Source organism: Enhydra lutris, unplaced genomic scaffold (genome assembly GCF_002288905.1).
Source record: "Enhydra lutris kenyoni isolate GAN:26980312 unplaced genomic scaffold, ASM228890v2 scaffoldscaffold9, whole genome shotgun sequence".
NCBI classification, from domain to species: Eukaryota; Metazoa; Chordata; class Mammalia; order Carnivora; family Mustelidae; genus Enhydra; species Enhydra lutris.
This window is the reverse complement of record NW_019154093.1, coordinates 55,390,414-55,451,361: the sequence shown is the minus strand read 5'-3', so window position 1 is coordinate 55,451,361 and position 60,948 is coordinate 55,390,414. Positions and strand designations below refer to the sequence as shown.

At 38.9% G+C, this 60,948-nt stretch overlaps 1 long non-coding RNA gene and 1 pseudogene across 2 annotated transcripts; one reads left to right on the top strand and one right to left on the bottom strand.

Moving 5' to 3' along the window:
* Positions 1-11,144: 11,144 nt before the first annotated feature.
* On the bottom strand, positions 11,145-11,420 carry LOC111142914 (annotated as a pseudogene).
* Positions 11,421-22,107: 10,687 nt separating this feature from the next.
* Positions 22,108-31,661, top strand: LOC111143059. Of its 2 annotated transcripts, none has more exons than XR_002640303.1 (6): positions 22,108-22,233; positions 24,986-25,187; positions 26,328-26,412; positions 26,771-26,959; positions 27,919-28,098; positions 30,532-31,661. It is a non-coding gene; the product is annotated as an uncharacterized LOC111143059 (long non-coding RNA). The 2 variants fall into 2 exon arrangements; XR_002640302.1 differs by having other exon boundaries at positions 22,135-22,233; positions 30,464-31,661.
* The last annotated feature ends 29,287 nt before the right edge of the window (positions 31,662-60,948 follow it).

The window sequence follows — 60,948 nt, the reverse complement described above, 5'->3', positions numbered from 1 at the left end:
GAGAGCGAGAGAGAGAGCACCAGAGGGGGAGAGGGGCAGATACAGACTTGCTTGTTGAGCAGGGAACCTGACATTCGGCTTGATCCCAGGACCCCTGGGATCACGACTGAGCCAAAGGCAGCCCCTTAATCAACTGAGCCACCCAGGTGCCCCCAGTGGCTATGTGTTTGATAAAGTGAAGAGACTACCTTGAGGCAAAAGAATCACTTTGTTTGTAAATAAAGACAGCTTTGCTTCTTTCTTAAAATTTTGCGCCATTTTCCCCCTTGCCTTATTGCACTGACAAGGACTTCTAATATTACCTGAGAATCTCTAGTGTAAGGTTTAATCAAAGTGGTGAGAGAAAAATCATTTTTTTCTCCTGATAGAAGATGGAAAATATTCAATAGTTCACTGTGGTGTAGAATATTTATTTTAGGTTTTCACTGATAACATTTATCCAATTTAGAAAGTGCTCTTTTCCCATTTTGCCTACAGATTTTCATTCTTCCTCAGTTAAGATTACGTGCCGACTTTGTCAAATATTTTTTCTGCATCCATTTTCTTCTTTATTCTCTTAATTTTGTGAATTGCATTTGTTGATTTTTGGATGAAAAATCAATCTTGTTTTCTTGGGAAAACTCTACTTGGTCATGATAAAATACATTTAATTTATCTTGCTGTTTTCAATTTGCAAATGTTTTGTTAAGGATTTTTGTAGTAAAAGTTCTTCAGAGGATTGTTGTCTCATTTTATTTTCTTGTAATGTTCTTATCATAGTTAGGGGTCAGTTTTATGCTGGCCCCAAAAATGACCTGGGAAATTCTTGTAACATTTTTTGAAAAATGTAGTATATGATTGGTTTTATTTTTCTTTCAAAATTTGATAATATTCGCCAATAAATCTATCTGCTCATTAAGCTGTTTTCCTGAGAAGGTTTTTAATTCTGAAATTAATTTTAGTTTGTATACAGTTATTCAAATGTTCTCTTTTTGAATCACTTTTGTTAGGCTGGAATTTTCAAGGAATCTATTTCATCCAGGTGGTCAACTGTATTGGCATAAAGATGTTTATGAAATTTCTCCATTAGGTTCACAATTGTGCAGGGTATCTCACAATATGTTCAGTTTCATTCTTTACACATGATTTATGCTTTCTTCACTTTTTCTTGACTATGCTAAGTTTTGTTTTATAATTTTCTTTCTTCTACAAACATTGCATTTAATTTCCTCTTTCTTATTTCTTAGGACATCAGTTGGATCTGTGATTTTAATTTTTTTGTATGTTATGAAGTTTTAAAGTTCCAAATTTCTCTATAATCATTGCTTAAATCACATTCCTCAAATATTGATATGCTTTATTTTTAAAATACTTTCTAGTTTACCCTTGTGATTTACTTTTACCTCTAGAGTTATATAGGTGTGCTTGCTTAGTTTCCAAATATTTTGCATTTTATGGACTTTTGAAATTAATTTTTAATCTAATTTTTTTATGTCAGGGAATATATTCTGTATGATTTTAATCCTTTTAAGTTATTGAGAGTTGTTTTATGTTCCAAAATATGATTTTTCATAATAAAAATGCATGTCTGTTCTTCAGTTTGACCAGTGCAATTCTAACCAAGGTCATTAAACAGATAAAAGCTAATATATTTAGAGGAAATATCACAATGCCTATTTCTTGCTTGCTTGATATTCAGAAGGTATGAAGTGGTTTGCTGTGGGAGTGGGTTTAAGAGGGTAAGTATTACTCCATAGCTTCCTGTCTAAGACATTCTAATTCAGGCTTTTAAAGCAACAGAATGACTGGGGGCAGCTGGGTGGCTCAGTCGGTTAAGTGTCTGCCTTCAGCTCAGGTCGTGGTCCCAGGGTCCTGGGCTTGAGCTCCGTTTTGGGCTCTTTGCTCAGCAGGGAGTCTGCTTCTCCTTCTGTCTGCAGCTCCCTGGCTTATGCTCATGCACCTTTCTCTCTCTCTCCCTCTGATGAAATGAAATGAAATGAAATGAAATGAGGAACAGAATGATTGCTATGTTCTTCTTTCCCAAATAAGGGTCAAAGCATGCCAAGATAAAATATTTTTGTATCATTTATGATTTTGCTGAATACCTCCAAAAGATATGGTATACTTTCCCACAAGTATACTGCTTCTCCTTGAATTTATTTCTCTTGTTTTGTGAGGACTGGGCAGGGGAGAAGGGAAACATTCCAAGTTTCTTTTACTTTCTATCTGTTGGGTCTCTAAGCACTCCCTAGAAAGGAAGGAAGAACTGAAGAACAGACATGGATTTCATGACAATAAGTCATATTTTGGAACAGAAACAGGCCCTGAGGAAAGAGTTGCATGGCAACTCCTGAAAAACTTCATCTAGCTACATCTGTTAGGTGACTGCTTTTTAGTGGATGCTTGGTGGCAGTCCTCTGATGATACTGTTGTGGTTTCTGGAAAATGATAGTGGAGGAGAAGAGAGGGTAGTAGTCCCAGTTGTGCCTGTGCAGGGAGATGGCTGGTGAGAAAAGCTGGGTGTTCCTTTAGCTGAGAATGGCAAACATTTATCTCACCTTTGTTTCCAGCCGTGGGCTTATGAAGCCACTTCCTGTGAGACAGGAAAAGATCTTTCTCTGTTCTTGATACTACTACACTATTTTTTTTAAGATTTTATTTATTTATCTGACACAGAGAAAGAGACCAAAGCAGGAGGAGCAGCAGAGGGAGAGGAAGAAGCAGGCTCTCAGCAGAGCAAGGAGCCCCATGCAGGGCTCTAACCCAGGACCCTGGGATCCTGACCTGAGCTGAAGGAAGACACTTAACTGACTAAGCCACCCAGGTGCCCCTACACTAAACTATTTTTTAAATGGTTGAATTCAACTTCTGGAATGGCATTGAATTTCCAGCAAAACAATCATGTTTAAAATTGTTTAAAAAGCAACCATTTAAAGCCTCTGGAAGCTGCCCTAGGGACATAGAGCAAATAAATAATTATTTTAAAAATTTTATTAAATTTTGGAAAGAACAATGAGAGTCCATGGCACTCAAGCCATTACCCACACCATCCCCCGCCAACCGCTCCCAGCTCAACAGGAAACAGAACGTCCGTTTTGGGTAGGTGTGGCCAAGAAAACAAGAATCTCCCTACCCTCAGCTTCCAGTCAAGGGACAACATATCACATGGAGAGGGGTAGACCACCACCATTCTTCATCACCCCCAGTTCTGAGTGGCAGAGGTTAATTTCCTAATGAGTGCAGCTAAGAAGTGAGGGGCTTCTTCCCTCTACCCATTCCTCACTGATTGGGTAGAAGAGCTATGGCTGGTGCAGCAGGTGGAGAATACTGGAATCCTGATCACAATTTCATGGCTCACTCATGGGGCAGAGGTTCCACTTCAGGAGAACAAGGAGAGAAAACAAGAGGCTACTGGCCTTGCCCAGCACCCTGCTTTAAAGCAGAGGTGTCACTCAGAGGGAAGTGGGCCACTGTCTCCCACTTCTACCCTCCCTGGACCACAGCTCAGAGATTTTGTGTGGAGGGAGGGGAGGGTCCATAATATAAAAGACTCTGGGGTATCCTTCCAAGATAGCATAGAGAGTGTGAAGAAACTGTTCCCTCTTGGATTGCTCTAGAACAAAAGTAAAATTCCATTCTGATATCAAAACGCAGTTTTCACACCACTGTGAGCACCTTTTAGAGAGAATGAACGAACAACAGGAAGCAGGTTTTCTTTGTGACTGCACCGTAGTGATTAGGGAATTCCAGTAAAGGTCATAGGAATGTGTTTGCTTCATTTAGTTAGTACTTTGGTGTGATCTACAGAAGCACTTCTGAGAATAATGTCTTCCTTGATCAGAGTCAGGTGAAGGCTGATGGATTTCAGAAACTGTTGGAGTTAATATACACAGGAACTTTAAATCTTGACAGGACAATCATTTTTTTTTTTAAGATTTTATTTATTTATTTGTCAGAGAGAGAGAGAGGGAAAGAGAGCAAGCACAGGCAGACAGAATGGCAGGCAGAGGCAGAGGGAGAAGCAGGCTCCCTGCTGAGCAAGGAGCCCAATGTGGGACTCGATCCCAGGACGCTGGGATCATGACCTGAGCCTAAGGCAGCTGCTTAACCAACTGAGCCACCCAGGCATCCCATTGACAGAACAATCTTGAATTGATTTGAACACACTGAAGTGCATCTTACTTGGAGCTTTCATGCAAAGAACCGATATGAAAAAGAGCCAGATTTTTGCTCAATCTTTTTTGGTACATATCTCTCTGGGAAACTAGTTGAGCCTAGCCACAAATGTGAGAAGGCTTACATCAAAAGGAGAAAGTCTGTACAACTTAGTGATTAAGTTTGGTGGAAAAAAATAAAATAAAAATAAAAAATTAAGTCGCAGGGGGAGACTCTGAAACTCTCTCCAGAGGAACTGACTTTGTTTAGAACCAATTTTAGCAGAGTCGAAGCCTAAGAACACTGTCAAAACCAATGGCAATTTGGGTAGTAATCAATTAAGAAATTATATACTCCTCTTAAATAAAAGCAACATAGGCCAGTTAATTCATCAGAGAGAACCAGAAAAAACAGAGTTAAGAGCCTTTCTGCATTCAGAACCTCAAAAACTGGCCTCAAAAATGAAACTTCCCTGAGTTTGATTGGATTGGACTGGAGCAATTATTTCCCAAGGCACTGTCAAAAACCATAGAGCAATCAGCTGGAAACTAGTGGAACTTTGCCAGCTGGTTGTGATACCAGTAATGGAAGATAAAGAGATTAGGGAAGGAGATAAAGAAAAGCCTGATAAAATCTCTGCCATCCCAGGGTGACTGTGTGCATGCCCAAGGATGGGCTGTCCGAGGACTGATACCAGAACCTTCACAGTGAGGGGGAAAGAAACTTCACTAAAATAGTCCAGCCAAATTATTAAAAAAATAAATTATTAAAACATGTTTTATTTCCTCCCATCATGTATTCTACCTTAGGAAATGCTCTATGTTCATTTGAAGAGAATATGCATTTTGCCATTGTTGGGTGAAATCTTTCATAAGTATCAATCAGGACAGGTTAGTCAATAAAGTTCTTCAGGTCTTCTATATGCTGATTTTCCATCTGCTTCTCCTAGCAGTTATTGAGATAAAGGTATGGAAATTTCCATCTATAATTATCAATTTGTCTATTTCTCCTGGAAGTTCTGTCAGATTTTGCTTCCTCCATCTTGAAGCTCTGTTTTTGATACATAAACATTTATGATTTTGATGTCCTCCTGATGAACAGACAGCTTCTCATGGTGAAAGGACCTTCTCTTTCTTCATGGTATTAATTGCTGTGAAATCTACTTTGTCTCATATTTATTTGGCCTCTCTGGCCTTTTCCTTGGTGTTCCAGGTTTTATCATCTGCTTCATTTCCTTTGTGGCAGTGTTGATGTCCTTAGTTTCTTTCAGCTTCCATAAGGGAGACAGCAGGGTAGGAAGAGAGTCAGGGAGTGAGGCTGAGAGAGGCAGCTGAGAGCTTGCTCTTGAACTCACTGCCCTGCAGTGATGAGAATGAGAAATGCTCATTCATAAGCCTTCTGCTACATGCAACTTACCCATAAGCCTAAAGTTCTCCATCTCTAATTCAAAATAGCACTGGAAGAATGGAGAGATAAGGAAGAAGGTGGCCTGATAGTCTAGCCAGGAGGGGCCAGTTACTGGTTTCAGTTCTGCAGGAGTTCAGCTTCTCCACTTGAACTAGAGGGTGCTGGGAGGTGACAGCCTCCCATCGTATCACATAACCCTGGGCAGCAGCAAGTGGGATGGAATGAACACTGCATGGAGAGATAGGTCTTCTTCTGGTCCTTTCAAAAGGTGCAAGGAGACAGTTTTCATCCATGACCTCAAGTCATCTCTCTATAATGTATATTATGATAGACCACTGGTTCTCAACCTAGCTGTAGAGGAAGTACCAATAATTTTCTCTCCTGCCCTCATCTGATTTAATTAATCTAAAGAGTGCCCAAGTGGCAGTATTTTCTAAACAACCCACACCCCTGCCAGGTGACCATAATGTTTAGCCGGTTATAGGAAACACTAGGCAAAACCAGAATGGCTGTCTCCCAATGAAAAAGCCTGTATCTCAGTGCACTTAAAATATACTGATATCTAACTACATCCCTTGGACACATATGCTAGAATGGTGATGTGTGAGGTAAGTTTAAACTCACAGTTCTCAAGCAAAATCTTTTAAAGTGCTTCCATGCCCATATTCAAACAGATTTTCAAAAAGGGAGGCTCATTTCTCTGATGGCCTCTCAGATCAAGTACCATCCTCCCTTCAATAGATGGCTGTTTCTGGACATACAGAATAAAAATAGTCTTCATCTAGGAGTTTACAGAAAATTATCATCAGAAAATATTGTTTTTTTTAAATTTATATTTCCATTGTTTATACTTCTTAAAAAAATTTTATACTTTTTTTACTAAGTTCAATTAGCCAACATATAGTCCACCATTCATTTTTGATGTAGTGTTCAGTGATTTGTTAGTTGCGTATAGCTCCCAGTGCTCATCAGATCACATCCCCTCCTTATTGCCCATTATCCAGTTTCCCCCATTTCCCCACCCCCTCCCTACTTCAGCCTCAAATTGTTTCCCAGAGTCTAGAATCTCTCATGGTTTGTCTCCCTCTCTGATTTCTTCCCATTCAGTTTTCCCTCTCTTCCTCTATGGTCCTCTGCACTATCCCTTATATTCTACATATTAGTGAAACTGGTATGGTAATTGTTTTTTCTCTGATTGACTTATTTCACTTAGCTTAATACCGTCCAGTTCCATCCATGTTGATGCAAATAGTAGGTATTCATCCTTTCTGATGGCCAAGTAATATTCCATGCCAGAAGATATAAACCACATCTTCTTTATCCATTCATCTGTTGAAGGATATCTCAGCTTCTTCCATGGTTTGGCTATTGTGAACATTGCTGCTATGAACTTTGGGGTGCATGTGCCCCTTCTTTTCACTACATGTATATCTTTGGGGTAAATATCCAGTAGTGCAATTGCTGGGTCATAGGGTAGCTCTATTTTTAATGTCTTAAGGAACCTCCATACTGTTTTCCAGAGTGGCTGTATCAGCTTGCATTCCTACCAACAATTCCTTTCTCCACGTCCTTTCCAACATTTGTTGTGTCCTGTCTTGTTAATTTTGGCCATTCTAACTGGTGTAAGATGGTATCTCATTGTGGTTTTGAATTGCACTTCCCTGATAACAAGTGATGTGGAGCATTTTTTCATGTGTTTGTTGGCCATTTGTATGTCTTCTTATGTCTTCTTTGAAGAAGTGTCTGTTCATGTCTTCTGCCCATTTCTCAACTGGATTATTTGTTTTTTTGGGTGTTGAGTTTGAGAAGTTCTTTTTAGATCTTGGGTATCAGCCCTTTATCTGCTATGTCATTCTATAGATTACCTTTTAGTTTTGTTGATTGTTTCCTTCGCTGTGCAGAAGCTTTTTATCCTGATGAAGTCCAAATAGTTCATTTTTGCTTTTGCTTCTTTTGTCTTTAGAGACATGTCTTGAAAGAAGTTGCTGTGACCAAGAAGAGGTTACTGCCTATGTATGGTGTAAGCAAATGGTCCAGTTTCATTCTTCTGCATGTAAATCTCCAGTTTTCCCAGCAACATTTATTGAAGAAACTGTTTTTTCCATTGGCTATTCTTTCTTACTTTGTCAAAGATTAGTTGACCGTAGAGTTGAGGGTCCATTTCTGGGCTCTCTCTTCTGTTTCATTGATCTATGTGTCTGCTTTTGTGCCAGTACAATACTGTCTTGATGATTACAGCTTTGTAACAGAGCTTGAAGTCAGGCATTGCAATGCCCCCAGCTTGGTTTTCTTTTTCAACATGATTCAGGGTTTTTCTGGTTCCATACAAATTTTAGGATTGTTTGTTCCAGCTCTGTGAAAAACATCAATGGTATTTTGGCAGGGATTGCACTGAATGTGTAGATTGCTCTGGGAAACACAGACATTTTAACAATGTTTATTCTTCCAAACCAGGAGCATGGAATGCTTTTCCATCTCTTTGTGTCTTCCTCCATTCTTTCATAAGTGTTCTGTAGTTTCCAGAGTACAGATCCTTTACCTCTTTGGTTAGGTGATTTCTAGGCATCTTGGGAGTTTTGGTGCAATCGTAACTGGGAGGGATTCCCTAATTTCTCTTTCTTCAGACACATTGTTAATGTATACAAATGCAACTGATTTCTGTGCATTGATTTGGCATCCTTCCACATTGCTGAATCACTGTGTGAGTTCTAGCAATTTTGGGATGGAGTCTTTTGGGTTTTCTTTTCTTTCTTTTTAATTATTTATTTATTTGACAGAGAGAAAGAGAGAGAAAGAATAAGCAGGGGGACCAGCAGAGGGAGAGAGAGAAGTGAGCCCACTATTAAGCAAGGATCCTGCTGTGGGGCTGGATCCTAGGACCCCAGGATCATGACCTGAGCCAAAGGCAGATGCTTAACTGACAGAGCCGACCCAGGCACCCCACTGGATTTTCCACATAAAGTATCATACCATCTGCAAAGAGAGAAAGTTTGACTTCTTTGTCAATTTGAATGCCTTTTATTTCCTTTTGTTGTCTGATTGCTGAGGCCAGGACTTCTAGTACTTATGCTGAACAACAGTGGTGAAAGTGGGCATCCCTGTCATGTTCCTGACCTTAAGGGGAAAGTTCTCAATTTTCCCCCACTGAGAATGATATTTGCTGTGGGCTTTTCATAGATAGCTTTTATGACATTGAGGCATGTTCCCTCTATCCCTCTACTCTGAAGAGTTTCAATCAAGAAAGGGTGTTGTATTTTGTCAAATGCTTTTTCTGCATCTATTGAAAGAATCATATGATTCTTGTCTTTTATTAACTGCTCTATTACATTGATTGATTTGCTAATGTTGAACCACCCTTGCATTCCAGGAATAAATGCCACCTGGGCATGGTGAATAATCCTTTTAATATACTGTTGGATCCTATTGTCTAGTATCTTGGTGAGTATTTTTGTGTCCACCTTCATCAGGGATATTGGTCTGTAATTCTTTTTGATGGGGTCTTTGTTTGGTTTTGGGATCAAGGTAATGCTGGCCTCACTGAAGGAGTTTGGAAGTTTTCCTTCCATTTCTATTTTTTGAAACCGCTTCAGTAGAATAGGTATTATTTCTTCTTTAAATGTTTGGTAGAATTCTTCTGGGAAGCCATCTGGCCCTGGACTCTAGTTTTTTGGGAGGTTTTGATTTCCACTTCAATTTCCTTGCTGGTTGTTTGTTCAGATGTTCTACCTCTTCTTGTTTCAATCTTGGAACTTTTTAAGTTTCCAGGAATACATCCATTTCTTCTAGATTGCCTAATTTGCTGGCATATAGTTGTTCATAATATGTTCTAACAATTACCTGTATTTCCTTGGTATTGGTTTTGATCTCTCCCCTTTCATTCATGATTTTATTAATTTACATCCTTTCTCTTTTCTTTTTGATAAGTCTTGCAAGAGATTTGTTGATCTTATTAATCCTTTCAAAGAATCAGCTTCAAGTTTCCTTGATCTATTCTACTGTTCTTCTGGTTTCTATTTTATTGATTTCTGCTCTAATCTTTATTATTTCTCTTGTCCTGCTTGGCTTAGGCTTTATTTGCTGTTCTTTCTCCTGTTCCTTTAGGTGTAAGATCAGCTTTTGTATTGGGGATTTTTCCAATTTTTTGAGATTAGCTTAGACTGCTATGTACTTCCTCTTAGGACTGACTTTGCAGTATTCATAAGTTTTGAATTGACATGTTTTCATTTTCATTAGTTTGCAAGAATTGTTTAAGTTCTTCTTTAGTTTCCTAGTTCACCCATTCATTGTTTAGCAGGATATTCTTTAATCTCCAAGTGTTTGAGTTCCTTCTATATTTCCTCTTATTGTGGTCTGAAAATATCAGGGAATGTTCTCAATCTTTTGGTATTAGTTGAGACCTAATTTGTGACCCCGTATGTGATCTATTCTGGAGAAAGTTTCATTGGCATTCAAGTAAAATGAGTATTCTGTTGTTTTAGGATGGAATGTTCCATATATATCTATGAAATCCATCTGGTCTAGTGTGTCATTCAAAGTTTTTGTTTCTTTGTTAATCTTTTGCTTAGATAATCTGTCTACTGTTGTGAATGGGGGTGTTGGAAGTCCCCTACTATTAATGTATTATTATCAATGGCTTCTTTACTTTGGATATTAATTGGTTTATGTAATTGGCTCCTCCCACATTGGGGGCATAGATATTTACAATTGTTAGATCTTCTTGGTAAGAAGTGGATAGACCCACTGAGTATTATACAGTGTCCCTCTACATTTTTTACCACAGTCTTTGGTTTAAAAATCTAATTTGTCTGATATGAGGATTGCTACCCCAGCTTTCTTTTGAGGTCCACTAGCATGAACAATGGTTCTCTATCCCTTCAACTTCAATCTGGAAACATCTTTCAGTTCAAAATGAGTCTCCTGTAGACTCTATTATTTATACTTAATGAGCCTTGAGGGAATCCTCCATAGGTCTCTATGTAGAAATGAATTGAATCCTTACATAATTGACTTCTATCAGTTAAAAATAACACCTCAGTCAAAACTGAGTTTTGATCATGGTCATTTTTCCTATAGAAACATCCAACTCACCAGTGGTACTTACATGTATAAATTCTGGGCCGTAAGAGTCTAGGTTGTTTTTTAATATTTTTTAAAAAGATTTTAAAAAATCTTTTTTAAGAGCACAAGCAGAGGGAGTGGCAGAGGGAGAGGGAGAAGCAGGTTCCCCACTGAGCAGGGTACCTGACATAATCTGGGTTGGTCTTTAACAATCACCTCAGGTGACTCTCTTGTACATAAAATTTTGAAAACTACTTCTGAAGAGGCTTGAACTTCCCTACTTTTTTTTATGGGAAGTTAAATGTCCCATGGTCCATTCAGAACTTTGACACCATAGGTTTTTAATTTCAAAAATGGCCAATGCCTAATGTTGGTTCCAAGAGCTTCCCTGGATGACTTCCCACATGCCACATCAACTCCAATGTACATGGCAGAAGCCAAAGTCCACGCTTTTGGAAAAAAAAAAAAAACCAATAATAATAAATAAGCCCTGTTGCTCTTTAAGGAAAGAAGAAGGAGCTGAGGCTGCTGGGGCCTTTCCCACATCAGCCTGTGTTCCATGAAGCAACTTCCCAGCAGCAGCATGGCGTAGCTCTAGGTGAGGGTCTCATCTTTGTCACCGGCGCTTCAATGTACTCTATTCTCCATTCCAGGGCTGTCAATTTCTCATTCAGTGTTGCAAGTCTTGAACGACAAGATATATCGAATGAGCTGAGAAAGTCTGTGATTTTCTTGATGCTGCTGGTGATGACCTCAATGTATTCTTGGTTCACCCAGTCCTAGTGAATCTTCTGCTGCACCAGATCCTCTTGACCCGCCATGGCTGCCGCCTGAAGATGAACCTCATATTTTACTTTTATGTAACATTATTTTCCAAAGCCTGGAGAATATAACATAGAGAAATTGAATATAACAGTGTTTTCAACATATCATTGTTCTACTCTAACAAAAAATTTGTGTCCTATGTGTTTTTGTAATTTAAAGTTTAAAGAATGCATTTAAATACATTACCTAAGAGACCAATTTGTTCATTGTGATTACCATAGTTTATTCTTCATCTAATGTTACAGATAAACTTGGCTGGCCCCTCATAGTTGGCTGAGCATATGAGAGAAGGGTCCTGTGCCTCTTGGAAAAAGGAGTATAAAGTAAATTTTGTCATATTTGCACCTATTACTCAAGTTGAGCTCTTACCTGTGGAAAAGAGCCCCAGGCAGAAAATTAGAATATGCAAGAATGTGAAAACATCAAAGGCTACATGTTTTAAATAACATCCCTTTGGTATATGCTGCTGTGTTAGAAGATTCTAATAGAGCCAAAATTAAATGAGGCTTCCAGGGTATTAAGTACAAATTCTTTTTTTAAAAAGATTTTATTTATTTATTTTAGAGAGAGAGCATGTAAACGGAGAGGGGCAGGTGAGAGAAAGAGAACTTCAAGCAGACTGTGCTGAGCACAGAGCCCTACATTGGGCTCTATCCCATGATCCTGAGATTATGACCTGAGCTGAAATCAAGAGTTGAATGCTTAACCAACCGAGCCATTCTGGTGCCTTTCAAGTAGAAATTCTAATCAATCATATCTAATGTAAGCAGAAAATGGGTTGCTTTACCAAGGTCATTGCCAGTTAGCAGGAATCTTAAAACCATCAAGGGCTGACATAGACACATGCTGGTCTAAAGTTGGTAGATAAGCACAGACATAGGAATGCTGCAGTTATTTCCAAGTGAGGAGAATCTGCCTGAATCAGCACACAGCATAGGGAGAATTCTCTTATTTTCCTACCTGGAAGTGTTTCTATCAGATTTCTATATCAGTTTAGAAGTTCCCATTTTTTCTTTTAACATATGGGTGAAAATTAATGTCATTCAGACCATGAGCTCTCTCCCAGCAGAATAATTGTGGCTAGAGAACCTCACAGAAATTGTCCTCTAACCTTACATAACACCCAAGTATTACATTCATATTGGGTAAATATCAGGAAGGTTGTGGTATCCTTCCTGTTTTCTAGACTAAATCAAGCATCCTCTTGCAAGTATCCTCTTGTGATCTAATGAGAGAAAGTACTTTTAAAAGAAAAATACAATTTTATAAATTGTTGATATAAAATCTTATTCATGAAAGGATGAGGTTGTTTAACAGTTCAACTTTTACTAGCCAATCTCCTTACTTTTAAATCCAAGTTAACAGACTTACATCTAACAATAGCTAGAATTCTAAGTATGCCTCTGGGGTCCACATTTGGAAATAAAGCAACAGAATACACTCGAAAATAGAATCAAATGCATATGGGAATGCAGTCTACGTTAACCTCCTTCATTATGGTTAGTCAATGTTAAACACTATTTAGACTCCTATCACCAAGCAAAATTTAATCTGTTTCTGAATTTCATATAAAATAACTTCATGTACTCTTTTCTGAATAACTTCTTTACTTAACAATCCATTTGTGACAGTTATTCTTTTTTATTTTTATTTATTTATTTTTTTGAGGAGAGAGAGCATGAGCAAGACAGAGGGGCAGAGGGAAAGAGAGAATCTTAAGCAGGCCCCACACCCAGAGTGGAGTCTGACTCAGGGCTCCATCTCACAGCCCTAAAATCATGACCAGAGCCAAAATCAAGGGTCAGATGCTTAACCGACAGAGCCACCCAGGTGACCCTGTGACCAGTAATTCTTTCCTGGCCAGCAGGAGTTTATTTTTTCATTGCACTACAAAATGTTTCTCAGCCTTGGTACTCTTGATTTGGGGCTGGATTATTGTGGGAGCTGCACTTGATTATAAGAAGTTTAGCAACAACCCTGTCCTCTAATCCCCTGAGGCCAGTAGTACCTGTTCTACTAACCAATCCAGCTTTGACAATCAAATATGGCTCCATTAGCTTCTTGGCCTTTTGGCTAAGATCAAGTGCAAACATGGCTCCAGACATTTTGAAAAATCACCGCTGGTGCAAAATCACCACAGTTGGGTACTACTGAACTGGAATAAATAAAACTATCTCCATTTAATCACATTCTACTCTCATAATAGGTATTCCAGGGTCTAAGCAGCCATAAGGGCTGGGTGAAAGCATGGAAGGAGGGGCCACTTGACAAAAGAAAGAGGTCTTCTTTGCTTCAAAATGTGTTTAAATTAACTCTCTAGGGAGAAGACAACAGTAACAAGAGCCAACTTACCAACTCATAACATAAGTCTTCCCAGTCTCTGTTTTTTTGTTGATTTATCAATGGGTAAGAATTTTTACCAAATTTTATCAATTTTTTAAACATTTTGATGTGAAACATTTTAATATTTATATATTTTAATATTTAATAACCTTCAAATTTAATATTTAATAACCTTACCCATTAATTTATCAATGGGTAAGAATTTTTACCAAATTTTATCAATTTTTTAAACATTTTGATGTGAAGCATTTTAGTATTTAAATATTTTAATATTTAATAACCTTAAAATATTGTCAAATGTCAAAGGTTCTTGTAATCCTTTTCATTTTCTTACTCAGGATAATATTAAGTAATTGAACTCAGAATGAAATCCAAAACTTTCATTTCACTGGAAATATATACCAAATCTAAGTAAAGCCTCTAAACTTACCACTTCTGGTATAAGGTATTTATCTCATAAAGATAAGATTAATTAATCTTTGGATTAATGACCTATCCATTGTAAAGAAAACATGATAAGATGATGATGATGGCAATGTAAAGGATGAAAAGAAGGTCAACACTAGATAGGTTAGTAACACAAGCTCACATTCATCAAGTCATTTATGAGCATTATGGGATGGATTTCCCATAGCTTGTTTCATGAGATCAAAAAACCAAGATGCTAGGAATCAAACTCAAACATAGTCCTTACTAACATCAAAGCAGACACTTCTAAACATGATTACATCTAATCATTCAATAAATACATATTAACTGCTACACAGTGTGGAAAGGATCAAGGATTTTAGCTTAGCAAAACAACATAGGTCCCTATGCTCATGGAGTTTTTTATTTAGAAATAAAACATTAACCAAACTGTTATACCAACAAATGAGACTTCGAACATCTGACAAGCATTGTAAAAAAGTAGTACAGGGTACAAAGAGTAAATGTAGAAGGAGCCCCAATTTAGATTAATCAGTTCAGCGATCCTTCCCTGAGGAAGTAAAAGTATGATGAATTTGTAAGAGCACAACTAGGAAATATGTGAGAGAAGTGAGTTTCAGGCAGAGGACTGTGCCTATTTGCTTACTGGGGAAAAGAGACTGTATTTACCTGAATGACAATCCACGTGGCGAAGGAGAGATAGCAAGCATGACTTTAGAGAACAGCAGGCAGGAGCTAGATTGTGTAGGATCTTACAAGCCTTGTATGGAAACTGAACTTTCTCCTAACTGCAAATAGAAGCTTTTAAGATTTTGTGCAGAAAAGTGACATGACTTAATTGGTAGTTTTTCAAAAATCATGGAATCTTGCATCGAAAACTAGTGATATGCTGGACGGTGATTAACATAATAATAAAAAAATCCACTGTGATGACTGAATGGAGAATGAATTGGATGAGGCGCAATGATGATTCCCGGCACATCAGAGCCCTGACAATAGATCAGCTCACAGCTTCCTAAAATGACCAGGTAGTGTGTACAAAGATTTAAAACCCCAAGGGCTACCCATATTCTTGCTGCTGACAAACAATACACTTTTTCCTTCCCAACTGCACATACTTCCAGTCATTATTGTTTCTTGGATATTTTTTTTAAATTTGTAATTATACAGTTCAGTAGTGTTAACTATATACACGTTATTATGTTACAGATCTCCAGAACTTTTTATTCTGAAATACTGAAACTATACCCATTAAAAAACTTAACATTTTCCCCTCCTTTTTCCTCCCAAATACAAACATTTGAAATTTTATTTTTGTTAGCTTGGTACTTTTTTATTTAAGAGAACTTTGTTCTATACCTTTCCCGTCTCTTCCCCCAAAACAAGCTAAACTTTTCCCACCCTCTCTTTTCTCATCCACATACTTCTACTACATATGCCTGTATTCAGACCTAGACATAGCATGCTTATTTGTCTCTGTTTCAGTGAGAACAACATAAAATCCCCAAGGGGTTAGACAGAAAGCTGACACAATGGAAGGCATCTGCTTGTTGCTATTACTGGGAGCTGCACCCAAACTCTGCCCCTGTTATCAACCTCTGCTCCACAGACTTTCCTGTCTGTTACAATCCCTTCTATCTTTGAACCAGATAGTCACATGTTTTAAAATAAACTCACATAAAGATTTCAAGCCAGAATAACAATCTCTGAGGTCATTCAATTCACGTGAAACAAACAGTGCTTCCTGGAATTTTAATTCAGATCGTAACTGAAAACAATGAAGACCTACTTTCATAACAGGCTCAATTTCAGGAAATTGGTTGCTTTTTCATCAGGGAAAAATACACACATGATTTTTAAATCTCTTGTATAGAATCTTACAGGCCTTGTATGGAGACTGAATTTTCTTCTAACTGCAATCAGAAGCTTTTAAGATCTTGTAGAGAAAAGTGACATGACTTAATTGGTCTTAGCAGACTGCATCAGGGTGTTCAAGGACAACTAAGCCACTGTCCCTAAGGGGACACCCGTCACCTCTGTCTCGAGAGAAGGTGCAGAGACACCTCCTTCCACTGCATCCTCCACCCCCATGTTTCATGAACTAGAAAAACGTGATGGCATGTGTAGCTACTACTTGTTTCAAAGTGTCATCAAAGCTCCAGAGCCCTCATTTCAGCTCCATGCCTCTGTCCACCTGTGGAACATTGTGCCCCAGGGTTTCCTAAGGGTGTTGGTGCCCCATTTATAAAACTCATAGTTTATATATGGTCTCCTCCTCTCTCACAGCAGAGTAACTACTGGGATAACATGATTATTGTCTAAAACAAAGGTTATTTTTCTAACAGGTTATTATTCTTGACATAGAAGAAAATGCATATGTTTATAAAAATACGTTGAAGTGCTTCCTGGAACAAAGGAGGAAACTACCAGGTTGCAAGTCTCAGCAGAAAGCTAAATAATGAAAAGGGACTGCTAACTTGCCTTACTAGACCATTTTATTTTCTCCTAAATCAGATCCTGGACAGAGAAAAGAAAACAGAAAAGGTAGAGGAGAGAGAGAGGACCCACAGGGTCAAAAGTGTTTGGGCTTCTGAGGACTGGAAGACTTGTCATTCTCCCCAAAACTGATAAGTAAAGACGGTTGCGAAAATATCCCTGAATTAGGGGAGCTTGCAGGGGGACTCAGGAACAGGAGAATACCGAGATCAACCCCACCCAAGATTTCTTGATGGAGTCAAGAAACCAGAGAGCAATCCGAAGACTGGCAGATCAGACTCTACAACACAGTACAGAGAAGAAGCTGAGTCTGAAAGGTTAAGAAGGCCAGGAAGACAGAGGGAGGCTCCCTTTAGGAGGGAGGGAGCTGTGTGTAATGAGAGGGCAGAGAAATGAGCCCTTGCACCTGGGAAATTACAAGGGGAAGACTAATCCCCATAATGTATTGCTTTAAAAACTAGAGGGGCTAAATTCCGTGAGTTTGTAAAACCAGTGGGCCTGGAGCCTGGAGTTTTAAAAGTCAGCTAACTCAGCTCGGAAGGAGTCTGGAGGGGGAACTAATAACCAGGTTGCTGCGGCCCTAAAAGAAACAGTGGCCTGTGCAGGGAAGCAACCTAAGATCAGCAATTTACACAACCCTACCGCAAAGGGGAAACAGATCTGTTCTAATTTTAGAACGTGTTGGGGGACTTCTCAGAAAATGAGGGAGCCCGCAGATGCCATTTTCCTCCCCTGTCTTCCAGCTTAAACACAGCCATTTGCCAGAGGCAGGGCTGCATCAACACCTTGAGCCTCCACCCAGCGCTCAGGGCAAATTCTGTTAAAGCGGCATCCCTGCCCAGCTGCTGCATGCTCAGCTGCCCCCACCTACAGTGCCCAACCATGTACTCCATCCACTGTTGCAGACTATGTCCAAACTTGTACAGCTGCCACACCACCCCCAGCTGGGGGGTGGGCAGCCATGGTTGTGTGCTGCACCCAACCTCCTCCTGGGACCCTGGCAGGCAGTCCCCAGCCAAGGCAGTGCTTCTGGGAATCCAGCACTGGACTAGACACCCAATGCAAATTTTGCTAACACCATTGCCCCAAAATATATAAAGAACTTATAAAACTCAACATCCAAAAAAAAAATAAATAAAACTAATCCAATTTAAAAAGACGTGAACAGAACATTTCTCCAAAGAAGACATTCTGATGGACAACAGACACATGAAAAAATGTTCATCATCACTGACCATCAGGAAAATAAAAATCAAAACTACAATGAGAGGGGAGCCTGGGTGGCTCAGTTGGTTAAGCCTCCAACTCTTGATTTTGGCTTAGGTCATGATCTTGGAGTCTTGGGATGGAGCCCCCACTAGTCTCTGCACTCGCAGGGGAGTCTGCTTGAGGACTCTCTTGCTCCCTCTCCCTCTGCCCCTCCCCCTGCTCGTGCTCTCTCTCTCAAATAAATAAATAAATAAATAAAACTCTGGAAAGAGCCAAGATGCCCTTCAACAGACGAATGGATAAAAAAGATATGGTCCATATATACAATGGAATATTATACCTCCATCAGAAAGGATGAATACCCAACTTTTGTATCAACATGGACAGGTCTGGAGGAGATTATACTGAGTGAAATACGTCAAGCAGAGAGAGTCAATTATCATATGGTTTCACTTACTTGTGGAGCATAAGGAATAACAAAGAGGACATTGGGAGATGGAGAGGAGAAATGAGTTGGGAAAAATTGGAGGGGGTGGCACGAAGCATGAGAGACTGTGGACTCGGAGAAACAAACTGAGGGTTTTGGAGGGCAGGGAGGTGGGGGGTTGGGTGAGCCTGGTGGTGGGTATTAAGGAGGGCACGTACTGAATGGAGCACTGGGTGTGGTGCATAAACAATGAATCTTGGAACACTGAAAAAATTTAAAAAAATAAATAAATCTTTGTAAAAAATACTACAATGAGATATTAGAATGGCTAAAATTAAAAACACACAAGAAACAACAGTTGCTGGCCAGAATATGGAGAAAAAGGAACCCTCTGGTTGATGGGAATGCAAATTGGTGTAGTCACTCAGGAAAACAGTATGAAGATTCCTCAAAAAATTAAAAATAGAACTACCTTATGATCCAGCTACTGATATTTACCCCCCAAAATACAAAACCACTAATCCAAAGGGATACATGCACTCCTATGCTTATTGCAGCATTATTTACAATAGCCAACATATAGAAGGAGCCCAAGTTTCCACTGATTGATGAATGGATAAAAAAGATGTGGTATACATATACACAATGGAATATTATTCAGCTATCAAAAAGAATGAAACCTTGCTATTTGCAATGATGTGGATGGAACTAGAGAATATTATGCTAAGCGAAATAAGTCAGTCAGGGAAAGACAAATATCATATGATTTTGCTCATATGTGGAATTTAGGAAACAAAACAAATAATCAAAGGGAAAAAAGGGAGAGACAAACCAAGAAACAGACTTTTGACTAGAGAGAACAAACTGATGGTTACTAGAAGGGAAGGCAGGTGGGAGGCTGGGTTAAGTAAGTGAGAGGAATTAAGGAGTGTACTTATCATGATGAGCACTGGTGATGTACAGAAGTGTTGAATCACTATAGTGTATACCTGAGACGAATATAACACTGTATGTTAACTAGGTAGAATTAAGACAAAATCATAAAAAAATGATATCCCCTACCCCTATGCAGTAAAGCCCATTACACTTATACCTGCTTCTGGGATAGTCTTGCATTTGGGAGAGGGAATTATAAGAGAAGCTATATCCAGCTCTTTCTCTGATGTGTTACACTCCAAAGGTAAAAGATCACCTCCACAATAACTGCAAAAATTATGCCATAAGGAAACAAAGTGATTGAGCATGGTCTCAGATAGCCCTGGAAAACCACTCAAATATTACAAGTATTACATTAATGCAGTGAGAATCAGTCCCTGATCTTCTTCCCTTTTGGGAGGGCATGCACCTTGAGATATGTTTGAGTGATAAATGAGATTCTGGCATAATAGGTGTCCTTACTAGAGTATAAGTCCATCACAACCTAGTTTGTGAAGGAGAGCTCTGAAAGTGTGGTCTCAGGAAGGGGAAGGGAGGTCCTTTCATAATCTCGGACAGATTCATGTTTGTTATTTTGTCTCGTGTGTCAAAAGAGTGTCTTGCACACAAGTTCCTTGCATAAGATTGAAACTGAGATATTCCCTGGATGATGAGCTAGAGATAATTATGCTACCAAACCTAGAAAACAGTCCCAGAAAAAAAACAAAGAATTCTAAACTGCCTAAAGTGTTTCAGTTGTGAAATACAAATATTATATCTACTCTAAGTAGCTATTCAAGAATACAAGACACACACAGTGACACAAAGATCAAATAGAAACACAAACAATTGAAAACATGCATAATATTTTTAAAAGGCAATGTTTTTTGTTACAAAAAATAACAAAAGTGACTATCCCAAAAGCTAAAAACATAAGAAAAGACACCTCATTTCATGAGTTATTAAAACCACAATGCAAACCACTACTACTCATCTACCAGATGAAGCAGAGGCAGACCTTACTGAGGTCTCATGAGCTTGAACAGCACCTGGAATGCTCTACAGTGTTGGTGCAAACATAAATTCGTACAACTATGAGACTGTTGGACACTGTCAAATCTGTGAGCAGAACATATGCCTTCAACAATCCACTCATAGGTATAGACACAAGGAGACTGTGCAGATATGTGATCTAGAAGATGCATGCAAGAATGTTTATAGCAGCCCTTTTCATAACAGCCTGTTATGAGAATACTGAGAAACTGTTAAATAGTCTGTCAATAAATGATTGGATAAACAAGTTCTAGAATATCCTTACTATTGACTACTATACATCATAGAACATAAACAATCTATAGCTGTACACAGTATGTGTATAAATAATATGGATAATAAATCCAAATAAATAAATATGGATAAATCTCACGTGCATAGTATTGAGTACAAGACATCAGATATTACAGAATACACACTTTAGGGATCCAGCTATATCAAGGGCCAAAGCAGGACAGTGGTTACCTTGATGTGGCCAGGGGAGACATGGTGGTGACAAAGGGAGCATGAGGAAGGAGAGGTATCTTGCAATCCTAACAGTCTTAGCAGAGCTATTATTGTCTCAGGACAAGGTCAAAGCTTATGCATCAGAAGGTTACTCGCTATTTGCAAAAACTACTTTGGGGTTGTTGTTGAGACTGAGCTCCTGACTTCAATATATCAAATCACTACAAGAGTAGAACTTTTCATCATGAGCTACACATGGTTAGACCATCCAAATCTCAAGTTTATTTGGGTGGCTACAGGACAAAACAACGTTATATAAGCAGGTGGCTTAAGTCCCTTATCACCAACCTCTGTTACACTGATGGCTCTCCCTTCATCAGACACATTGTGCAATGCGGCATTCTCTAATACTCTTTGAATTCCACTCACAGTACCCTGGCAGGACTGAACCCCAGGGACTCAGAGTGGCTCCATAACATGTCCTCAGATCTGTTTACTTACTTTCCTTGCTTCACTCTTTCCTACATTCACCTAGCTGAATGTGAATGAGGCCTTGCGTATGCAGGAATAATGTCTTCTGAAACCAGGTGTCCACAAAGGATATGTATCTATTGACTCAAGGTAGGAAGTATGACATAAAACATATGAAAAAATGACCAGAAACATGCATGATTTGTGAAAAATATTAATCGACTCATTCAAGAAGCTCCATGAATTCGAAGACATAAAAGTACAACAGAATGTATACTTTACTTACATCATAGTCCTGAAAAAGGACCCAGTTTGGGGAGTTACCCAAACTACCTACATTTGGACACCAGTCTGTACTTTCTAACTGATTAAGTTCCCTTAAGACCAGCAAGACCCTGCGTGATTGACCCCAAGACAATGACCTGACCTTGACTGCCCACCTGCATGTACCCACTGACCTCTGTCCCACATTTTCCTTATACAAACCTGGAAGTTTTCTAGACTTTGGAGACAGACTTTGGACACTAGTCCTCTGCCTCCCCTTGGCTTCCCTGGAATAAATCTCTTTCTTGTTGCACCATCACTGGTCTCTCTGCTTTTGGGTTTTGTCAATGGCAAGTGGCCGAACCTGGTCTGCTCAGGAATCCTGGAGCCAGACTCACTTATGCCTTTGGCCTCTGGTAATAGTCCATTTGTGGACAAATAAGTTGGGGACAAAACAAAGAAAGCTAGTTAGGGTGACATTTAGTAAGGCCTAAGTACAGAGTGACTAATATTCTCTGAGTTCCCTCCCTCCTCTACTTCCTCAAGCTCTGGTGACTCAGTTCCGGCATGCCTTCTCTCAATATGTAACCAATAGTTAAAGTAGTTTTACTTTCAGATTCCATTTCATCTTCCTTTTCCTTTCTCAACTTTCTCAATCTGTTCTCTGCTTCTGCGGGAGGAGGAAACAGAACAAGGGTGAGTTCAGAGACAGCTGAAAGCTCATTCGTGGACAGACCAGCAGTGCTAAGATGCAGGTATGTTCATTTCTAAACATTCTTTTAGAGGCACTTTAGGTTTGGGCTTAAAACTTTAATTTCTGAGATAAAAATAGGAACTGAGAAGAGGAACGCAATTGATAGATCTAAATATAGAAGATATAAAACCTTATATTTGTGGGGCGCCTGGGTGGCTCAGTGGGTTAAAGCCTCTGCCTTCGGCCAGGTCATGATCCCAGGGTCCTGGGATTGAGCCCCGCATCGGGGCTCTGCTCAGCAGAAAGCCTGCTTCCCTCCTTCTCCCTCTGCCTGCCTCTCTGCCTGCTTGTGATCTCTGTCTGTCAAATAAATAAATAAATAAATAAATCTTAAAAAAAAAAACTTATATTTGAGATTTCTACTTAATGTTGTTTACATATTCTTGCTCCAAAATCTACATATTCAAAAAGTCTACATATTAAAAACAAATCTGAATTACAGAGGAAGCTTAAGAAATCTGACATACCTTTCACTTAAATTTAACCTGTGGTGATATTTTGTGATATTTGCATTCTTTTTCTAAACAGATATGGAAGTTTTTCTACTTATATTCTCATTCTGATTATTATTTGGGGGAATAAGTAACAGAGGCCATAACTCTTCTCCACTAAATACTCACACCTCAATCTTGGGATCCAGAAATTCTTCTTTTTCCTTTCTTTGGATCCACTTCATTCCCCCATGGCTGCTCCTTCCTCTCCCCTATTTCCATCACTCTAGTAAGTCTGTGCTCAGTAAGGACATCCCTGGCCATCCTACTAATACTCGTGGGGAATTCTCTGGGTATTTAATGTAGCTAACCTCTCCCTGCTTCTGGATGCTCACTCTGTCTTCATTGCCTCGGAAATCCCATGCTCTCCCAGGCCTCCTACCTTTTAAGGTTCCCCAAGGCTTTTCTTCTTCTGTATTCGTAAGTTGAATTAATATATATATATATATATGTATATATATATATATATATATACCAGAGAAAGCAAAATTTCAAACAATTGGTTCCTTAAAGTATGTTGAACTTTATTTTTTTTTAATTTTTTTTGAGAGAAAGAGGGTGCATGCACAAGTGGGGTGGGTTAGAGGGAGAAGAAAGGAGAGAGTCTTAAGCAGGCTCCATGCCCACTGCAGAGCCTGACATGAGGGCTTGATCCCACAACCCTGCAATCATGACCTGAGCCAAAACCAAGAGTCAGATGCTTAACCAGCTGAGCCACCCACGCCTCCAATAGGTGGAATTTTAATAGGAATAAATATAATCTCATCTACCTGCCTCAATTATTCACCTCTTATCTATTTTTATTTTTATTGATAGAACACCATGTAAGTTTTAGGGTGTAAAACATGTTGCTTTGGTACATTTACATATGACAATATGATTACCACCTTAGCCTTAGCTAACATCTCTATCATGTCATTTAATTATCATATTTGTGTGTATGTGTGTGTATGTGTTGACAATAAGATCTAGCTTAATAAGATCTAGTCTCTTAACAATTTTGAAGTTTATAATGTGGCATTGTTGTCTTTATCATTATGCCACGCACCTCCAGCCTTATTTATTTACTGGTTGCAAGCTTATACCCTTATAAACCACTAACCTTCAAATTCCCCAACTCCTAGCCCCCCATAACCACCATTCTACTGTTTTTATGGAGTTCATTTTTTTAAAAAGACTTTATTTATTTATTTGTTGGAGAGAGGGAGAGGGGGGAGAGAGAGATAGAGAGAGAATGGCAGGCAGAGGAAGGAGCAGTCTCCCCGCTGAGCAAAGAGCCAGATGTGGGACTCAATCCCAGGACCCTGGGATCATGATCTAAACCAAAGGCAGATGCTTAACCAACTGAGCCACCCAGGTGCCCCCAGTGTTTTCTTTTTTATATTCCACATATAAGTAATATCATATAGTATTTGACTTATCGCACTTGACATTATGCCCTCAAGGTCCATACATATTGTCACAAAAAGCAGCATTTCCTTATTTCTCATGCCTGAACAATATTCCATTGTATATATGTACACAACTTCTTTATCCATTCATCTACTGATGGACACTTGGGTTGTTTCCTATTGACAGTTATGTGGCAGTAACACGAGAGTGCAGATATCTCCTTGAGATCCTGATTCCAATTCTTTTGGATAAATACCCCCAAGTGGGATTGCTGGATTATATGGTAGTTCTATTTTTGATTTTATGCAGCCTCCATACTGTTTTCCATGGTAGCTGGACCAATTTACAATGTATATTCCTATCAACCGTATACAAGGGTTCTCTTATCTCCACATCCTTGCTAATAATTATCTCTTCTCTTCTTGATAATAGCCATTTGAACAGGTATGAGGTGATCTCCCATTGTGGTTTTAAGATATCCCTGATTTCCTTGATGATTAGTGATGTTAAATATCTTTGCATATACTGTTGTTAATTGTGTGTCCTCTTTGGGAAAATGTCTGTTTAGTTCCTCTACTGATTTTCTAATCAATTGTTTTTGTTGTTGTTATTGAGTTGTATGATTTTCAGTGTTCTTAATATGCTTCGTTGGGGGAGATATCAAAGATATCCAAAAGATACCAGAGCATGATAACTGAAGGAAGATATTTAGCATTTTTAACTGCAGTGATTGGAAAGAAAACTGATTTAGTAGGATGAGAGTGACTGATGAAAAGTTTCAATCTGATTAGGGTCTTTAAAAAATCATTTTAGAATTATAGTTTCTGATTTTGGATCTCATTGGTCCCCTCAATTTCTTGCCTCATTCAGGGTTGGGGATTCTGACGGTGACCTTTACGGATGCCTTCCACAGTGGAGCAGTTCCTTGTCTGGACAACGTGGTGATACCCCTGTCCTAGTGTGAGAACTCGATGATTCCCACAGAAATGGTCCTGGCACTCCCGCACCTGGATGGGGAGGCAGCCCCCACATTGCAGCCCTCCCAGGATAACGAGCTACAGAACAAGTACTGGTACTTGGCCTTAATACTTGATTCTCCATGTTACCCCCTCTACCTATGAGCTAACTGACTAGCCATAAATTAGCTAGCCTTCATGGTGGAAGGATTCTGATTCTTCTGAGTGAGAGAGTTATAAAGGACACTATTACTCTATTTTATCTCCTTCTCCTCCAAACTCAGACACTTGGTCCAAAGTAAAGTCAGTATAGATACACAGATGGCCTCCTTGACTGAATATTGGCAGTTTCCCTATGTGCTTAGAACACGCTTACGTTATTTTGAGCTTGCTGTTTTTTCTGTGTACTCTCTCCCATTTACAGCAACCCAAGTTTCTCTGAGAAGATTCTGTTACCAGATCATTCTTTATTTTTATTTTGCTTCCTGTTGTATTACTGTTAACCATGGCTTGTAGGTCACAGGACATTACAGCTGCAAGGAAGCATCGAGATTATATAATGCAGACTCAACATGTCACAAGGAAGGCTCAGGGAGTTCAGAAACTTACCAATGGTCTTAATGGAGTATTTCTCTCTGAGATAATAGTAACTCAAGTTTCTTTTAACAGTAATTCAATGAGTGTTATATGCAACTAACGAATCATTGAACACTACATCAAAAACTAATGAGGTACTATATGTTGGCTAATTGAATTTAAGTTAAAAAAACAGTAATTTACATACCATAAATTTCATGCATTTATTGACAAAAGTAAACAAATGTAAATATACAATGGCTTCTTTTATATGGGTTAGGTGGTCTAGGAAATCTTCCTGGAAGAGGAGTGTGACATAAATTTCAAAAGACTTGTACACATTATCCGGGGTGGGAGGTTACTAGAGAAGCCACAAACAGAAAAAAAAGAGCAGGATTCTGAAAACCAAAAACTGCCAGCATTCAGTCAAGGAGTGTCTACTGACTTTGCTTCAGATAAGGTATCTGAGTTTGGAGGAGAAGGAAAGCACCCAAGACTGTGTTTATAAAACTGCACATTCTTCTGGAGGCTGGAGGGGTTAGTGAGATAACCAGGATCTCAGAACATTCTATTCGTTGGAGAAGCAAATAAGGAATGTTACTTGGTTTTTTTCTCAGAATATTTCAATGCAAGTTCAGGTTTGACCTGCCTGACATGTCTTTGCCATTTGTGGTCCCCAGGAATTGCTACAGATGAAGATAGAACTAGAGGAAAGCTGTAAGAAGAAAGATGAGCTTCTCCGTGATACACAAAGAGCCTTAGCAGGTATGGGGAGAGCTTAGCTCATGATGGGGAGGGAGGCTCCCGCGTGCCTTTGGAGCACTGCCCAACAGGAAGATCTTCCTGAAGGAAGGTGTTTCCTCGCCTTCTGTGGAATGCACGCTCCTCAATTCTAAAAATAACAAGGCAGGGTGTGGTTGCTCAAAAGCCAGGCGGTCAGGGTCTTTCCCACCACCTTCTCCAACCTGCCCTCCAGGTGTGGTCACCAGGCGATTTCGGACATTCCCCTCTGCACTTTAAAGACAGTTTGGTGTCTGAGAGAGTGGGTGTTATGGGACAGGGGGCTGTAGCTCTCAGGTTTAACCTCTGTCATCTTTCCTCTCTGAAAATCTTCCTGGAGCAGAGGAGCAGGCCAAAAGAGACAGCAGAGAGGGAAAAGCAGCTTCTTGAGGAAAGGTGTAAAGAGATGCAGCAAAAGATAAAGTTTCTAGAAATAATGTTCAGTAAATCCGTAATCCAACTGAAAGCAGAGATGATGATTGAGACAGAAAACCTTCTGAGAAAGCGGGATGAGAAGATTCAGAGGCTTGAGGTAAGCCTGGCCTGGGACCCGGCAGGGACTGCAGAACAAAGCCCAGAAGCCCCAGGAAGGGAGAGGTGAAAGTCACAGAGAAGTCAGAGAGAGAAGCACCACTGTCATTTATAGCAGCATCTGCTTCACTACACGCCCTGAACTTGTCATGGCTTGTGTCCAGGCACTTGAATTGGGTTCACATTGAGTTTCCAGAGAATCCAGTAAGAACTTGGTAGCTCCAAGCATTTACAGAAGATGCTGCTGTTCTGGGGGATTCCTGGATGAGCTCATGGAGCAATATTAAATGGAGCAAAATTAAATCCCCAGGTTTATCACATAGATGTCCTAACTGGGTGTATGTAATAGAAGCAGCAATTGGTTCACTTTCCCAAGATTACTGCCGGTTTTCAGGCACCCTACTCACCCAGTGACACTAAGATAGATCCTTGCTGACCTAAAACTATCAGCTATGTACAGACTTGGGGGGACCGACAGCTCCTAACCTAGGGCTGTCTCCAGGTGAGGATGGCCTGCCCAAGTCAGCACACAGCACAGAGGGAATTATTCTCTCTTCTCTTATCTGGAAGTGTTTGTATCAGATTTCTAAACCAGTTTAGAAGGTCACATTATTTCTCAGATGTGGGTGAGCATTTGTGACATTCTGGTCAAAGGCTCTCTCCTAAACAGCATAATTTTAGCTAGAATATCTCACAACAATTGTCCTTATGCCTGTTTTGCACCTTGTAAAACCCTAGTGATGGATGACTATAAACAAGGTTGTACTATGCTTCTTCTCATTTCTCAGCCCTAAACCAGGAGATATCCCTGTTGTAAATGATCTAATAAGAGAGACTACACTAAAAAGGAAAATGCAGATAATTTTGTAAATTATTAATATAAGACAGGAATATAATTATTCCTGAAAGTTTGGAGTTTTTGAGTGCTTTCCTTTTATGACTAAATCACATGCTTTTTAGGCCCAAATTGAAGTGCTGACTGAAAAGAAGCAAAACAATAAAAATTACTGCACTTCAGAGATAATGGCAAATGATAAGGAAGAAAACAGGTCAGAGCACTCATGGTGGTCTAAAATTTGTGACCTGATACAAGAGTTGACTTCACTACTTGCCAAGTTTTTCTCTAGTGGATAATTTCAGGTAATTTTTACAAGTTTTCATAACAGCTTTTTGATATGGCTTATTTTTACATATATGTACCTTTTCTGTTTTTTAGCAAAATTTTAATAGAAAAATACAAAATACCTACTACAGGGCATCAATGCTTAGCAAACAAAAGATATAGTCAATGTGGTTGGATAGTTAATTCACTCATATTCCATGGACATGGAAATAACAGATTTGAAGACAAAGAGAAGGTCAAATCTGTAATATCCTGAAAAAGAAACATATTAGACTATATTTATCAAAAAATGCTTCTGAAGTCGCACACGAATCACTACACAAATGGCTACCCATACTGTGTTCTTGAGTAGGACAGGCTGGTTCCATAGGCAGATCAGTTCTCTCTCAGTTCACTTATAAATTGCGTGTGTTCTGAATTAAAATTTTAGAAAGGCTAATTGTAAAATTTAAATGGAGCTGATCAAAAAAATAGTAAAAAAGTCAAGGCAATTCAGAAGAGGTATGATAAAATTTATAGAACTGTGGTAATTAGCACAGTGTGTCAACTGAGCATAAAGGCATAACAGTAGAACACATTGTGTAGTCTAAAAATAGAACCCCACCACATATAGGAATTACGTGCATGTGAAAAGCATTACTTCAAATTAGTGGGAAAGTATGAACTATATACAATGCCTGTTTTCAAATAACCGGACAGCAGTACAGAATGAAAGCGTGATTAGAACTATTGTAAATTTTGCATGAAGTAAATTTCAGCTTGACCTCAGAGTGAACATTAGAAAACTGCATAAAATCAGTAAATATCAAATAATTTATAAAATTGTCTTGGAACATCAAATTTATTTTTAAATGCCATAAAACCTGAAGCCATAAAAGTGCTGACAAAACTACATAAAAAATAAATTTGTTGTGGTGAAAAAGAACCTAAAGAAATTTAGAAGCCAAAAATGTTCTGAAGACAGCCTTGATTTATATCAGAGGAAAGAGCTGATTTTATAAGTTGTATATCATTAAGAGCCACCAGTCAATAAAAATAGGCAAACTCTGAGTAGATAGCTTATAGAAAAGATGTTCAAGTAACTCAAAATAAGTGAATGAAACTAAAACTATGAGATGTAGTGTCTCACCTCATATGCTATCAAACTGTGTTTCCAGTGTTTCAGAAAACATGTCCTTGCATGGGAGCCCAAATTGTTTAATATTGCAAACTGTGTCTAAAACTTCTGAAGTTTTAACCGATGTCCATTTGGCCCCACAGATTCAGGTTTTTTTTTTAAGATTTTATTTATTTATTTGACAGGCAGAGATCACAAGTAGGCAGAGAGGCAGGCAGAGAAAGAGGAGGAAGCAGGCTCCTTGCTGAGCAGAGAGCCTGATATGGGGCTCGATCCCAGAACCCTGGGATTACGACCTGAGCCGAAGGCAGAGGCCTTAACCCACTGAGCCACCCAGGCACCCCCCACAGATTCAGTTTTTAAGGCATACATGCACCCTCTCTCTCATACACACAGTCAGAAAAAATATGTATTTATAAGATGTCCACTGCAGCCCTGATTGTAACTTTCAAGACTGGACCTACTTATACATCCATCTATATGGGAGTGGTAATATAAGTTTTAGCACCCTTACACAATGGAATATCATATAGCCAGAAAATTGAGAAACAGAGCACTATTTGTAATGACACAGAACAATTTACTAGATATACTGTAATGTGGGAAAAGTAGGGTGCAAACCAATAGGAATAGTGCACTATTTTTGCCAAAAATTGGCACTTACATATACTTGTATGTATACACTTAGATGATCTCTGATAGAACATGATGAACTGGCAATGTTGGTTCCTTCTAGGGGAAGCTAGGTTTCTGAGATCAGGAGTGAGAGGAATACTTGTTTTATTTTGTATAAAACTTTGTATGTTTGGAAATTTTATAAGGAGTATGCAATTCTTGTTCAGGAGGATAAGAAAGGAAAAAACAAGGTGATGGTTCTGGTGATGATGGTGGTGGTAACAGGGAATTTTGCATTCTTAGGAAAGCATCAGTCAGTTCAAAAGAGAGGTCTGATGGTGAGGTCTGATACTGGGAAAAAAAACACATATATTCTAATCCTGTTTGTATTATGGAGTTGACTTATACTTCCTCCAATTCTTTGAAAAATAAGATAAAAAGTATGATGTGATTCTGAAATTCCAACTGGTATCTTTCACTTTCCAGCTGCAATTTACAGGTTGAGGTGTTAGTTAGAGAGTGGGACTTCAGTGTTATCTTTGGTGTTTTTGGGACTTCCCTTTCAGCTGACTAATATTTGCACGCTATGCTATTGGTATAATGAACTACTTCCAGTTGCACAAGCTTGACAGGTTACCTCTTTTTTCTAGATACCTGCGTACAGTATTTGGACTTCTTCAAACAATCTCTCTTACTGATCTTCACCTTCATTTTGCAGACTGGATTTTCCTTGAAGTCTTGGATTTCCTGAACCCCCATACTGAGTAGGGTGGCTCTCCTTTGCACTCTCATTGCACCTGCAGCATGATTTTGAAAATTTAAATTACCCATTTACTCTGTCTTTCTGACGATGCCTCGCCACCAAGGACCAGTTGATCTTTACCATTGTAATCTTAGCTCCCATTTCCACGTCCGGCACTTGATCAATAACTGGAAAATGTTGATTGAATAAAGTTTCCCACTTTCTATATCCTCATTAGGGCAGATGCTTCAAAGGAGTCTTGTTAAAACAAAGGGTGCAGTTTTTGATACAGAGAACAAAGGCAAAAGGAAATGTGGATAAAATTAAATTTCCTTATAACTTGCAGCCCACTGACAAACACTTGAGACCTCCAGGAACTCCTAACGGTCTTAATGCAATGCTTTGCTAGTGGCAAAACGCAGCCTTAGCTTGACAATAGTCAGGCCTCCAGGATCCTGTAATGTTAGGAGTTAGTTACAGTTATGTAGTCAGGACCCAGATCCCCAACATGAAAATAGTCAGGACAGCTAAAATAAAACAGCACTAGCATCCTGTTTTGTAGCTTAGACAGGGCTGTACTGACATTCTGTTTTTGCAGCCTTTGCAGAAATGACTTCTGCAAAACATCCTAAAATAAAACAATGAACCACAAAGCATAGCCCCCAGATGTCAACCAAAAAAAGACCATCATCACAAACACATTAACCTATAGGTGCCCAGATACATGACCAAAATCCTGATTGGCACGACCAGCACACCTTGATGGCTTAAGAGGGTTCTGCAGATGCGCTCATAAAGCCCCCAAACTTAGAAACTCAGATCCCCTCCCTCTCCAGGAGCTTTGTACTCTTGCTCAATAAACTTTGCTTCACTGTCCACCATTCTTCCTCTGGTTACCTCTTCATTCTTCATAGTGGCATGACCAAGAATTGTGGTCACTAAAGGCAGAGAATTCCTGCCACAGTAAGTCTTCTTTAACATATTTAAAATCCTTTTGGAAACCTCCTTTGTCTCTACCCCTCCCAACTTAAAATTATATAATCAATCACTCCTCACATTCCTAGTACAGCTCTTTCTGCCCATGGGTCCTATCCCCATACTTTAATAAAACCAATTTTTTTTGCACCAAAAATGTCTTAAGAATTCTTTATTGACCATTCGCTCCTGAATCCCACATCAAATCACATCAGTTTTAAGATCCCAATACAGGGCGCCTGGGTGGTTCAGTGGGCTAAAGCCTCTGCCTTCGGCTCAGGTCATGATCCCAGGGTCCTGGGATCAAGCCTCGCATCAGGCTCTCTGCTCAGCGGGAAGCCTGCTTCCCCCTCTCTCTCTGCCTGCCTCTCTGCCTACTTGTGATCTCTGCCTGTCAAATAAATAAATAAAATCTTTAAAAAAAAAAAAAAAGGAAGAAGAAGAAGATCCCAATACAAAGTGGGCAGAATGAGTTAGAACAGCAATTCCTAGAAAATAGGGCTGTGAGGATGCACTAATTGAGACTTGCCACAATGTTCTTCCTAAGAAAAGGACTGATTCACTATGTCTCCAGTTCGAGTCTCCTATTGTTACAGGATTTTGTGTCCCCTTAATGCCCACAGTACGGGCATGAGAGATTTTTAACACATTTTTCAGTACCTCAGAAAAAAATGCAGACCAAACATATCAATAAAGTTAGAAAATATTTGAAAAAATGACTAACCAATGTGGCTTATTATATTAATGTAGGGATCTAAACCCAGAGAAGTACAATAAGCATTACCTCAAAGTATACTTGGAACTTTCACATTGAATTTACCTGTACTCAGATAGCAGGTTTCAAGAAATCTGAAAATACAACACCATGCAAAACAATGCATATAAACTGGGAATTACTAATATTAGAAGAACAACTAGAAGAACCTCGCATTTGAAAATTGAAAAATTATCTATTTCTAAATAGATAAAAGAGGTAGAAATGTTTGAAAGTAAGGGCACCTGCTTGGCTCAGTCCATTAGGCATCTGCCTTTGGCTCAGGTCATGATCCCAGGGTTTGAGGATCAAGACCTGCATCAGGCTCCCTGCTCAGTGGGGCATCTGCTTCTCTCTCTCCCTCTGCCTACCATCCCCCTGCTTTTATGCACATGCTCTCTCACTCTCTCAAATAAATAAATAAAATCTAAAAAAAAAAAAAAAGAAAGAAAGAAAAAGAAAAGAGAAGAGAAGAAAGAAAGGTTTGAAAGTAGAAACTTTGAACAGTGATGAAAATGTCACATATAAAACCTAGCGTGCTGCTAAAGCAGTCCTTTTAGAGAAATTTATAGCCTACAAATCTACATGTTAGGAAAAATGAAAGTTAAAATATGGTTGAGCAGTCCATCTATCTTAGAAAATTAATTAAATATAATTAAAAATTAAAACAAAATAAATCAAATCTTCTGGAAGAAGTTTAACTGCCATAAGAGCAGAAATGAACAACAACAACAAAAAAGTACCATAGAGATGATAAGCCATACCAGAATTTTGCTACTGAGAAAAACTAAGAAAATTAACAAAATTCTATCAAGTTTGATAAAGGAACAAAGAAAAGGAAAAAATGTCCAATATCTAATATAAAAGAGGAGAAATCTATAAAGTTGTTGTTGATATATTTTTATGCTTATTTACAAACACTGTATTTGAATTAGTCACCATCAGGGGATTTTCTCTATACAAATATTCCTTTTTAACTGATAAAACTATGTAGACTTTTGATGTTTTGAAATTGTAGTTGTTTTCTTAATTCCCACATAGATACATTCTTTTTTCATTTTGACGCTTTCCAAATTTGCTCTCTAGTGACTTGAGCATGTTGCAAAAATGTGTAACATTTTTTTGTGTATGACTTTAGGAAGTGTTTTGACCAGGGCTTCAAGGATCTCCAATTAATTGCAGATATTCTGAGCTTCAATTAAGGGTTTTAATCAGCTTGTCCATTAAAAAAATCAAGTATATTCATATTGTAGGGTTTTTCAACAGTGCTATTATTCCTAGGGATAATTTAATGCAACAAGAAGCGGACTTGAACTTTAATTAAAACAGCAATGACAAATTATTGAATGATTAGGATTACATATAAATTCCAGAAACTCAGCATTTAGGACACTGTGAGACACAGCTGATTATTAAATTTTATCAAGGTACCAATGAAATTCCAGATTACAATTGTTTCATTACTTTGGTTTTTATGTTAGTTTGCGGTGAAGAAGCCTGCAGTTGTCAGTTTATAAAGTATTTTATTTCAGTGCCTTTTTGTTATTTATCATTGCTTGTCATGGCCTCATCATTTAAAGGAGATGTACCACAGTTCTCTAGTCTTCAAAACAGACATGAAGGACTACTTTGGAATGTTTTAAATGGATATGGAGTAATAAGTGTGACATGACCTTATGCATTCTCATCTTTAACTATCTTTATGGAGAAGAAGGGACTCGCATGCAATAATACAAATTTCTGTTAGCCAAAAATACTTCACTGCACAGATATTTGCAGTGATCCTAGGTCTTAGAAAACACAAATGAAAACAAATCATTGTATTCACCTTGGGAACTGAGATGTGATATAAGAAATACACATTAGGTCACTCACTGTCCCAGATTCCTGACACTAAAGCTTCTAAAACTTCTAAAACTTTTGGAATTTCCTGAGAGATTGGAATGAGAGGAGTGTTCTTTGTTATTCATAATAAGCCTCTTTCAATGACACTGGAGTTTATGCTAATGAGTGAGTCTAGGAAGAAGAAGGCTGGTTACCAGGGGAACTAGACATATGATTATAAGTTAGAATTATCAGCACCTCTCCCCAAGGTACAGCAAGAGGTGAAAGGTTGTAGATTGACTTAATTACTAATCATATCTATGTAATAAAGCCCCATAAAAACCCTAAGCTCCCTGGGCAGCTTCTGGGTTGGTGAACACATGAGAGATCCTGGGATAGCAGCGTGACCTGAGAGGGTATGGAAGATGCATACTCCTTTATACCTTGTCCTCTGTGGCTCTTCTTCTGGAGCTTTTTATTTGTATCCATTTTGACAAGCCAGTAAACAAAGATGTTTCCCTGAGTTATGTAAACCATTCTAGCAAATTATCAAAACCAAGGAGGGGTATGGGAACCCTTAAATTGTAGTCAAGTTGGTCAGAAGTACCACAGGCCTGGACTCATCATTGATGTATAAAATGGGACTTGGTGTGGGACACAAAGGCAAAAGAAAAATTACATTTCCTTACTACTTCCAGCCCATTGACAAGTCCTTGAAACAGACAGTGACATTTCTCTAGGAACTCGGCTGCCTCCACACTAACACTATGCAAGGGTAAAATGCAATAGCTTAATATTATCCTTATTCTCCAGGATCCTATAAGTCTGCTTTAACATATAAAGATTACTTTGGAAACTTCCTTTATCTCTACCCCCCAAGATATATGTTAGCAATCAACCTCCAAACATATTACCCACTGATATATATCTGAAGGGTCTCATGACAGAGGCCTTATTAAACAGTAATAAATGACTTTTTCCTAGCAAGAGTTAGCTCCTGCAAGGTCCTGAAAACCTTGTTTCCAAAATACCTTGGAGGAGAGTTGTTCCTGACCAACTCTCAACTTAAAAATATATAATCTGTCACCTGTCATGACCCCAGTGTAGCTCTTTCTGCCCATGAGTCCTATCCCAGTGCTTTAATAAAACCACCTTTTTGCACCAAAAACATCTCAAGAATTCCTTCTTGGCCATTGACTCCAAACCCCACTACTTCAAACCACATCTGAACTGGGCCTTTACCCTGTGGGTTCTGATACTAACGCCAGGTACACAGTGTCAAATTGATTTGATTTGAATTGTAGGATATCCAGGCAGTGTATGAAGAGTTGGAGAAGTGGTTGCTGGTACAGAAAAACCTACACATTTAGTGTCATCGGTGTTCTAATTGGAGAAGAACAATTTCTTTTAGAAACCAAGTTAATCTAGTACATCTGTGGTTAAACTAGTACATCTGTGGCTAAAGAACCAGGGATGTGTTAGGAATGCTAGTACCCTCGGTTTGCTTTAGATGGTGGTAGATGAGTTAACCACAGTACTGTTTGGAAAAAATAAAGACACTGAAACCCTTCCTTGCTTGTATCTATTCACCTTTCAATTCAGAAAACAGAAACCATTAGAGTCCTTGCCAAATGAAGACAGTCCCGATTCTGTTTACTGCAGTTCATACGACTGACTTCAAAAGGTCGTGTAAAGAAAGAGTAACTATACTCTGTCCTCCAAGAAAAAGTACACAATGTGATCATCTGCATGAGAATAATAAACATCTTAATAGCAGCTACTATTCATCTTGCCATGTAATATGTCCATAGACCTAAACAGCAACAGTAAAAGTTAAGCATCATCAGATTTAGAAAAAATGAGTAAAGAAAGTACATTTGAGAAGATCAGATATTTGTTTCTATCTTGCAAACTGTAAGCGTGTTGTTTCCAATTCCATAGATTTCAGAGTCTACAGTCATAAAAACAGCAGACCTGTCTAAAGTCATATTTCTGAGTCAGGAGATAAACAATGATATCAATAAAAAGACAAAATACACATACACACACACACACACACCCACACACACACAAGATGAGACTTATTTCAGTTGTATTCTTCCAACATATAGATCCCTGTAACTCCCACCAGATCAAAAAGGAGAACATTACTAATATCCCATAAGTTTCCTTCATTGTGGCCAACCCAAGGTTAAGCACAATTCTGACTTTTATCACCCCAGAATAGTTTTGCCTGTTTCTGTACTTAATATAATTTCATGTAGTCTTTTCTAACTGACTTCCTTCACTCAACATTATGTTTGTGAAGCTCATCCTTGTTTTATACCACAGGAGTTCCTCTCTTCCATTGCCCTATAGAAGATTTCTCAGCTTCAGCACTCTTGGCATATGGACTGGAGAATTCTTTGAGTGGGGGGCTGTCCTGTGCACCGTAAGACATTTAGCAGTATCTGTGACACTACCAATTTGATGCCAATAGCACCTGTTGTGCTAACCAACCCAGCTGTTACTACCAAAAATGTGGGCAAACATTGCTGCATATCCCCCAGAGCACAAAATCACCCCCCACTGGGAACCATGGAGCTAGAAATAATTAAAATGGTTCTATTCAAACATATCCCAGTCATAAAAGATAGTTCAGGGTCTAAACAGCTATGAGAGCTAAAGAAATGTGAGGAAGGAGAGGTCACTTAACAATGTCTAAGAAGAAATCTTCTTTACCTCAAATATATTTATCTGACTCTGCACAGAACATGATGGAACATGATCCAACCTGTGGGCTCATGCTTTCCCAGATCTCTGAGGGTTTTTTTGTTTTTTGTTTTGTTTGGTTTTTTTTTTGTGTGTGGTTATATGCCACATTTTGGTAATTTTTTTTCAATGTTTTTTGATGAAAGAATTTTCATGTTATCTAGTTCAAATGTTGCTAGGTTCAGAAGTCTTTTCTAATTCTCCCTTTTATTTTTCATGCAGAATAATATTAAGTAACTTAGAGTGAAATCCAAAACAAAACATATCTAAATAAAACTTCTAAACATACTACCTTTTGTACAATATATTTATCTCCTAGAGAGAGGGGTTTCTTTGGGTCACAGAACCATCATGGCCCAACCCAGTAAGATGAGGGGTAGGGAGAAGACAATGACAGTGATAACAACAACAAATACCTTAATATGAAGCTTAGCTCACATTCACAGAATCACGTTTGAGCACTGTAGGACAGACTTTCCAAATTTTGTTTTACTAGGTCAAACAACCAGGGAGCTGTGAGCGCAACTCAAGTATGGACCTTCCTGACACCAAGGCAGGTGTTTTTTATTTTATTTTTATTTTTTAAAAGATTTTATTTATTTATTTGAGAGCAAGACAGTGAGAAAGAGCATGAGCGGGGTAGAGAGACAGATGGAGAGGGAGAGCCAGACTTCCTTGCAGAGCAGGGAGCCTGATACGGCTCAATCCCAGGACTCTGGGATCATAACTAAGCTGAAGGCAGATGCTTAACCAACTGAGCCACCCAGGGACCCCCAAAGCAGTTGTTTTAAAATGTGACTGTGTTTAGTCATTCCCTGGGTAGATACTGACCCCTGATCATTGACTGGGCACTAAGGAAGCCACCCAGAATGCATTGAGGATCCTGTGATTAGCAAAGTAGTCAGAGTTCCTTGTGCTCATCTATTTTTTTTTTCATTGAAGTTAGACATTAACAAATAGTCATATCAACAAATGTAAAAACTTCAATTTCTGACAAGCATTGTAAAGAATGAGTGCAGGGGGTCAGAGTCAATGTAGAAGGGAGACCCAAGTTAAATAACCTATCAGAAATGTCTCCCTGAGAAAGTGAGCATTAAAATAATTTTTAATAAGAGCACAATTAGGAAATAAATGAAGAAGATGAGTTCTGGGCAGAAGGTGAGTTTATGCAGAACTCTCAAATTGGGAACAGCCTGGCCTGGTTGATCCTGAACACAGGTCCATGTGTCAATGCGGAGAATATAAGATGCTCACTGGGTGGCGTATGGAATTGTCATATCACTATATTGTACACCAGAAACTATTATAACACTGTATGTTAACTACCCTGGAATTAAACTAGGAGCTTTAAAAAAAGGTAAAAAAAAAAAGGGGGGGGGCTCCTGGGTGGCTCAGCGGGTTAAAGCCTCTGCCTTCAGCTCAGGTCATGATCCCAGGGTCCTGGGATCGAGTTCCGCATCAGGCTCTCTGCTCAGCAGGGAGACCGCTTCCTCCTCCCTCTCTCTCTGCCTGACTCTCTGCCTCCTTGTGATCTCTGTCTGTCAAATAAATAAATAAAATCTTTTAAAAAAAAAAAGGTTAAAAAAAAGAAGAAGAAGAAAGAAAGAGAGAAATGAATGATTGTAAGTCCTGACACCAGCCCTGGCGGTAGAGTCCTGCCTGAAGCTTGCTACATTGAACCAGCCTGTTTGTAGGAAGACTTAGAGCTGAATGCCTGATACTTGCTCATGGAGAACAAGGGAAGTGCTCTCTCTTTAGACCCTCCAAACTGCATGCACTTCCAGATATTAGGTTTTAAAATAACCTAACGTCAAGGATTCCCGGCCAAGAAAACAATCTCTTAGGTCAATTCAAGGCTACGTGAAATGACACTTCCTGGAATGTATTTCAGATCGAAACTGAAAGCCTACGTGGTAGGCTTAATTCTGTGATTTCCCATTCTAGCAAAACAAGAACATGATTTTTAAACTATTTAAACCTGTGGAAGAGTGCAAAAAAAGTGTTTAAAGGACAACTAAATCACTGTCCTGAAGGGACCTTTGCAAACTCTCTCAAGACACCTCTTTCTTCCACCCAGGGACCCCATGTTTCCAGGACTAGAAAAATTGGATGGCATGTGCAGCTCCTGCTTGGCTGGAAAGTTCGCCAAAGACCCAAAGCCCTCAAAACATGTAATTCAATTTAAGCTGAATGCCTCTGCCCTCCTGTAGGAATATTTTTCCACAGTTTCCAAAGCAAAGATTTCTGTGCACCAATCACAACTCTCCCTATTTTTAATACAGCCTCTTCTCTTTTGCAGGGGGAGAGCTATTGGGATAATATTATGAAAAGATAAAATGTTTACTATGTGAATGTCTGAACATCTCACCCCAAAATTCTTGAGAGGAAATGTGCATGCTTGTAAAAATTCATTGGCATGCCAGCTGGAGCAGAGATGGAAAATACAAGGATGTAAGTTGGCAGAAACCCAAACAATGAAAAATGACTTCTCCATTACTTTGTTAAGCATAATTTTGTTTATTCCGAAGACCAAGGTTGTAGGTGGAGGAAAGTAGATAGAGTTAGGAAGAAGAGAGTGGGGTCATCAAGGTAGGAGATGATCTTCAGTGGAGTGGAAGGCTCTGTTCACCTCCAAGTTATGATGAGCAAAGAATCTTGGGAAAAAGATGCTCATGCCCCATTTTTCAATGACATCTACTACACTCACACACGCTTTTTAAAGAGCCTGCATTTGAGAATGGGCTCCATAGGAGTTGCTATATGCAACTCTATCTCAGATAAATTACCCTCCAAAACTGAGAGGTCACCTTCACCATGATGGCAAAAGTCATACTACAGGTAATCAGACCATGACCCAGCATGATCTCAGCTAGCCCTGGAAAACTACTAAATGTCAAATCATAGGCATATAATAGTGTCACTCCTTGATCTTATTTTCCCTCTGGAGGGTATATTAAGGTTCCCCAGAGAAAGAGAACCAATAAGAGGTTTCATATACATACATATATGTATGTATGTACATACATATATACAGTTACAAAGTACTAACATATATATAGTACTTTGTAACTATATATATGTAATATATGTTACATATATACAGCATGTATATACATATATAACATATATAATATAATATATAATATATAATTTTATTAATAAAATTATATATGTATTTTATTACATAAAAGTTATTTTATGTAATAAAATATAAATTCTATTTTATAAATTTTATTTATATATATATATATAAATTAGGAATTTGGTTGACAAAATTATGAAGGCTGAGAAGTTTCATAATCTGCCATCTGAAAGCTAGAGACTCATAATATCCAGTGGTATAACTCAGTCTGAGTCCCAAGGCCTGAGAACCAAGGAAAGTCAAAGGTGTAAATCCCAGCCTCAGTACAGGAGAAGATGAGATGTTTCAGGTCAACAGTGAAGCAGAAAAAAAAGGGGGGTGAATTTCTCCTTCCACCATTTTTGTTTTATGTAGGTCCTCAATGGATTGGATGATCCCCACCCATACTGGATACATAATCTACTAAACCCATCAATTCAAATGCTAATCTAATCTGGAAACACCCTCTTAGACACACCGAGAAATATTGTTTCATCTGGTTACTCCATGGCCAGTTAAATTGACACATAAAGTTAACTATCATTAAGTCCATCCTTGTCAACTTGGCACCCACAAGCATCTCCTTAAATCATATTTATTCTCCAAATAAAGAAAATAATAAGGTCATAATTCTTTTTTTACAGAAGAGGACATGAAGTCCTTGAATGATGTTTACTCTTCTCCTTGATAACCCATAACTTAAATATTATAATGTAAAAATAACAACACTTCAATACTATAATATAAAATCAGTATGTCTTATGCTAGGTTAAAAAAACAAGAGAAGGGGCGCCTGGGTGGCTCAGTGGGTTAAAGCCTCTGCCTTCAGCTGAGGTCATGATCCCAGAGTCCTGGGATCGAGTTCCGCATCAGGCTCTCTGCTCAGCAGGGAACCTGCTTCCTCCTCCCTCTCTCTCTGCCTGCCTCTCTGCCTCCTTGTGATCTCTGTCTGTCAATTAAATAAATAAATAAATCTTTAAAAAAATAATAAGAGAAAAAAATAAATACACATACATATTCATACCAAAATAAAGAAGAAATACTCATGATAGTTATAGTAACTGGAGAGTCAGCTACAGCTAGTACTCGTGACTACTCTTTTCCACTACACATCCCATATTCCTTTTACCTTCAAGAAGCACCTCAGCTGGTGGTGGTACTTCACCTGGTGGAGTAACCCAAACTTTTATTCCTTAAGGGTCTAAACCATCAGTAGTCCTGCCTGGATGGGGTGGTTGTAGTTTTCCAGTGACCTTAATCATGGGTTATGATAACACTAAGACATGTCCTGTGGGATCCCCTGTATTCCAGATATACTCTTCTTTACCTCCATTGTAGAGCACTAGTTCAATTTCTCCCTTGGTAGTCAGACCAATCACCCTAGGCAATACCGTACCACCTTTCTTGGTCTATTGATTCAGAGGTAAAAGGAACCCAAAGTGGCCAGGTAGTAGTCTTAACTTCCAAGTCAATGGAGTCATTGCTGTGTCTCCTGGTGGAAGCATTCCTCCCTCTGGAACTAAGACTTCTAGACCAGCACACCATAAAGTTGTGAGAACAGAAAGTAAACATTTTGCTAGTGGGTCACTAGGGGTAACAGCAAGTGGTGCCATTTCCACTTTCACCTCTTGACCTTAATTTGATATGTTCCACTTACCAAAATAGTCTCTGACTGCCAGAGTTCCCTGTTCTTACAGCTACAGTCACAGCCCTGTTACCCCTTGCAGGCTTCCATGCGGGTTCCATAGTGCAGCCTCATCCCAAGGGAATCCACACATACTGTGTGCGTCATCCCAAAAGATCTGCTTTTGCTTGATGCTAAGGGACTAAGAGTTGCAGAGTAATTAAGGAAGAAAATAAAATACCTCCTGTGTCAAAGTAGCAGTAAGTACATCCTTAAATGTTTTTTAACGAGGTTCAGGCTTCCAATTTACTATAATAAATGTATCATTTTTCTTTCTACATAGTAATGGGAAAATTATGTCATTGAATTCAATTCAGAGGACCTCAAAACCAGCTGTGCTGTGTGGTTTGTTATCTATCATCCACACCTGTCTAAGGCTGGGAGCTAGTTTGCAGAATTCCATTCCCTCTAGGTGAGAGGTTGTTAATGACGGAAAGCCTAGGCTATTCAGAAGGCAGAAGGAGAACCAATGCCATTATCCTTGGATAGCTGCGGCCTCGTTTCCAGTGTTGGTTGGAGAGAACAGTTCACCAGACTTCTCTGGTCCCACATGGGCAGCCAGACAGGCAGAGACTTTTGGTCTTGTCCAAAGCTTCATTCTGTCCATCTCACCTGTGCTTCAGGTTGACATGGTTAGTGACTTTAATCCTGCAAGTTATCCCCTTCCAGACCTTCACATCCCAGCTTCCCTATATCATTTTTGTTAGTCTTAGGGTCATGTAATTCCTACATTAAAAAAATTCTCCCTTTAATGCTTGGTAGTGGCTCTGTTTTCCTGAGAGAATTCACACCAATGCACCAAAATCATATGAGGACAAAATTCTAAAGAAGAAAAATTCCAGCATTTTTTTGAAGGGTTTACTGTCCCTTCCCCCTACATTGTTCACATAGTATAAGCATTGGTCAAAAACAGGTAAACAGTTTCATCAGAATATGCTGTTTATAAAGTCATCTTTTTTTCAAACAGAAACAAAACTCTACTTTAAGGATTTGTATATATTCTAATCTTGAAATAGACATTTTTACATGTGTATAAATTAATAAAAGAGAAACTAATATTAATAGGAACATAAATGATAATACATTGTTACAAATTTTGTGTCCTGAAAACTTTCCCAGAGGGAGCATGTATTGAATTAACAAGATCAAGAAATGTTTTCATTTTTTACACTTACATTTTTTTTTAATTTTATTTTTTCAGTGTTCCAAGATTCATTGTTTATGCACCACACCCAGTACTCCATGTAATATGTGTCCTCCTTAATACCCACCAACAGGCTCACCTATCCTCCCACCCCGCCAAAACCCTCAGATTATTTCTCAGAGTCCACTGTCTCTCATGCTTCATCTCCCCCTCCAATTTCCCCCAATTCACTTTTCCTTTCCTTCTCCTAATGTCCTCCATGTTATTCCTTATGCTCCACAAGTAAGTAAAACCATATGATAATCGACTCTCTCTGCTTGACTTATTTCACTCAGCACAATCTCCTTCAGACCTGTCCATGCTGATACAAAAGTTGAGTATTTATCTTTTCTGATGGAGGTGTAATATTCCATTGTATATATGGACCATATCTTCTTTATCCATTCATCTGTTGAAGGGCATCTTGGCTCTTTATATAGTTTGGCGATTTTGGCCATTGCTGCTATGAAAATTGGAGCACATATGGCCCTTCTTTTCACTACATCTGTATCTTCAGGGTAAATGTGCAGTAGTGCAATTGCAGGGTCATAGGGTAGCTCTATTTTTAATTTTAATTAACTTTAATTAAAATAATTAAAAGTTGCCAATTTTTAAATGATCATGATGAGTTTGATAGGTGATAAGCCTTTTATATATATTGCCTCAAGCCTCACAAGTCCTTATGAATTAGGTATTAATATATCTACTGACAATGATGGAGGAGGTCACAGAGAACTGAAAGCTGATGGGGGCAGTTGATTTACGTAAGTGTTATGTGGGCAGCTCCTTCTAGCGGTCACTTTTTCCTCTACTTTCTTAATTTGATAGAGCTGTGAGGTATATTAAATGCCCTTCCTGCTCCTTATTATGACTTCCAGATCATTTATCCTTTTTTTTTAAGCCCCCCAGCCCTCCCATTAACACACACACACAATGACAGAACAACAACAAACCACAAAGTATCTTTGAAACACCTATCATCAGACTTCTATTACTCATCACTCCCTCTTATTCCAGGGTCCTAGATCTCACAATCCTTTCATTCATTGAAGATTTTAGCACCTGATTCTTCCCCACTTTACTACTACTCTTGTTATTAATCTTGGGGTCTTCAGAATCTAGTAGACAGCCATCTAACACCCTAACCTCTTGGTCCCTTGACTCTCTCATATTCAAAGTCTTGTCAACCATCTGACCTCAGCCTAGACATTTTTCCACTGGTAACTAAACCTCCCCCATAATCTCAATTTCAAGCATCCAACACAATCAGTCATTCTCAAGACCTCTGCCATGCTGCCACAGCAAGTGGTCAATTCTCTGTCCTCATTTTATGTTTCAGCAACACTTGACAAACCTATCACCCCTTTCTCCTTCTCTCCTTCCCTCCCTCCCTCCTCCCTTCCTTTCCTTCTTTCCTTTTCTTCCTTCCTTCTTTCCTGTATTTTATTTTTCTAGCTGCTTCTCCTCTAGCATACACTTTAGATGAATAAATTTTCCTATAGTATTCTTTAATTATTGTTTAGATTACTTTTCTCCTATTCCTCTATCTGGAACTCCCAAAGTAGATAATGCATCACAGGGACCACTCTCTGTGTTTTCTTTCATGTTGTCTTTTTTCTCCTTGGCTCTGCTTTCAAAGACTCTTTGGTTTGATTTTCTTCTTTCTCTTTTTTTTTAAATTTTTTTATTTAAATTCAATTAGCCAACATATAGTACATCATTAGCTTTTGATGGTTTGATTTTCTTATTAGTAATCAGTTTTAAGCAGTATCCATTCTTCCTCTTCAGTACCTCTGAAGTACCTTTTACATGTCGACATATGCATCTTTTTATTTTGAGACTATTTTCATGTCACAGGATAGTCTTTTTTCATGACAGCCTTCTCATTTAATTAGAGCAAAGGCACATCCATTCTCACTGAGGATGTGAATTAGAAATTCCTAAATTGTTGTTCTGCTCCCCATATTTCCCTTTTTTCAGTTTTGTATATTTACCCTGATTGTTTAGTGGAGTCAAACTCTTCTGAATTATTGATTTACTAGACATGTCTAAATAATATTTGTATGCTTGATCATGTCATTGAAAATCCGGATCAGTGGTCTTTAATCAAAGAAGCTCTACTGAATTAGCTCAGTTTAGTGTCCACCATTGTACCAATGAACTGTGGACAGTGGGGAAATTATCTATGAGAGGTTATAATTCAATCAGCTATCCATCCCAAATTGGTATCACATCTTACAAATATTAGAGCTACCACAGGTTATGTGTTCATTCATCTATTTATTCATTCATTTAATCAGCATTTATTGATTATATGTTACATAGCATTTGAAGTGCTATGGATACAGCAGTGAACAAACCAGATACAAAGACCCCTCACATGGATCATTCTAATAAATTAAGATAGGAAAAAAATAAACATATGAATCAGTAAAATATATCAAATGATGTTAAATGGTCTGGGGATAAAAAAGAGGGGAAAGACAGAAATTCAGGTCAGAGAAGGAGGCAGATTTTGTAAACTGAATTAGAGAGTAGCCATGTAGATATTTAAAGGTAGAACTCTGCATGTAAAAGGAGCAGCCATGTACAATGAATTGAACAACAGCATCTCTAGCATGTTCACAGAACAACAAGAAAGCAGCAGTGTGCACCGAGCAGCGGTGGGCAGATGAGTTGATGAAGAGAACGGGGGCCAGATTTATTGAGCCAATATAAGGACTTTGGTTTTCACTGGTCTTTTAAAGATTTAGCAAAATCATAGAAAAATTTGGGGCAAAGGGTTTACAGTACCTAACTTACATTGTAAAAAATCTAACACTAGATGCTGAGACAGGGCAAGAAAGAAAGGGTGGAGGCAGAGAGACCTATTTCTCCCAATAATCAACTAGAGATTGTGATGGCCTATACCAGGGAGATAAGTAGAAAAATGTTGAAAATAGATTCTGGATCTATTGTAAAGATTTTATTTATTTATTTATTTGGGAGAGAGAGAGAAAGCATGAGAGGAGAGAGATCAGAGGGAGAAGCAGACTCCCTGCCAAGCAGGGAGCCCGATGTGGGACTCGATCCTGGGACTGTAGGACCTGAGCCGAAGGCAGTCGCCCAACCAACTGAGCCACCCAGGTGCCCTCTGGATCTATTTTAAAGGTAGAGTTGTGATTTCCTATATACGTGTCATTAGATAAATAAGTACATGGAAGTATAATATGGAGAGCAAAGTTCTTACTAGACATGAAAGAAATTGGAAGTAGAATGAAGAGAAGTAAGAAAACACCCTTAGCCCAGTTGGCAAAGTTTATCTAATGTTGGTATACTCAGATATCTAAGATAAATTCATGTTTTCTTAGCTTTAGTTTCTCTAAAAGCAGAGGCTGAAAATAACAGTTTGCTCACTGGTGCTTTAATTGGGAAAATGATCCCAGGGAGCAGGAATAGGAAATAGAATGAAACAGGGGAAGGAGGAAGTTAATAAAAGAATGAGTTATCAAGCTGGGAACTTCTAGTATAGAGCTGTTTGCTTCCACTGGGATCTTTGGGAAGTGTTACAAAATGCATTTCAGGACCGTTATCCCAAGAAGTTGAAAAAGGAAAGCATTTACCCATCAGCACCCATCCCTTATTGACGATGGAGGTCCCACAAGTGTTACCTTCCAAGTGTGTGCAAGAGTGAGGGCTAAGCACATTCTAAGGTAGATCCAGACTGCAGCATCAAAAAAGCCTCAGAGCAGGAAAGAAATGGCATAGGGTATTGGCCTGAGACAAAGTGCTCACAGGATGAAGCCTGTCCCAGCCCAAGTGGAACTGGTTGCAATAATAGGACCTGGATTTTGAGGCAGAGCTATGAGAAATCTGAAGTCGTATAAAGGGCTGCCTGCACAACTCACACACCATCTGATCCACCTGCCTTCTCCATTAGGATCAATCATACAATCCTCTCCAAGGTGTTCCCAGCTGGAAACTGCAAGGATTTCATAAAGTAAGCTTAGTGGGAAAAACTATCTCCTCCTTAAAATAGCAGGTTTTGAGACCATAATTGATTCTTCACCTCCCTCTTGTACCACTCATTCTAGACCTTCGTAAGCCCCAGCCAACACTTTGGATGTTCTGTGTTGCTAGTGGGGTGAGCTAAATTTCTCCCTGGGAAGTATGAAATCTTAGTTACTGTGATTACCTCTGTTGGGTACCGAGTGCTGCTATTGCCAGTACAAAATCAATCACAAAAACAAAACAAAACAAGACAAAAAAAAAAAATCAAGCTATTCTCTATGTTACAAATATACTCCTCTGTGTACCCATTATGTAACTCCAGTTCCTTCTTGTAATTAGGGTAAACTATTCTGATTATATATTTCTGCTTAAGAAGTTACTCTAAAACTTTGTGGTTTAAAACAACAAACATTTTATTATAGCCAATGATTTCACAGTTATCTATATCAGAAATTTGGGCCAGGGTTGGTTCAACGACACTGCAGCTCCAAGTGGTTCCAACTGAAGATACTCTGGTATTCAGCTGACAGATGGTCTAGGGGCTCAGGATGGTCTCACATGCCTGGGTCCCTCTGGGAATGTCAACTAAAATGTCTACATTAGTTTTCACCTCAGCATAGGTGTATTAGTTATACTTCTTACATGGCATATTAGGGATCCGAGAATATCGAAAGAACATTGTAAGCCTCTTTTCTTTTTTTTAAGTTTTTTTTAGATTTTACTTATTTATTTATTAGAGAGAGAGAACAAACATGCGGGGTGGGGGGAGGCTGAGGGAGAGGGAGAAGCAGACGCCCTGTTGAACAGGGAGCCTGACACAGAGCTCAATCCTAGGACCCCAATATCATGACCTGAGTCGAAAGCAGATGCTTAACTAACTGAGCCACCCAGGGACCCCTATTTTTTCTTTTCCTTGGTTTCTGAGCTAGACTAACTAACTAAGCTACTTAACTAACTAGACTCATGTAAGTCAGTCTAAGCTAGACTAACTAAGCTGACTAACAAAAGTCAGCAATTCCAAAATTCTTATAATTTCCATGGACCCATACTGTTTAAAATCTTATAGCATAACCCAGTGCTCATCTGCCATCCTGCATCTCATCTTCCTTCACTTACCTGTTAGAGATTATTTCCATCCCACTTATCACCACAAACAGAGCCCTTATAACTCTCTGACGAGTAAATGATCCAGTCTGAATGCACCATGAGGGTTGCTTGGTGGGATCTCTATTACCAGCTGTCTTAGTCCAGATTCTCCTAAATTCAGAGCCTGAAACAAAAGCCCAAGTGAAAAGAGGTGTTTTTAGAAAAATGATCCCAGAAAAGGCTATAGGGATTAGGATAGAAGATCAGAGGGATAAAACAGAAAAAAAAAAAAAAAAAAAAAAAAGGAAGGAAGATCAATGAAAGAACCATCAATGAAAGAATTAAATCATTGTATTAGTCATAACTGTGAGTAATTGCTAACTGATCTCATCAAAACTCTCTGAGATATTTTATGAAAAGCATCTCAGAATGGAACACACAGAAGAAAAAAAAAAAGGAAAGCATTTTCTCATTCGCTGCCATTCCTTCCATTGTTGTACACTTTGGGTTGTATCTGAAAGAGTATGGAGTAAACTTTCATTAGAGCCCCACACTGTGAAAACATAGAATGAGAGGCACCAGCCCAGGTGGGAAACCACCCAATGACACCTAAGCAAAGCTGCTGAAATGGTAACAATGTCAGAGGCTAGAGTAAGATATAAGGCCAACAGAATTTTGGATTCTTGTGCAAGGAATTTTCAATACACCTGAGAACCTCAATTCAGAGGATAAAATTTTATGGCTGTTCTAACTCCAGTGTTTGGGTTTTTCTATTTATAAAAACCAAATTGAAAATTTATTGCTGCTGCATGTAGGGATGGCCCCAAGACACTGATGTGGAGAAATCTTGTCAAACAACAGGCTATCAGTTTTGTATAAAGGAAAAAGGGTCTGAAGTAACCATACACATAGAATCTTGAACAGTGGCAATGGTTTATCTGGTTGGCCACAGCTTAGAAGGACCATCATTAGGTAATCAGAGATAAGGAGGTCTATGCATTAACCTGGAGAATGGGCATATCGGGTACGTGGATCTTTATGTCAATATTCACCAGAGTATACACTCCATAGAGACACTGAGCAATCAGGTGGAAAGAATGACGCATCAATACTTTTGAGTCACTTTCTCCTCAGCCACCCATTTCTTCAGAATAGACTTGGTAGCTGGGATAGAGGCTTCATATGAACACATTAGCCTGCACTATATCTCACCAAGGCTAGTCGTATTACCTGTGAAATGTCTGACCTGAAGGCAACAGAGCTCACTGTTGAGCCTTTAATATGTTACCATTTATTGAGGATATGAACCAGCCCCTAAACGACAAGGTGATCACACCACTCCCTTTATACTCTGAATGAGGGAACAAATTTCTTACTGGAATTAATGTGAATTCTGGATATGGGCTTGCCTCCTCTGCTTAGAGAGCTTTGGTTATCACCTGTTCAAGGACTCATAGTGTCTAGCTTGTTATCACGGGATCTGATTAAACATCATCTTAGACAAGTTTCTGATTTTATAAGAGAAAAGTCAAACAATATGAATGAAACCACAGAATCCACTAGTCCCTTCTCATGTATCGAGAAACTGTCCACCTAACAGAACACTAGAATGGTCACTTAAAGATATAGTTATAGCACATTGAGATGTTGGGCACTGTCATTCAAGATGCAATATATAATTGGTGAACTAATGGCCATTGTACAGTGCTGTGTCCATAACAGCTAGCTAAAGTCCAGAAGTCCAGAACCAAAGGGTGGAGGTAGGAGTGCCCCAGTAACTTACTTGGCAATTTGTGCTCTACTGCCCACTACTTGAGTCTCTGCTGGACTAGAGCACCGGGTTCCCAGGGTGAGAGGTTAGCAGTAGTTCTACCAGGGATCACAGTAAGGTTCCACTAAATCTGCAACTATGGCTGCCACCTGATCATTTTGTGAATTTCATGCTAGTAGATCACCCAACAGGCAATTAAGAGATTGCTCTGTTGCAGGTTTAAATGACCATGATTTTCATGCTGAATGGTACATAATGGAAGCCAGATAGAGTAGATCTAGAATTCAAAGGATTCATCGCAATACTCTTTGTGTTTCCATGACCTATTAAAATGCATTCACACCAGCCACAGCTTAATTTGAGCACAGTAACAGGTTTTATACTCCCTAGGAATAAAAATGCATGTTCCCCCTCCAGGAAAGCAACCTAGACCAGCAGAATTACTGACCAAATATAGACAAAATCTAGAATGGATAGTAGAGGGGGAGATAGTGAATATCAATCATGACTATGAAGTTAGTTGCAAGAGTGAGGACTGTATCTTAGACTACTGTGTATGTATATATGTTGAAGAAGTCATGACTGGCCACCAAATTAAAGCAGCAATGATAGAAGAGAGTCAGCTTTATATGAGATATGAGAGGATCTGAACAGTGCAAAACATAGTTTTACAGATGCTGTTGGTGCCCCAACCATGGCCCCTTGTCACTCACCATTTATATATTCCCAGTGGAACTTTACCATATAACTGGAGACCCTCCCTCTGAGGATCTGCTCTTGACCTTCACGTGGGCCAGGCCAGAAGTGTTAGGGATTTATGGTCACAGGAGTGGTTCCCATCCAATAATGGAAGGAAGTACCCCACATTTCTCACCCATTTTAGAAGGGATTTGGAAGCAGATTTTACACTGTTTCCTGAAGTTATATCAGGAGATTTGAGCTCCTGGTCCCCAAAAGGGACCTGCAATATATGTTCCCATTTATTGGTTTCCTTCCCTTCTACTTCTCAATTTCTCATTCTCCCACCATGCTTCTTAGGATTACCTTCCAAATAAACTTGCTCTAAAATACTTGTCTTGGGAACTGCTTCTCATGAAACAGCCTAAAAACCCCTTTATTCTTTATGAAATAGAAATAAAATTAACTAATCATGATCAGGATAAATTGAGACGTTTAAAGTATCCAGATCTTAGATGCCAATTAGTAAAAAAGAATGATTATGGTGATGATGGTGATGATGATAATTCTCCCAGCAAATACAGAAGCAGTACAATGAAGTGGTTCAGCATACTTCAATTTGAATCATAAGATCTACTTATCTGTAGCTCTGTGATTTTGGACAAGTTACTAAATCTCTTGTTGCCCTAGTTCTTGAAAAACTGGGGGCAAATATTTGTTATGAGAATTAAAATAGGATAATCTATATAAAATAGTGAGCACTATGTATGGATCATAGCACATATTTAATAAATAATGTCCTCCTCATCATTCATTCTGTATTAAGATCCAAGAACTTTGTACTTTCTTGTGCATTAGTTTAAGTTCTCAGCTACTGAACCTACTATAAAAGCAATAAACTTGGTCCTATGTGTATCTATTATTTCAGGAAATTAAACTCAAAAAGTATATGTAGTTTCTCCCTGTTCTGCTTCTAAACTTCAGATTAATATCACTGTATTTCAAGCTGGGTAAAATACCATATACTTTGAAGACCTGGGAGCCAATTAAAGGTGGTGACACATGAGTCTCCAGAACTCACCTAATCTCACAGATACACCTAATCTACAGCTACATATGGAAAAATTCCCTCTGAGAGAAATCCAAACTCCTACAAGTGGGCAAGTGAGGAAACACACACACACACACACACACACACACACACACACACACACACACGACACCTGGAAAAAGACAGGAGAAACTGAGATACAATCTTGCCATAAACCCCACCCCTAGTACAGCAATACACAATTGGGAGGGAATTCACAATTCCCAGATTCTCCTGGAGGAGCAAAGGGTTTAGACCCCACTAGTGCCCAACTTTTAATACTTCTACCTCAGAGTTGATGTCCAAAACATCTAGCTTTAAAAGCCAATAGTGCTTTGCATCCATGAGAACCACAAGGCTATAACAAACTCAGACAATTCTTAAATGTTTCAGGTGAACTCAACATGGCTAACTTCCAACATGGCTAACAAATGGAAATGCACCAGTCTTTCCATGAAAGAATCCTATTTGCTTATTCTAAAGCTTGGGCCTTAGGGGCAAGCTTCTACCTTGAAACCCATCTAAGGGTTGATTATAATACTCTCCAGAGATTGCAGAGGGCAGTGGATGCCATCTTCACCCTCTCCCTCACTTCAAGTCACAGTATCTCCTAGAAACAGGCTTGTGTACTTGTCTGGTGCCCTAGTTTTTGCAGCTACTGTCCAGGGGACACCCACTGATCACCTGGCTCTGGTGGCCAGCAGAGTTTAGATTCATAGGGCCCACAGAACTATTAAAAAAAAAAACAAGAAAAACTTCTTAAATGGATACCCTCCCACATGGTGCAGCACAGAGACAGCAGATAAGAATGCCCAGTCTTTCAATGAAAGAGGTCTATTTGATAATATTAAAAGCTGTGGCCTCAGGAGCAGATTTCTAATTTAACACACTTCAAGAAGCCCACTGCAATCCTCTAGAAAGCAGGAGGCAAGCAGGCACCATATTTGCCCTCTCACTCTTCACCCTGTCTCACATCAGCACTGTTCTGAGAAAGGACCTTGTGCATTTGTCTGGCACCCTGGCTTTTGTGGCTGCCACCCAGACAGTGGACAGATCCCTTAATAGTCTGGCTTTGGTGGCCAGTGAAGCTTATGTTCATGGAATCAACAGGATGGTAGCAAACAAAGAAAGAGTTCTCAAGTGGCTATCCCATCAGTCTCGGTGCAGAAGGAGCAGACAGAAACACTCATCTTCCAACATTCCCCTAAAAGAGGTCTACTTGCATACTTTAATTTTTTTTTTAAAGATTTTATTTATTTGACAGAGAGAGATCACAAGTAGACAGAGAGGCAGGCAGAGAGAGAGAGAGAGGGAAGCAGGCTCCCTGCTGAGCAGAGAGCCCGACGCGGGACTCGATCCCAGAACCCTGAGATCATGACCTGAGCTGAAGGCAGCGGCGTAACCCACTGAGCCACCCAGGCGCCCTACTTGCATACTTTAAAAGCTTCTGCTTGAGAGTTTGGCTTCCAATCAGACTGCATCTAGGTGCCAACTGAGAGCCTTCCCTTTGGGACACTGACAGGTCTTGGCACAACCTCAGCTACTGTGAGCCACTAAGAAAAAAGAAGCCTGCTTAGACAATCACAAAGATTTAAGCTGGGGAAGGCTTAAACAATAAAGTTTTCCTCTTTCATGAGAAAACTCCTCAAAACTGGTATAGATGACGATTTTATCTAATGCATAAAAACCAACACAATGATTCAAGGAAAATGAAGAAATAGAGGAATATATTCTAAATGAAAGAAATGATAATGTTTCAGAGAAAGAACTTAATGAAACAGAAATAAATGAGTGATTTATCTGATAAGGAGTTCAAAATAACAGTCAAGTTCAAAGTAAATACTGAGGTCAAGAACAATGTATAAACAAAATGAGAATTTCAAAAAAGAAATAGAAAATGTAAGAAAGTACCAAACAGAAATTACAGAGCTGAAAAAATATAATTGAAATAAAGAATTCAATAGAAGAATTCAAACAAGTTAAAGCAAAATAAAGAATTGGCATAAGACTTCTAGGGAATATGGCAGAGCAGGAGGGCCCTAAACTCATTTTTCCCAAAGATACAACTAGGTAACACTTGCATAAGACCAAACAATAATAAAAGGACTCATAGACTGGCCAAAGTCCACAACCAAATGTAGGTAAGAGGCCACATCAAAAAGGGTAGGACAGGCAAGGATTTGGTGGGAACCTAAACCCCATAGGTCTGACCTCTGGAGGGAGGGAGCCACAGGTGTGGAGAGGTACAGAAAACAGACTATCACACCAGGGAGTCTGCAAGGGGCAGAGGAATCCCCAAAGCATTTTGTCTGGAATATCAAAGGGGCCAAATTTTGTGAGTGCTTATAACTTGTGGGACTTAAATCCCAGAATTTAAAAATCAGTGGGCTTGGCTCTGAGAGAGCCTGGAAGGTGATGAGAAGCTGAGCCCCATCCTTAAAAAGACAGTAGAGCAAACAGCCCACCTAGATACAGCTTGGAAACATCAGTCTGAAAGGCACCTGAGCTATGGGAGAGAGAGTTAGTTACTTACCTCAGAGTTCACTGAGGGACTTTTCCAGGAGCAAAGAAGCTGGCAGGCATTTCCCTCCCCCATCCTCTTCATAAATACACAGTCACCTAGGGGAACCAGTGTGACACTGTCATTCTTTATCTAACTTGATTACACTGTGTCCCAACTCCTCTAGGCAGGTCTGCCTCGGTCCTGGTTTTGCAGATCCCCTCCCTCAGACAACCCATACAACTTTTTCCCAACACCGCATCTCCTGATATCCTGGGGAGAACATGTTTACTTTCTTAAAACTGCATCCTCCACACCTTCATGTTTTGCAGGCCAGAACTAGAAGGCCCTGGACTCCACAGTGGCTATGCTATCTGTCCACTGTTGGAGAAGGACAAGCACCACACTCAACTCCCCCCACTTACCAATGTGTGTTTTGTGGAACAGCCCCAGCACCCTCAGTGTCCACACAGCTTCATGTCCCCTGTTCAGGAGGACCAATACCGCCTAGTCAAAAGTGCACATCCCACCCACTATTTTCAGGAGCAAGAGGCAGAGCTGAATTTCCTAACATACAGAAAGACACAGAATGTTTAGCAAATTAGGATACAGAGGAATATGTCATAAATGAAAGAACAGAACAAAACCACAGCAAGAGACCTAAATGAAGCAGAGATAACTAATATGCCTGATAGAGAATTTAAAGTAATGATGATAAAGACATTCACTGGACTTGAGAAAAAGAGTAAAGAACATCCATAAAAATCTTTAAGAAAGAGGTAGAAAACATTAAAAAAATCAATCAGAAATGAAGAACACAATAAATTAAATTAAAAATACGCCTGATGGAGTAAATAGGCTGGAAGAAGGAGAGGAATGAATTAATGAATTAGAAGACAGAATGATGAAAAGTAATTAAAATGAACGAATGAGAGAAAAAAGAATTATGCAAAATGAAAATAGACTTAGGGAACTCAGTGATGCCATCAAGTGTATAACATTCATATTATAAGGGTCCCAGAAACAGAAAAGAGAGAAAAGGGGGCAGAAATTTTATTTGAAGAAATTACAGCTGAAAACTTCCCTAATCTGGGGACAGAAACAGATATCCATACCCAGGAGGCACAGAGACCACCCCTCCCAACAAAATCAGCTAAAGGAGGTCCATAAGAAGACACATAGTAATCAAAATGACAAAAGTAGTGGTAAAGAAAAAAATCTTTTTAAAGATTTATTATTTAGAGAAAGAGAAAAAGTGCAAGTGAGAGGGAGGAACAGAGGGAAAGGGAGAGAGATTCTCAAGCAAACTCTGTCCTAAGTGCAGAGCAGGACACAGGGTTCAATCTCATGAACATGAGATCACAGCTTGATCCAAAACCAAGAGTTGGATGCTTAACCAACTTCATCACCCAGGCACCCCAAAGAAAAGTTTTTAAAGCAGCAAGAGAAAAGAAGACAGCTATATGCAAGAAATCCCATAAGGCAATCAGCTGATTTTTCAGCAGGGACTGTGCAAGTCGGAGATGAATGGTATGATATAGTCAAAGTACTGAATGGGAAAGATCTATAGCCAAGAATACTCTATCCAAAAGGGGCAAGATGGCAGAGGAGTAGCAGACTGAAATGACATCAGGTTGCAGGAGTTCAGCTAGATAGTTATCAAATCATTCTGAACACCTACAGATTCAACAGAGATTGAAGAGAAGAAAGACAGCAATTCCAGGAACAGAAAATCAACCACTTTCTGAAAGGTAGGACATGTGAAGAAGTGAATCCAAAGCAACGGGAAGATAGACCATGGTGAAAAGGGCTGGCTTCTGGCAAGCAGTGGAGCAGTGAAGCCCAAAATCAGAACTTTTAGAAGTCTGCTCTACTGAGGGACATCACTCCAGAGGCTAAGTGAGGGTGGAGCCCTAGCAGGGACTGTGGGTCTCAGGACCCACGGGGTCAATGAAAGATCGGGGGTGTCTGCGTGTGGCAGAGTTCCCAGGTATCAGAGCTGGGAAGCTAACTACAGAGACAGAGCCAAGGAGTGAGCTCTCAGCTCGGGGTTACATTAAACCATGATCTGTAGCACTGTCAGGCCACTGTTCTTCGAGCAGGGACCCCACAATTGGCGTATCCAGGGAGACTCACCTTCCTCCTCTGGAGGAATAGTATGGCAGGAACTGGGTTTGGAGAATCCAAATGGGGCTGTGAGCCAGAGACAAAAATGCTCTGTCAAAGGGCAGGTGAGCCCAGAGCACAGCCGGAGACCAGGGAGATGGGAGTGATTGACCCCTTTTCTCTGAGAGTGCACTGAGGAGTGGGGCCCCGAGCTCTTGGCTCCTCCAGGCTGGAGATTGGGAGGCCACCATTTTCATTCCTATCCTCCAGAGCTCTACAGAAAGCATTCAGGAAACAAAAACTCCCAAGAGTGAACCCAAGCAGATTTCTTAGCCAGGCCCCAGGCAAGAGTTGTGCAATTCCAACTTGGGCAAAGACATTTGAGAATCACTACAACAGGCCTCTCCCCCAGAAGATCAGCAAGAACATCCAGCCAAGGCCAAGCTCACTGATCAAGGGGAACAGCAGAACTCCAGAGGAGGGGAAAGCAAAGCATGGAATTCATGGCTTTCTACCCATGATACTTTAGTCTTGCAAAGTTAAATTAAAATTTTTTTTCATTTTATTTTTTTCTTATTCTATTTTTTTTAACTTTTCCTCTTTCCTCTTTTAACATTTAACTAGTTTATTTTAAAATTACATTTCTAAAAAATTTTTTAAACCTTCATTATTACAGTCATATTTTATCCTTCATGTATTTAACTTTTTTTTATATATATATATATATATATATATATATATATATATATATATATGGTTGTTTTTTTGTTCTAAAAAATTTTGGATACAATACTTCTAATAGATCAATATATACCCTAAATATAGCACAGGGCTTTGCTCTAGTCTCCAGTCTGAGCACAGTCTCTCTTCTTTTTTTTTTTTCTTCTTTCGTTTTCCAACCAACTTATCTTATAAATTCCCTTTTTAGAATTTTTTTTAAATTTTCATCTTTACAGTCATATTCCATCCCTTCATTAAGTTTACCCTTATTTTTGTATATAAACATAAGTTTTTCTTTCTTAAAAATTCTGGGACATAGTTTCTTCTAAGAGACCAAAATAACCCAAAATCAAGTGGATGGCTCTGTTCTATTCACCAGTCACATATATACAATATATATAATTTTTTTTAATTTCTTTTTACCCCTTTTCTTCTCCCCCTGGTTTGGAGTCTCTTCTGATTTAGTTAGCATATATTTTTCTGGAATCTTTGACACCCTTTTAGTATTCTATTCTCTCGTTCATATATTCTTATCTGGATAAAATGATAAGGCAGAAAAACTCACAACAACAACAACAAAAAAGAACAAGAGGCAGTACCAAAGGCTAGAGATCTAATCAATATGGACATTGGTAATATGTCAGATCTAGATGTTCAGAATGACTATTCTCAAGGTACTAGCTGGGCTCAAAAAAGGCAGGGAAGATATTAGAAAAAACCTGTCTGGAGAAAAAAAAATCATTTTCTGGAGAAATAAAAGAACTAAAATCTAACCAAAATGAAATCAAAAAAGGTATTAATGTGATGCAATCAAGAATGGAGGCTCTTACAGCTAGGATAAATGAGGCAGAAGAGAGAATTAGTATTACAGAAGACCAAATGATGGGGAATAAAGAAGCTGAGGAAAAGAAAGACAAACAATTACTGGATCACTAGGGAAGAATTCAAGAGATAACTGATACCATAAGACGAAGCAATATTAGAATAATTGGGATTCCAAAAGAAGAAGAAAGAAAGAGAGGGGCAGAAGGTATATTGGAGCAAATTACAGTAGAGAATTTCCCTAATATGGCAAAGGGAAGAAACATCAAAATCCAGGAGGCAGGGATAACCCTCCTCAAAATCAATAACAATAGGTCCAAACACCATCATCTAATAGTAAAACTTACTAGTCTAGTGACAGAGAAAATCTTGAAAGCAGCTTGAGATAAGAAGTCTGTGACCTGGCAGGCCAAAAAGAACTGGCATGATATATTCAGAGCACTAAATGAGAAACATATGCAGCCAAGAATACTATATCCAGCTAGGCTATCATTTAAAATAGAAGGAGAGTTAAAAAGCTTCCAGGACAAACAAAAATTGAAAGAATTTGTAAACACCAAACCAGCCCTAAAGAAATATTGAAAAGGAGTCCTCGGGACGCCTGGGTGGCTCAGTTGGTTAAGCGGCTGCCTTCGGCTCAGGTCATGATCCCAGCGTTCTGGGATCGAGTCCCACATCGGGCTCCTTGCTCAGCGGGGAGCCTGCTTCTCCCTCTGCCTCTGCCTGCCACTCTGTCTGCCTGTGCTCATGCTCTCTCTCTCTCTCTCTAACAAATAAAAAAAAAGAAAAAAAAATCTTTGAAAAGGAGTCCTCTAAGCAAAGAGAGAGCCTAAAAGTAGTAGACCAGAAAGAACAGAGCCAATATACAATAACAGTCACCTTACAGGCAATGTTACCCTGAATGTAAATGGCCCAATCAAAAGACACAGGGTATCAGAATGGATAAAAAAAAAATGCCCTAATCAAAAGACAAAGGCTATCAGAATGGATAAAAAGACAAAACCCATCAATATGCTCTCTACAAGAGACTCATTTTAGACCCAAGACACCTCCAGATTTAAAGTGAGGGAGTGGAAAACAATTTACCATGTGAATGGACATCAAAAGAAAGCTGGGGTGGCAATCCTTACATCAGATCAATTAGATTTTAAGCCAAAGACTATAATAATAGATGAGGAAGGACACTACATCATACTCAAAAGGTCTGTCCAATAAGAAGATCTAACAATTTTAAATATCTATGCCCCTAACATGGGAGCAGCCAAGTATATAAACCACTTAATAACAAAATCAAAGAAACATATCAACAATAATACAATAATAGTAGGGGTCTTTAACATCCCCCTCACTGAAATGGACAGATCATCCAGGCAAAAGATCAACAAGAAAATAAAGGCCTTAAATGACACACTGGACCAGATGGACATCACAGACATATTCAGAGCATTCTCCACAATAGATCACATCCTGGGTCACAAATAAGGTCTCAGCTGGTACCAAAAGACTAACAACATTCCCTCCATATTTTCAGACCACAATGCTCTGAAGCTAGAACTCAATCACAAGAGGAAAGTTGGAAAGAACTCAAACATGGAGGCTAAAGAGCATCCTACTAAAGAATAAGTGGGTCAACCAGGAAATTAAAGAAGAACTGAAAACATTCATGGAAACAAATGATAATGAAAACACAACTGTTCAAAATCTGTGGGACACAGCAAAGGCAGTCCTGAGAGGAAAGTATATAGCAATACAAGCCTTTCTCAAGAAACAAAAAAGGTCTCACGTACACAACCTAACCCTACACCTAAAGGAGCTGGAGAAAGAACAGCAAAGAAAGCCTAAAGCCAGCAGGAGAAGAGAAATCATAAAGATCAGAGCAGAAATCAATGAAATAGAAACCAAAAAACAACAGAATGAATCAACGAAACCAGGAGCTGGTTCTCTGAAAGAATTAATAAGATTGATAAGCCCCTGGCCAGACTTATCAAAAAGAAAAGACAAAGGACCTAAATTAATAAAATCATGAATGAAAGAGGAGAGATCACAATCAACCCCATAGAAATACAAACAATTACAGAACATATTATGAGCAACTATACGCCAGCAAATTTGACATTCTGGAAGAAATGGATGCATTCCTAGAGATATATAAACTATCACAACTGAACCAGGAAGAAATAGAAAGCCTCAACAGACCCATAACCAGTAAGGAGATTGAAGCAGTCATCAAAAATCTCCCAAAAAGGGCCCAGGGCCAGACGGCTTCCCAGGAAAATTCTACCAAACATTTAAAGAAGAATTAATATCTATTCTCCTGAAACTGTTCCAAAAAATAGAAATGGAAGGAAAATTTCCAAACTCATTTTATGAGGCCAGCATTACCTTGATCCCAAAACCAGACAAAGACCCCATCAAAAAAGAAATTACAGACCAATATTCTTGATGAACAGGGATGTGAAAATTATCACCAAAATACAAGCCAATAGGATCCAACAGTACATTAAAAGGATTATTTACCACGATCAAGTGGGATTTATACCTGGGCTGGAAGGTTGGTTCAACATCCACAAATTAATCAATGTGCTACAATAGATTAATAAAAGAAAGAACAAGAGTCATATGATACTCTCAATAGATGCTTAAATGCACTTGACAAAGTACAGCATACTTTCTTGATCAAAACTCTTCAAAATGTAGGGATGGGGGTACATACCCCAATATCATCAAAACCATCTATGAAAAACCCACAGTCAATATCATTCTCAATGGGGAAAAACTGAAAGCTTTTCACCTAAGGTCAAGAACATGACAGGGATGTGCACTATCACCAATGCTATTCAACATAGTACTAGAAGTCCTAGCCTTGGCAATCAGACAACAAAATGAAATAAAGTGCATCTGAATTGGGAAAGAAGAAGTCAAACTCTCACTCCTTGCAGATGATATGTTACTTTATGTGGAAAACCCAAAAGACTCCACTCCAAATCTGCTAGAACTTGTACAGGAATTCAGGAAAGTGTCAGGATATAAAATCAATGCACAGAAATCAGTTGCATTTCTATACACCAACAACAAGACAGAAAAAAAAAAGAAATTAAGGAGTCAATCCCATTTACAATTGCTCCCAAAACCATTAGATACCTGGGAATAAACTTAGCCAAAAAGGCAAAGAATCTGTACTCAGAAAACTATAAAGTACTCATGAGAGAAATTGAGGAAGACACAAAAAAATGGAAAAATGTTTCATGTTCATGGATTGGAAGAACAAATATTGTGAAAATGTCTATGATACCTAAAGCAATCTACACATTTAATGCAATCCCTATCAAAATACCCTC